General features: G+C 41.1%; 1 long non-coding RNA gene across 1 annotated transcript; it reads right to left on the reverse strand.

Annotated features, from left to right (window-relative positions):
- Positions 1-29,809: 29,809 nt before the first annotated feature.
- LOC309856969 lies at positions 29,810-57,733 on the reverse strand. Its single transcript, XR_014307425.1, has 3 exons — positions 57,522-57,733; positions 49,454-49,525; positions 29,810-30,554 (listed from the first exon to the last, which is right to left on the reverse strand). It is a non-coding gene; the product is annotated as an uncharacterized lncRNA (long non-coding RNA).
- Between the last annotated feature and the right edge of the window lie 14,356 nt (positions 57,734-72,089).

Genomic DNA, 72,089 nt, shown 5'->3' on the forward strand with positions numbered 1-72,089 from the left:
GTTGTTAAATAGTAAGATTGCATTTTTTTTCCTTCCAAATTTTTTTTTTATATTTTATTTATTTGACAGAGAGAGATCACAAGTAGGCAGAGAGGCAGGCCGAGAGAGAGAGAGGGAAGCAGGCTCCCCGCTGAGCAGAGAGCCCGATGCGGGGTTCGATCCCAGGACCCTGAGACCATAACCCAAACTGAAGGCAGAGGTTTTACCCACTGAGCCACCCAGGCGTTCCTCCTTCCAAATTTCTGATGTTGAGAGCTAACACTCTTTAGCAGGAATGTTACAGTATCACAGATGCAAATGATAATATAACAACAATGCAGGCTTCACCAAGAGTTTTCAAGAAAGGATTACAGAAATAGGTGAGAAGGACACTGTTGCTCTAAGTGGAAAATCCAATGTATGGGAAGGTAGACAGGTGTCAAGGTTTGGTAATCCTAAGGAAGGAAACAAAGTTAGGTGTGATTGGAAAGGTCAGCCTGGTTTTGTGCAAACAAAGACCCAACCAGACCATAAACAATAGTGAAATCCTTTGCCTTTTCCACACCAGAGGAGTGAGGCAAACCTAGATTTCCACTGGTTCTGACCAAGGGAAGTTGAAGCCGTCATAATGCATTACGTTACCCTCAGTCACCCTGGCAACCACGGAGCCTGGGGGCTCTTTGACAAACTGGTTGCCAAAGCCCCTCTGGAAGCTCATTTGGAGGTTGACGGCCATCTCTGTCACAAACCAGTCAGTCCCTCCTGACTCTTGTCTGATTCCTCAACCCAGCCGATACCATGTGTGAGGACCTGAACCCCTTGGGAAGTTGGTAGGTGAAAAGGGAGCCAACCAGAAATCTTTGGTGACTTCTCAGTGTGATTTACAGTAAAAAAAGAAAAAAAAAAAAAGAAAAAAAGTAGTTCATTAGTTTCCATCAATCCATAACTGTAACTGGGCACATAATCAATGTCTTTTTTTTTTTTTAAGATTTTTTTTTTTTTTTGGACAGACAGATCACAAGTAGGCAGAGAGGCTGGCAGAGAGAGAGGAGGAAGCAGGCTCCCTGCCGAGCAGAGAACCCGATGTGGGGCTCAATCCCAGGACCCTGGGATCATGACCTGAGCCAAAGGCAGAGGCTTTAACCCACAGAGCCACCCAGGCGCCCCCATAATCAATGTCTTTATGAAAGTTTTCATTGAGTTACACCAGAGTACGGTTCTCAGTGCCGACAGGCATTGGTAAAACAGATCAGTCCGTCCTTATGACCTAATTTGGAGTATTGCTGCAGAGTAATAATCTACTTGACACTATTACCCTTTGACATTACAAATATTTGCCTTTATATACACGCCTTTAAGAACTCATTGATCTTTCTGTGTGTGGTTTTTTTTCTGAATTTATTTGAGCCACCTAATTTATCACATAGTTAATATTACCTATTATCGCCTAATGTAACCCACTCACTGCATTTCTGTTATTTTTAATTCTGACACTGGCTCTCCGTGAGAGGTGTTTTCGTTGTTATTTTTGAGGGGCAGAAATAAAACTAGCAAGTGAGCAGTCATCTGAAGGAAAACTTGCAAAGCATTCTATAAAATTACACAGCAGTGTTTCTCATTGCTGGGTTTTGGTTTTTTCGTCTTAATATATTGACGGTTTTTATTAAATGAAGCATAATCAAGTGAATATTTAAAAACAGCTGAAAAAAAATAAAACCAGCTGTGTTATGGTGTCAGTGTTTGCATCCATGCAAATTCATGTATTAAAATCTTGACGTCTCAATTGGTGCTGGGAGGTGAGGCCCTTCAGAGCTGATTAGGTCGTGAGGATGACTCCTTCATGAATGGGATGCATGTCCTTATAGAGAAGGATCCCAGAAAGTTCCCTTGCCTCATCCATTGTATGAGGACACATTGAAAAGATAGCCACATATGAACCAGGAAGGAGGGTCTCATGAGACATGAAATCTGCCAGTGACTTGATCTTGGACACCAGCCAAGTATCTTTATCTGGGTATCTTTCTGGATCTGGGTATCTTTCTGAATATCTGGGTATCTCTCTCTGGAGAGAAAGAAATGTTGATAAGCAGCCTAGTTGGTGGTGTTCTGAGGATAGAGTTAAGCTCATCAAAGCAAGACCTATTTGTGCATATGGAATTAGAGAAAAACAAGATGGAGGAATGTGAAATTATGGGTCTAATGTCTATAAGAAATTTGAATCTGGAGGTCTAAAAGAAACTTTTAGGTAAATATTTCCAAAGGAAACTTTTCCTGAAGTATCATATTGAGTTTAGGAAAAGAGGTAGTTGAACACACTGATAGGAATGCCAAGCAGAAACATGATCAGTGTGTCATCTTGTGGAAAAACATGACAGTGCTTCCACGAAATTCTGGGTCTTCATGAACTCTCTGGTAACCATTAGAAATAGTCAACATATACCACCTCACACCAGTCAGAATGGCTAAAATTAACAAGTCAGGAAATGGCAGATGTTGGCAAAGATGCGGAGAAAAGGGAACTGTCCTATACAGTTGGTGGGAATGCAAGCTGGTGCAGCCACTCTGTAAAACAGCATGGAGGTTCCTCAAAATGTTGAAAATAGAGCTACCCTGTGACCCAGCAATCGCACTACTGGGTATTTACCCCAAAGATACAAATGTAGTGATCTGAAGGGGCACGTGCACCTGAATGTTTCTAGCAGCAATGACCACAATAGCCAAACTATGGGAAGAAGCAAGATGTCCATCAACAGATGAATGGATCAAGATGTGGTTCATATATACACAATGGAATACTATGCAGCCATTAAAAGAAATGAAATCTTGCCATTTGCAATGACGTGGATGGAACTAGAGGGTATGACGCTGAGCAGAATAAGTCAGTCAGAGAAGGACAATTATATGGTTTCACTCCTATGTGGAACTCAAGAAATGAAACACAGGATCATAAAATAAGATGAAACCAGAGAGGGAGACAAGCCATAAGAGACTCTTAACTCTAGGAAATAAACTGAGGGTTGCTGGGGGGAAGGGCTGGGGAATGAGGTAACTGGGCGACGGGCATGAAGGAAGACATGTGATGCTATGAGCATTGGGTATTATATGCAACTGATGAATCACGAAATTCTGCCCCTAAAACCAATAATATGCTATATGTTAATTAAGTTGAATTGAAATTAAAAGTTAAAAGTTCCAAAAAAAAATAGTTAAGGTAATTCTATTGCTATTACAAAAAAAATACAGGTACATATATATGTATACACAATAAATATATATATGACATGTGCATATAAATGCTATTAGGGAAGTAAAATTATGCAAAAGTCTACCTGGAAACATCAAAGCAATTCAGAAGGTTTTTTTTTTTTTTTTTCTCACTCTGATTCCCGAGGGGTTTGCCATCAAGATAACTAATGCAATGAGCTCATTATTACCAGAATGATGATTAGGTTTCTTAAATGATCAAGCTGTTTCAAACAATATGCCTGAAAAACACACTTTTAGAATTTTACAAATTTGGACAGCATTCAAGGAAACTGTCCTCCTGGAATCTGGGTAGTTGGGGAATGTGATTTCAGTAAAATCATGGACTTGGTCTTATCTGGGGTATGTGTCAGGAGAGACAGAAAACAGCATGGCGTTAGAAGAGTTGGTCAAAACAAATATCCTGTTTATGTTATAATGTTTCATCACTAATTACTCTTGAGAAGAGTGATGAGGAATTTAATAATATCAATGGCTAACTGATCACATTATTAAGAAGGTTTTTTTGGTTGTTTTGTTTTGTTTTAATGTGTATGTCTCAGCATTGCATCAGCCTCTACCAGGCTTCCTGGAACAAATTCGTAGTCTATAGCAACCCTCTATTTGTTTTTGGGGTTTTTTTTTTTTGCATCGAGAGAGAATTATAAAATATGAATAGTAAAAGAGCTACGTACCACTTTCTCAGAAAATTAATTGCTAGCATTCTGCTGAACTTGCAAACACCACGTATTCATATAAAGAATCATTATTGAGCAAAAAGTGATGATTTGGGCTTCAGTTTGGCTTTTAGATAGGAATAACAGAATGTGTGTGTAGGTTCTTAAGTTTTTTAACTTCCTCGATGTTTGGTCTTTGGGGAGAATTAGAATAAATATTTTTACAGACATGTTTGAGCAAAAGCCATGAATATTTGTGTACCAAGCATTGTGTCATCTCTGTGCTGGGTGCAGACAGATTTCTCTCTATGCGGCTACAGTGGTGGTCTTCCTGGGAGTCAAAAGTTGGTTGCTGGCTACTGGGTATTTACCCCAAAGATACAGATGTAGTGAAAAGAAGGGCCCATCTGTACCCCAATGTTTATAGCAGTAATGGTCACGGTCGCCAAACTGTGGAAAGAACCAAGATGCCCTTCAACGGAAGAATGGATAAGAAAGATGTGGTCCATATAGACTATGGAGTATTATGCCTCCATCAGAAAGGATGAATACCCAACTTTTGTAGCAACATGGACGGGACTGGAAGAGATGATGCTGAGTGAAATCAGTCAAGCAGAAAGAGTCAATTATCATATGGTTTCACTTATGTATGGAGCATACCAAATGACATGGAGGACATGGGGAGATAGAGAGGAGAAGGGAGTTGAGGTAAATTGGAAGGGGAGGTGAATCATGAGAGACTATGGACTCTGAAAAACAACCTGAGGGTTTTGAAGGGGCGGAGGTGGTGGGAGGTTCGGGGAACCAGGTGGTGGGTATTAGAGAGGGCACAGATTGCATGGAGCACTGGGTTTGGTGCAAAAATAATGATACTGTCATGCTGAAAATAAATAAATTTAAAAAAAAAGTTGGTTGCTGGGCTCTGCTATAGACTGATAAATATGAACCATATGTCTTGCTGTAGAAGTTCCTCAAGAACATGGACATGGAGGCACTGGGTTGGTTCAGTCCATTAAGTGTTTGCCTTCGGCTCAGGTCGTGATCCTGGAGTCCCACGACTGAGCCCCAAGTTGGGTTCCCTGCTCAGCGAAGAGTCTGCTTCTCCCTCTGATGCTCCCCCCTCTGGTGTTCTCTCTTACTCTCTCTCAAATAAATAAATAAAATTCTTTAAAAGAAAGAAAGAAAGAACATGGTCACGATGTCTCCAGAGGTCCACAGTAGCCCAAACTCATCAACCAGAGGGAAGATGAGACTCTCCATTTCCCCCGCAGACCTTGAGTCTCAACTCAGTGCATCATGCCTGGATGTTGGATATGATGTCCACCTCGCAGACAGGATGCCCAGTGATCTCAGAATCAGCCCTCTCATCCCGCTGTGGATGAGGCATCAGGTGCTGCCGTCGAATCCGACCTTTTCATCAGTAAATTGCGCATAAAGGAGTAGATGTTCTCTCTCTCCTTCTCAATCAGTAGCATTTGGGCCAAGTCGGGGGAAATGTGTAGGACTGTGGAAGTAACCATGGCCACATCATTTCATTTGATGCTCATGCACCATCCATCCTTCTGAAAGAGGCTTCAGGCAGCATGTCATCCTAAACTCGAGTTTGGGGCATGAAGACAGCAGCAGAATACCATTGAGCTAGGGGTGTTGTGGATACTTGGACATTATATTTGTTCTTCCTTGGAGGGCTATTCAAGGTGTTTTCAGCACATAACGCATGTGTTGGGTGGTGAGAATCATTTTCCTCGTACCTGATGGGTGCTTTCAAAGATACAAAAGCTTTACTAAGAAGTTGAAGGTACCAAAAACTCTCTTATTTAAACAATGGCCAAGACAAACATGAGGAACACTCCATAATATGGAGAAACGTTATCTGTGAAAAATGGATTCCTACTTCCCAGAGAGTGAGGGACTGATTGAGATTATGGAATATGGTGGAGATTAAAGGTGTGTTGCTCAGTGCTGGCTTTCAGAGTTTTGGAGTGAGCGGTATTGCGGACCACACATTCTCAAAGTGTGGTTTATTGATGACTTGCATTTAGGACCTGGAGTCCGATCCCCAGAGCGTCACCTCAGGCTTAAACCAGAATGTCAGAGGATGATGTCCACGTACCTGTGCATGTAACAAGTTCTCCGGGTGCCTTAAATGCATCCCACAGTAGGGGGGAGACAGAAATCTTGGTGGTCATGGAGGACGATGGAAAAGGGAAACCACAAGTCTCCAATGAGGCACTGGGGAGAAGTACAAGGCTCTGACTCTTGAGGTGCTTTGGTTTGTAGATGCTGAGAACTTTAAGACACCAGCCACGTAGGATAGGGATGAAGACCCGGTCCAACTTCTTCCAGGGCGTGGAGTGCTAAGCCAATGTATGGGCTTGGGAATACAGCACATAAAACAGTGTTTTGAGAGTGCCCCCTGCAGGGAGTTGGCGTGGGTCACTGCCTGGTACCTAGACTTGCAGATGCCATTGTCAACACGGATATGAACCAAGGGACTAGGGGACTTTCCTGGAACCTGTGGAATTTGCAATAAGGACGGCTGTCTGAAAATCACGATGCGATTGCAGCCAAGATGTCCAGTTTCTGAGACAGAAACTTTCAACTTACAGCACAGAGTGGCTTGTAGAATCCATGCAAACCGTGCATTGTACAAAGGACGTCTCCAAAAACAAGCAAGGGAAACAATATCCGGGATCCCGCTCCCCCCGCAGGGTTGGGGTCATGATCAGGAAAGGGTTAGCCTTCAAAGTTTATTCGGCAGAGAACTCTGTGTAACAGCAACACCGTCATGATCTTTATCAATCATAGACATCAAAGAGCAAAACCATCCGTCATATCCTTGGATATGAAAGAGGATTATCTAGAGAGGCTTTGATTTGAAAGAAATAACCTAGTACTCCGTCAAGATGAAGAACCCTAAAATGGTACCATGAAACACCACCACCAACAACAAAAACATATTCAATGCAGATGCACCACTTTCATCTCTTCCAATTACAAAGGCATCACTATTAAAACGCTGCGTCTTTACTGCGTGAAGGACATTCTTTGAAGTGTTTATAGCGATCTCAGAATTACATTGACTTGCTCTGTTGTACATTGTGCTGTCATACTGCAGACCGTATTACCGTTGTAGCAGTGCCATCAAATGTAATTTTATTGAAAATAGATTTTTCTCTTTATAATTTTTTAAAAAGAGCCAATTTCCATTTCATCTGCAGAAAAAAAAAAAATATGACTGTTACTTTCTAAGTCTTTAGACTGAGAGAGACGGAAAAGTGGCGTATAAACAACGAGCCGATATGTTCATCAGACTAATCCAGTGGGAAAAGAGAGAAAACATATTAGTATGTCTAATTCATGGTGGGGAGGTCTGTCTGTGTGCAACAGCGGTAAATTCTGTTGCATCTCAATCTCTTGTTTCTTTTGTTTTCGCTGAAATGTGGAAGATGGGGCAATAGCCATGCATGTGGAGAAACCACATGTAGGGCAAGGCAAGGAGTTGTTCCCATGTTGGGGATGTGATCGTTCTGTCCTGGGAATTCGTAGTTTCTGCAAAGAAAATGTATCAGTAAGTATGAAAGGAATCAGCAAGACAAGAGTGGAAGAAAAATCAGCTGGTAATTGGATTAGTATTTTAGTAAGATACCCTGATGATGGATAAATTATTTGAGCCATCAAAAACCGTTAGTGAAAAAGAAATAAATATCCTCTAATAATGAATTTAACAAAAGCTCTCATAAGTCATATGTACACACCAATTTTTGCAAAGCACACATGGGGGTATATACACAGGCCTGTGTATATTTATATACATTTACATATACCTTGTATAAATACAATATTTATACAATATATTTTATACAATCTTTTAAAATACGTTTTATATATTTATATATGCATACATTGCCCATATACTATATATACATATACTTTATACAATATATTTTTAAATACTTTTTATATATTTATAGACATATACATTGTCCATTATGTAGACAATGTATACAATATGTATACAATGTATACATTTTGCATACAATGTATTATATGCAATATACAACATGTATAAAAAGTATATGTATACATTACACATATGTATATATTATAATGGATATATTATGCACATTGTGTAAACACATGTATATATTATATGCATATATATTTATGTACACATGTGCATTTTTATTATATTTATATTTGTGACTGCATCTATATTATAAATATATGGAAATCTCTTTTTAGAAATATATACTGCATTATGCATGTAGAGTAAGAATATACATTTTCTATATAGATCCCCAAAAGGATCTGGTTTGTACAATTAGCTATACTCTAAAAGAGCACAACTACAACATTAGAATAAAATAAGTACAAAATAAGAATGATTCTTTCAGGTCACATGGGTGGCTGTGGGTTAACAGTCTGACTCTTGATCTCAGCTCAGGTCTTGATCTCAGGGTCACAAACTCCAGCCTCACTTTGGTCTCTACACGGGGATGGAGCCTTCTTGAAAGAAGAAAAGAATATTTTTTCACTGCAATAATTTGTATTATGAAATACATATTTTTTTTTTAGTTTTTCATACAACTAATGAAAAATGGAACAATCGGTCGTTTTATTGAAAAAGGATTCATTCCCTCTGGTGCCTCATTAAAGGACAATTACAGATTCCATTTTGGAGGGCTAATAGATAAGACATGTTAAAAAAAAAATTAAAGGTGTAACTGAAATAAATCCCAAAATAAATGTCCTAGGGACCAGATGCAGAAACAGGGTTTTGTTTAGCTGAAGCATGAAGAGTTCTGGGGAGTCCTTTTCTTTCTTTTTCTGCAAAGATTTTATTTTAGAGAGCACGAGGAGAGGGGGACAAGGAGAGAATCTCAAGCAGACTTTGCACAGAGTACAGAGGCACCACGTGGGTCTTGATCCTCTGATGACCAAATCGTGACCTAAGCCCAAACCAAGACTCAGATCCTGAATGGACTGATGGGTCACCCAGGTACCCCTGGGGAGTCTTTTTCCTAAAAACAAAGTCAGGTACAAGTGCTAGTGCTCTTGAGTCACCGAGAACAAAGCTGCCTGCCCATGGAGTGGCCTGGGAGCCATGCTCATGGTGGGAGAACTCAATTAAACACCCCAGGGAAACGGGAAAACAGCTGAAGCTCAAACACAGTCCTCAAACATTCCCTTCTAGACGCTTTTCATGCTCAAGGTCCCGGGACTGGGTTCATATGGAAAGTGCCATGGTAGGGAATAGTCATAAGCTTTCTCACGTAATCTCCAGCCCCTGCAAGTGCAGTGGCTGCCGTGGGCAGATCCTGACTGTGAACAATGGCGAGGTGGGTTGCATCAACCAAAATAAGAAGCAACTAACACGCGTGCAAAGGGTATAGCATATCCCATGACACCATGGTGACGGCTCGTACATCCTGCATTTCTTAAAACCTGGCAGGGAGATGAATGATTTAAAAGGCTGTTGTGCTATCTATTTATCACAAAGAATTTTTTTATTGTTTTTTTTTCCCAAAGTCCAAGCCTGAAAGTAAGAGCAGTTGAACCATGTGACAGCTTCCCCGTTGGTTTCTTTGAAAATTTTCTCGGAAATGCCGAAATGATTCATTGTGTTGCATGTCTGGTCTGATGCCTGAGAAAGAACTGGAGACGTATTAGAAATAAAACCTCCCAAACTTCTGTTGCTCTTGGGGAAATATGTGACTGCCCCCTTCTCTAGAGTGACCTATAAAACAGGAGAAAATGGATAACTCATAAGGTGATAAAAATGGTGCACCGCATAGTAATACTAGGGAAAAAAAATAGAGTTAATCCCTTCTTTCACTATTGTGATGAGAAAAGCAGGATGGAGAAAAAAATGTCATAATGCACGGCCTTGGGATGGGGCACGTCAGGGGGAAAGTACTGTGCTATATTCATTGCCACAAAAAGGGCTTGGAACCTAGAGCCTAAAAGAGCTTAGAGGCTAGTTTGATTAAGGAAAACATTTGGCCGGTGGCAGATGCGGATACTAATGAAATCAGATAACTGAAAATATCCCTGAAATTGAAAAAGTTGGCCATTTCTCCTTAGGCATCTAGTGTAGAAATGAGGACGATACTCACTGTATTCCTAGTTAGTTCACCAAGAGGGAAGTCATAGTCACATGACTGTGTGTGTATGTGTGTGCGTGTGTGTGTGTGTATGTGCACACATCTGGAAAGCTGACCCTCCTAAGGCATCTGCTATGCACTTCTGGGACCTACAACCAACCCAGCAAGTGGCATATGCATGTCTCTAACCAAAATACCACATTCTACACCCAGAAATTCAACTTCCAAGTTCACATCTGCTCTCCAACAGCAAAGTGGCTCATTTTGTTCTGGGTTGAAACAGTGAAACACTGTAAGCTCGCTGAGTAGACACCTAAAGGTATAGAGGAATGGGTAAGTAAATTATAGTTTATTCCCATAATTGAATAAAAACCACATTAACAGAGCTGCCTTAGGCCTACATCTGCCAATAAGAATAAATGGAAGAGGCAAATATTTGAGGTTAAAACTTTAATAGCAAAAACACACACATCCTTGTGTGTGTTTTTGCTATTAAATCCACATGCAAGGAAGACAAATTTTATGTCAAATGTGAAATCAAACAAGTTTCCCTTCACATACATCGCTAAATGTAAATTTAAAAAAATATATAAATGGAAGAATATGCGTTAACATCCGGAAAGTGGGATTAGGTGGTGGGGAAATTTTTTAGTTTTATTTATAATGTTCATATGAAGCGTAGACTTACTTACTTCTTACTGTTTTCACCTTGTATGTTTAAAGTATTTTCTTAAATCGCTAATATTATACAAGATCTTTGGAGAGAAAGCTCAAAATAAATACTGTTTAAAATTTGTTAAAAAGGGAAAAGTGTGAGTATATGTAGATACAGCAACTCGATGCTGTTAAAAATGATAGATCTTCTTAAACCAAATTCAGTATCATCACAAAGAAAATATACATTTTTTGTGGAAATCGACATACCGTTCTAAAATTTATGAAAAAGGACATTAAGATACAGCTATATCCCCAAAAATTTGAACTTGAAAAAAATATTAAAAAAAGCAACCCCCATGCAGAAAAAAATGATTAGCAATTTGAATAGTGTGGTGTTGTCAATAAATAAGTACACACATCAGCGTGAGTCTGAAAGTGCTGTTGATACCATCTTCAAAAAACATGTATTACCATGTGTTAACCCTCTCCCACCCAAAACCAGGAAAGCAAATTAGAAACAAACTGAGGGTTTTGCAGGGGAGGGGGGTGAGGGGTGGGTGAGCCTAGTGGAGGGTATTAAGGAGGCACGTATTGTATGGAGCGCTGGGTGTGGTGCATAAACAATGAATTCTGGAACACTGAAAAAAATAAAATTAAATTTAAAAAAAAACAGTATAAAATGATCAAATAATGTAATGGCATTAAACTCATTTAAAAAGTCATATAGGTGCATGGGCATGTGATTGCCTCCCACACCACCGACACCATGTATCAATTATGAGAACATCATACACCAGAAGTATGGGTTTTTATTTTGCATTAGATATCATCTCACATTCAGCAGCTCAAACCAGCAACCATGTATCAGGTCATAGCGTCCAGCGGTCAGGAGTGCAGGCATCACAGAGCAGAGTTCTCTGCAAGGTCACGATCCCAGCCTGAGCCGGGGCTGCATTCTCATGTGAAAGCTTGTGTGCGGCACATCTAAGTCTAAGCCCATTTAGGTTGTCAGAATTCCTTTGCTTGTGGGTGTCAAACAGAGAGCCTCAGCTCCTTGCTGACTGTGGGATCAAGGCCCCTGTAGGGTCCTAGAGACCACACACAGCACTTTGTGGCCACGCGATCTTCCTAGAGCCCTCTTCACAATACAGAAAGGGGAAAACAGAGGATTCCACCATGATTCTGCCAGCAAGATCAATTCTTATGTAAGGAAAATCATCATATGTCACACCCGTCACAACCGCTGTAGGAGGCAACCTAACCAAGGACAGGCTCTGACTCTATTTGTCATATTCTACTGGTTAGAGCAAGTCAGAGGTCTCATTCTTGCTCAAGAGGAGAGCATTCCTTATGGGTGGGACCACCAGGAGTGGGAATGATGGGGGCCAGCCTTGAGTTTCTCCATCGCAAATAGCTACTTCCCAGTTACTTATGTTCTTTGTTATTGTTTTGTTTTTTGTTTTTAATTTGACAGACAGAGATCCCAAGTAGGCAGAGAGGCAAACCGAGAGAGGAGGAGGAAACAGGCTTCATGCCAAGCAGAGAGCCCAATGAGAGGCTTGATCCCAGGACCCTGAGACCATGACCTGAGCCGAAGGCAGAAGCTTTAACCCACTGAGCCACCCAGGCGCCCCAGTTATTATATATTTTTAATTGAAATATAGGTACATACAACATTATATTAGTTTCATGTGTACAGCATACTAAATCAACAGTTACATACATAACAAAATGCCCACCACAGTAAGCATAGGTACCATCTGTCACCATTTTAAAATTCTGAAAACAACTGCATCAACCTGAAAGCCATTCTAAAGTACTTAAATCAGCAGATTCTTTTTCTTTTTATTTTATTATTATTATTTTATTTTTTTTTTTTTTTTTGAGTCGAGTTGACAAAACGTGACATTGGTTTCAGGTATAGAACATGGTGATTCAAGATCTCTGTGCTATGCTATGTTCACAGCAAGTGTCGCTGCCTTTGTCCAATCCACACACTTTTATGTGTATTGATTTTGAATATGAAACATGTTTCATGGTGTTTGTTTATGGGTTACTTTGACCTGATGGCAAAAAGTATATTGATTTTTATAAATAATTTATATTTTTTTACTTTTTTATAAACATATAGTGTATTATTAGCCCCAGGGGTACAGGTTTGTGAATCATCAGGTTTACACACTTCACAACACTCACCATAGCACATACCCTCCCCAATGTCCATAACCCAATAGAAATAATTTATACAACGTCTTGTTTTTATAAATATGAAGGCATTAAAAAACATGTATTTCTTGATATTGTCAAAATCCTAAGCACAAATAATTAGTTACTGAATATAACCCTCTGTATGTCCTAGCTGTGAGAAGAGCACAGATGTAGTGCTACTACATTCCTTCTCAGCAGTACATGAAAATGCTTAGAGGTATATTGCATATGTGACAGCCAAAGAAAGTCAATAACTTCAAAGAATTATCAAAAGTATTAAAAATCACCTATAGATTGACCAGAGTTATAGAACTCGAAAAGTGTATGGCCATAGTGCTTATAATGTGACCAAAATAAGGCAGATGACTGAAAAAGATCATACCATTTTCATAAAAATAACCTGCTTTGGAAACTTGGAATCGGACCATTCTATTAAAAAACAAACAAATAAAATAAAAATCACAGTCTTGCAATCTTCTACAAGAATAGGGGTACCCGGCCAATCTTCTACAAGAATGGCACCATGTCTCCCTTAGGTTATCCAGCCTTTGCTCAGTAATAACCAGCCTAGACCATAGACAGTATGCCTACATAGCCACGTGGTCTTAAAAGACCAAAAAAATATAAATAATATACATATGTGTAAGGTTGCTATAAATTTTTTATTAGCCCATGCTTGAGCAACTGTGAAAGTCCGATTTGAGTCTTCCCTCATTAACGTGTTCATAGCCACCCTTAGCTCCTGGCTATAATAATTAAAAGATTCCCCACATGATCACTTCATTTCTATGGTTTTCTATCTCTTACTGGGCTTCATTTAGAGACCTTTAACAAATGTCATGTTCCAACTTTACGCCCCCTCGTTGTACAGAAACTAATGAAGCATATTAGTTACTCTGAAAACACTGATGTCGTTGGAGACAAGACTGGTGACATCCACGGTTACAGTACGGAGCTAATTTGTGTTGCACGTTTGCACATGGCCATTTGAGAAGTCTACGTGTTCATAATGGTCATTAGAGCCATAGGTGATATATTTTAAATGGGCTTCATTTTGCTGCCCTGCTTGTTCATTAGGAGAGCAACTAGGTAGCTCATTTAATAATGCAATATTTTTGGAAGACACAATGAGTGCTCCATAACTGGAGATTTCATCCAGAATCTAGGACACTACAAAATCCATTTACTCAACCACTCTATGAATATCCCAATTTGCATGATGCCATTCTACAAACCACAAAGAGGCAAGGACAATAGACTCTGAGTGTCATAATTTCACCTAGGGTAATCATCTTTAGAGAACACTCTTGAAAATGCACTTTATGAGTCCATGGATTTACGGGCTTTTGGATGTCTTCATAATGGTCCTATGATAGCAGGTTTCTTTAGAAGAATCTTGTGCTGGAAGAGCACTGTGCATGTCCTGTGATGTCAGGTTTCTGTCTCTACCACATAAAGGAGAGGATACATTGCTCGTGGTAAGAGTGGACACTTAGACCATTGTGGAACTGAAAGCCAGTGGACAATCTTGTGTAAAGAAGGCAAACCTCATTATCTAAGACTAGAGGGATGGTTGGAGGCTCTGGTACTTCTAGAAACTGTCTTCTCCACACCAATCATCACATGCCTTCATGATACTTGCATCCATTGTTCATTGTACATCGCTCAGGATGGGACCTTACTTGGAGATAGAGTCATTGCAGATATAGGTATCAAAGGGAAGACGAAATCACCTGCAGTAGAGGGGAGCCTTAATCCAGAATGACCAGCGTCCCTCTTAAAAGAGGAAATTTGGACCAAGAAACATGCACAAAAGAGGAACACATGAAGATTGGGAATATGCCACTATAAACTAAGGAACTACTGGAAGCTAGGAGAGAGACCTGCATAGATCTTCTGCCAGAGTCTTGAGAAAGAGCATGGCCCTGCGGGTACACCGTCCTCTCTGACTTCTGTCCCCAGAACTGTAAGAAAGTAAATTGTGGTTGAAGTCGCTCCATCTGCCACACTTTCTTACGGCACCCATGCAAGTACATGCTGCCCTCTTTTGGTGCCATGAGTAGAATTCATAGCAACTGGCTTAAGCAGAGGATTTTCTTGTTAGAAAGTTCAAAGACTCTCCAGGGAGCCTGGTTTGTGCAGTTGGAACAAAATCCAACCAGCCAGTAGGAACTTCTACAGCACCAACAACGGGCTGTACCCTTGTCACTGAACACCACAAGGGTACTCTGACACATTGGGACAACTGAATGCCTTCCCAGGAAGAGTCAGAGCCTAATTTCCCTGCCACCAAGTCGCTTACTTCTCAAGCCACCTGAGATGTCCACTCATTATCAGCCATTGTCACCTTGTCTGTAGCTGATGTCCAAGAGAGTCTGGAATGTTGGCTGGATTCTCTCTGAAATCATCATCGGCTTGGGGAAGTCCGTAAAGAATGCAGAAGGTTTAGGCCAAAGAGGACAAAAGTCTATAGACATATCTGAAACTTCAACCACTATAGACATTATCTTGTGACGAGTTCTTCTTCCAGTAAGAGAAGTCATTTGAAAGCCATGATAATGCCCAGTGTTTTGGAGTCTAAGGACAGTAAGGGTCCACAGCTGGAGTTTGCAGGGGTTTTTAGCTGCGGCAGAGCACTTAGCCCAAGTCCGAACAAAGACAACAGTCAGGCAGTGCCCTTGGAGCATGTTGGATGTGCTACGTATGGGCATCCCTTCCAGAGCAAGATCAGCTGTGACCTTATGACCACTGCACTCCCTGTGATGGCCATTGGAGTCTCATTGTGTATGGCGTCCTGACAGGAGCAGACCTGATGTGGAGAAGCAGATATATTTCCACGAAGATCCAAAGGACGAAAGGGTTCCACGCTGAGATCTTATTTCCAACCTGCAGTCCATGAAAATGTCTCTCTGCATCCTGTGTTGATCTCTGTATGGTGACCATGATCTCTGTTTTCATAACTGGTATACCTTCTGTCCCACACAGCATTGTCAATTTTTCTCTTTCCACATTTTGTGTTCTGTATAGATTTACTGTTCCAATGCATTTTATGATCATTTAATCCCATGTAGAAGGGAATGTGTATGGATTGCAACTGGATAAGGTCACTCACACGCACCACTTTCAGCTTTACTTTTTCCATAAAAAAATTATCTTTTTGCATATCCTATTCATACCTCTTAGTAAGTCTTATTGTTTTCTGTGCTAAGTCGTGACAATCTTTCAGTTCTCACGTGAACTGCAAGGCTAGAAATATATGATATCTTAAAGAGCATTATGTGTGTCCAGTTAGTTTTCCTACATCTGATATCAATTTGAGGATTTATTTTATTTACGGAGTCCTTCAGAATTTTCCGAGTAGATGATCGTGTCACCAGGAAATAAAAAATAACTCTATCTCCTCCTTGACAGCATTCACACCATGGGTTTCTTCTTGTTTTACTCTATTTGCTAAAATTTCCAAGGGCGTGTCAAATAATAGCGCCGACAGCAGGCATCTTCTTCTACTCTGTTCTTTTAATTAAAATTAGTTTTAACGTTTCCCGTTTAAGATGTTTGCTGTTCATGTGACAGTAATGACTGCCTTATTGCTTGCAGGTGTTTTATTTATTTTCTGGCTTTCCTTCCCTCACCCATGCAGAGACAGTCAACAGATAATAGTTCAGGTCGCTGAAGATCATGACATGAATTCCTTTGGACACACAGTCGTTAGATTTTATATCATTTTTTTTAAGATGTCTACATGTGGAAAACAGTGGTCAGAGCAAAGAGAAGAAACATCATCTTACAGGTTGACGGACTGACCCTCATCTTGTGTGTCATCTGCCCAAAATTCGGTAATGCCTACTGCTGATTTTTGTGGAGTATTTCCACTTTGGTGGGTTAAACAGACCATTTCTTCGAGGGCTCCTTTCATGTTCCTCTGTCCAGTGTAAATGCGTCCTGGGAATGGGGTTGGTTTGAGTCACTGATGAGGTATCAGATGAGGTCAATCTGCACCAACACAGTCTGCCACCGGGATGGCTTTGTTTAATTGGTTGTTGTAAACCAGAATGTAATCAGCTCAGGCCATTCCATCAGTCTTCAGGACAGGCTTTTTTCTCTTGAAAATTTGAGTAATGAAAGTGGTCAAAAGGTCTTCCATCCACCCAACCACTGACATGATGAACGGCAACAGTCCATGTAATTCCAGTGAATGTTTTTTTTTTTTTTTTTACTGATTCATGCTCTGAATTGCAGATGTCCTTGTCTTTAGTTTGAATATGAAGAAAGGAACTTCATGATTCTAAGGGAAGAAATATAAATTTGCCCTTTTACGTTGTATTCTCTCATAGTGCGTATATAGAGCTTTTTGCCATGACTCTTACAGCTAACAATGGTATAAAAATAATAATAATAATATAAGAAGAAGAAGGAGGAGGAGGAAGAGGAGGAGGAGGAGGAGGATAAGAAGAAGGAAAAAAAGGGGAAGGAGAAAGACTATCAGGAAATGAATGGTTCAGGAAAGCCCTAAATAGATAATGTGCAGTTTTATTAGTTTGAGTTGCTTTGAACAATTTCTGAGTAGGACCAGCAACTGAATTTTGAAGTTCCTTTTCAGATCTATGATGCTACCAGTTAAAATGTTCCTTAAAGGGGCACCCAGGTGGCTCAGTTGGTTAGGCAACTGCCTTCAGCTCAGGTCACGATCCTGGAGTCCTGGGATCGAGTCCCTCATCAGGATCCCTTCTTGGTGGGGAATCTGCTTCTCCCTCTGACATTCTCCCCCATCTCATGCTCTCTCTCTCTCTCTCAAAGAGATAAAAATCTCTTTTAAAAAAATGTTCTTTAAAAAGCATTCATTTGATAATCACATAATGCAAGATAAAATTAATATCCAAACATTTTATAATTAAGTGATAAGGTTTTCACTTATTTCTATTATACTGAGGGGCAGCTGGGTGGCTCAGTCAGTTAGGTGTGGAGTCCTTGGAGTCCTGAAATTGAGCCCCACGTCCCAGGAAGCCTGCTTCTTCCTCTACCTCTGCTGCTGCTCCCCCGACTTTGCTCTCTCTGTCAAATAAATAAAATATTAAAAAAAAAAAACAATGAGTGTTTTTAAAAAAAGTGTCTGTGTACAACCATTTGCAGACATTCTCTGTAAAATTGTCTTGGGAATATCTTTAAAATTTAATTTAATATTATTTAAAAATCTTTCAACTCAGTCAAATTGGGAATGCACCCAATTGGAGGGGAAGCTGGCCATTTTACAGAGAACCTTTGACAAAGAACCATAAGACTGTGTAGACATAGCAGAGCACAGTAAGCAGAGTGGGGCTTCCAAGAGTGGCAGCCTACGGAAAGAGAGACAGATGGTAGACGAGGTTTAGTTAGTGACGTTCATCTGGTTTCTCCTGGTGCCATTTCTGGCCAATGGGCTGTAAAGTCCTCTTCTGGGATTCACCTTTGCTCCTCCAGATGGTGGGGGGTGGACAGCACCTTTGCAAATCCACGCCCTACTTTGTTAGGCAAAGAGCAAAATCTCAGGGAGCTTTGCTGTTGTGCGTTGCTCAGTTGCCTTCAGCTCAAAGTTATCCTTCCATCAAAGATGTACACTTTGGAGATCCTTCTCCAATTTTTGTCCCCTCTGGAAATGGGTAGTCATTGTTGGAAAGATGGCATTTCAAGTTTTGCTCAAGGGAATCCATCAGATGACAGTATGTACTTTCAATACGCGTGCTTTCCATGAAGCTACCCAAAGGCAATTGGAGATACAAGTGTGCCCATCCACACACATTTTAAAAAATGAATAAATGATTCCACGTGGTACAGTTGAAAACCTGAGGGGAAAAAGAAAGAAAAAAATGTTTTGTGTTAACAATCACTTGCGTGGCAACTCTAAAAAGTAAATTTGGAATGCTAGTATATGTATTTTTTTTTTCACGTGTAGAAATTTCAGAATTAACGGAACAGTTCTGACTGAGGAGTGCCTTCATGCATTTCGATTTCCTGACATTAAATTTTAGTTAGGTTCTCATGCATGTGCAGAAATGTGAAGTGTTTGTGCTAATTAGTCAAATCGAAATAACATTCAATCTTGGGTTCTCGTGCATGTGCGGAAAAGTGAAATGTTTGTGCTAATTAGTCAAATCAAAATATCATTCAAGAACACCAAATTGTGCAGCAATTCTATCTTAAGTTATGCAAGACTAGGAGTGTAGTAGGGTACATAAAAGATGTGGAAACCTGAGAAGATTATCTGTCCTTATCCCTTAGTCCCTCTCAGCCCAGAAGCCTCGATTGTAGGGAAATGTCCCAAATTTCACTGGTTTCTACCATGGTATAACGAGAAAGGGGCTCTCTCTTTACATACATGATATGTGATTATACTCACCAGTGAAAATCATTGAGCTTCAGGAACTCTTCCTATCTGAAACTAGAAAGGAAATAATTTTTAAATGAACTTAACTTCCAGAAATCAGTAGATTGACCAGTTCTTTGAAGAGACCCAACATTGCAGGTACAAAGATGAATTGTTTTTTGTTTGTCTGTTTGTTTTGTTTTCCTCCAATTCCATCTCCAACTCGATCACGTTGACTAATAATTCATTCCATCCCATAAAGGCTTGTCTGACCAATTCCATTGCTTCCTGGCTCATTTAACAATGATCGAGTTGAGTCTGAACCCAATTTACTCTTCCATGATGTTCTGTGGGTTGAGTTGTTCCTTAAAAAGACACATCAAAACTTTGACCACATTGACCCCCCCCCCCCGAAACTGTGAATGTGGTCTTATTTTGACATAGGGTCAGGCAGATGCCATCAAGCATGAGCTCATAGTAGATCGGGCGAGCCTTCGCTGAGTGCTTGGAGTCCTTAGAAGAGAGATGGGCCGACAGACACACATAGAAGGAAGAGAGTCCTGTGAAGCTGGAGACAGACATGGTGGTGATGTATCTACAAGCCAATGAAGAATAAATACTTTCAGCAACCACCATGAGCACAGCGAGAGGGAGACATGAGACACTTTCTCCCTTATCTCCTCTTGGAGAAACCAATCATACATACTAACATCTCGATTTGAGACTTCTGATCTCCAGAAACACAACAGAAAATACGTCTGTTATTTTCATCCTCCCCAATCAGGGTGCTTTGGAGTAGCATCCCTGGGGAATGAACCTGACTATAATGTTCGTTCTCTTGCTCCAGGGCCAGTGAGGTCTCCACCTGAGAGGTGCAGATCCTGAACTCTGCTCTCCTGTTACTCTCCCCCTCTCCCATTCCCCATGAAGAAGGGCAAATGGAAGTTTCACCCAGTTGAATTTCTTTGCATTGTGAATGGATCTGAAATCTGGTTTTCTCACGTGACACATGCTAGGGTCAGTCTAGAGACCTCTCAGTTGGGCAGCTTGGTGAATTCAAGGAGAATTCTGCATCACTTTTTGAGCAATAGGGAAAAAAAATCCCACTGCACATTTTATTACCTTAATACTTGAACTTTAAGGAATGCTTTCATGAACCTGTTGCAGAAGAATCAAAATCATGAGTGAATTATCACCTTTGCTGCTACCTTTTTAGAGAGGAGCAAGCATATGTATACGTGTATACGTATTCTCGTATGGAAGATAGCTGTGTCATCACAGCAGTTTCAAAATAAGAAAGAAAAAGAAAGAAAAGCTCTCCATAATGCCACTAATGGTTTAACTAAATGTCTTTATCTGGTTTGGGTATCAGGGTAATGCTGGCTTTGTAGAATAAATTTGGAAGCTTTCTTTCCTCTTCTATTTTGGTAATAATTTGAGGAGAATAGGTATTAACTCTTCTTTAAACATTTGGTAGAATTCACCTATTAAGGCATCTCACCCTGGACTTTTGTTTGCTGGGAGTTTTTTGGGGAGCGGAGAGAGATGGAAAATGGGAGTTTTTTGTTTGGGTTTTCTTTTGGGGTGGGGGCGATGGAGAGGAAGTAAGAACCCAAGTAGACTCTCTGCTAAACCCAAGAGCCTGACATGGGGCTCAATCCCACCACACTGAGAGATCATGACCTGAGCCAAAACTAAGAGTCAGACCCTTAACTGACTGAACCACCCAGGTGCCCCTTCTTGGGAGTTTTAAATTCAATTTTGTTACTAGAAATTCATCCGTTCAGATTTTCTGTTTCTACCTGATTCAGTTTGGGAAGACCATGTTTCTAGAAATTTACTCATTTTTCCCTCAGTTGTCCAACTTTTGCCATACACGTTTTTTGTAGTGTTCTTGTACAGTCCTCTGTATTTCTGTGGTGCTGGTTATTACTTCTCCTTTGTTTTTGATTTTATGTGGATCCTATCTCTTTTTTTCTTGATAAGACCTTTTTTTTTTTTTTTCCTGAACTGAATGGTTTATAACTGGAATTATGCCTTTTCATTTTCTTTAATGGCACAGCCTCTTTCTTCACACTTCTAACAAAAACACAGATAATTGTTCTTGCCAATAATACACTAATTCTGAGCATTTTCCCCTTTGGTACCTATCCTAACTTCCTTCCTTCCCAAGCTCTTCTTGAAAATGCTGGGTTTGAGACAGACCATTCCTTTCATTGCCGACCCATTATTTTATGTGTTTAGGACATACAGTTGGCCATATCAGTGCTGAAGGGCACCCATTCATTTATTTCAAGATTGGCTTTTGTTCAAAGCCAGTGAAAGAACCCCACGGAATCCTTATGTGCACGCACAAAATAAACCATTTTTCCTTCAACAGATATAGCCTTTGTTACAGTTGCATGAATATTTTTAAAATCACAATTCTTAGACCCACACCATGAGATGTTTCATGGAAGCTATCATAAATATATTTACCAATCCAGTCATTCATCTAACATATCAACATCTGTTTCACAAAGGGAGTGCAGGGCTGATCTATATTTTCGCTCTATAGGCATATCCACATATTGATAGAAAACCCAAGCCTGTGGTTGTAAGCGAAAGGAGTATGTTGCAGCTTCCGTATGATAGTCTCTGAAGATTAAACAACTCACTACTGAAGCAGAGGGTTGAGATAGCACAAACCTCCGTTCAGATCCTGATGACTGTGTTTGAGGGTTTTTTAAACACAGTGTCCTGCTCCTTCCTAATAGGATCTGAATAGTGGAGCCACCAGAATGAGGGAAATCACACACCACGAGACTGTTTAATGAACTGGAGAGGATCTCAAAGGCACGGCCGTAAATTCCCTGAAAATGGGACATTGTCAGGAGAAATCTGGCACCTACTCCAAGATGATTGCAAAAGGAAATACCCCCCTGCCAGGAGTTAACAGCATTTTTTTTTTTTTAAACTAAAAGCTGAAGCGAGCGTAATTTGCAGTTTGCAACGTGTAATCTCTCGTAAGGACCCAGTGATTTACAGATCTGCTCACCCCTCTCTAATCTATGTGTTGTATTAGCCAGGTGTGCCTTATGAATTCCATACAAAGTAAGACCAACAGTCCGTCAAACCCCCTGATTTGCCGCTCCGCTTTTAAAGGCATCTCCCGCTGAAATGACAGAAGACGTGCCCTTCACAAACCCTTTAACGTGCTTTGGGAATGGATATAGCATTAGCAAACGAAGCATTGCTACCCATCACCTTGTAAGTCTGTTCTCACTGGACAAAACGGCTATTTAAATTCTAAATTCTGCAAATCACATAGGAAACAGGATATCACAACAAGCGGTGTTTATTGTTGCCAGAAAAAATGAGAAATAACTAAAAGTTTGGTCTTCATTTTCTTTTTTGAAGATTTTATTGATTTGACAGACATAGATCACAAGTAGGCTGAGAGGCAGGCAGAGACAGAGGAAAGGAAACAACCCCCCCCAAGCCGTGACCCTGATGCGGGACTCAATCCCAGGACCCTGAGACCATGACCTGAGCCAAAGGAAGAGGCTTTAACCCACTGAGCCACCCAGGCGCCCCAAGCTTTGTCTACATTTAACCAATACATGTACTATTTAAGGGTTAGGCAGCAGGTAGAATCATGTTGCCTCATATTTTCAAGTATTATTTTTATTATTTTCAAAAGACAAAAATTGGAGCTAATTAATTATTTGCTTCAAATAAAAGTTTGCAGAAGGCCATAAATCATATCATTAATTTTCCATATAAATCAATTATAGCAATCGCCTCTCCTTGATTACCAGTGAGACTATTTTGGAATCATGAATGTAGATTATTATGTAAGTGGGATACTTTTGTATTTTGATCCAATACTTTGAGTTTTGATTGATTGCATCTAGGATTATTGATGGGAAACGGACATGTCTTATGTCTAGATGGGATAAATTATATCATTCTGGACTTCCCAGAATTGACATCCACAACCTTTTAATGTATAGTAGTTTTCGTGAAGGCGTGTGAAATGGAACTCACACACGCTTTTCGTAGTCATTGATCAAGGGACACCTCAGTGGCTCCGTTGGTTAAGTGTCCAACTCTTGATTTCTGCTCAGGTCATGATCTGAGGGTTGTGGGGTCAAGCCCTGAGCTGGACTGTGGATTCATCAGGAAGTCCCTTCAAAGATTATGTCTCCCTCTCCCTCTGCTTCTCCCTCACTCATGCTGTTTCTCTAAATTAAAATACAATAAAAATAAAATAAAAATAATAAAATAAAAAAAAAAAAAAAAAAGGATTGACAGGAAGTCAAATACCCAGTTGGATGTAAAAGGTCTTTTTAAGTAGGCTCCACATCCAGTGTGGGTCTTGAACTCCCAGCCCTGAGATCAGGAATCGTATGGTCTGCCAACTGGGCCAGCCGGGTGGCACCAAAATTTATTTGTTTTAAATTAGCTGTTGATCATATTTTATTTCTCCGATGTTTCATCGGTTCAGCTCATATTGGTTGATTCTCTATTTACCGTACATAAACAAAAGACTGGGTTGATATGTACTCAATGACATACTTATCTTGGCATCCTGTATTGAGTTGGTGAGGACTAATTAAAGAACTTGTATTTGCACTAACAGAAATATGAACAATGTTCTAACAGAATTTTGGATCCTGGAGAGTTTGGATCTTGGAGAGTTTGGGGAGAAGACCCATTTGTAGTGAAGCTGAAATCTCTCACTAATCTTGAGGGCAAGATTTTTCTCTTGAAAAGGAAGAAATGTCAAGCATGAAGAATGTTTCTGATGATCAGTTCCAAAGGATTACGCTGTTACTCATTGCTCCGAATACCAATTTTTATTATCATAAATTTCTGTAAATAATTTGCATTATTAAAATCGCCAGGTAAGGACTTCTGCTTCCAAACAACTTGGAATGAGAGACACCAGAATTTAGTCATATCCAAAAGGAAAAAAAATGAGATAAGGAAAAAAATATATAAAAAATAATAGTGTATAATAATAATAGTAATATATACTAGATACCTTTATATCTCCTAACATAAGATGAAAACACAGTTGCATAAGTTGAAAACTAAATGTAAATTTGTATTAACATAAAATGAATGTGTATCAGAAACACCCCCGCCTCCAACATCCTTAGGAACAAGTGAAAATCATCCTTAACAAGGAAAAATGTAAACTGAATGACAGTGACTCCAATATGCTATTTCGGATAAAATAATAATAATAATAATAATTAGGTTTTTGAAGAGAAAATGAGTTGTTATAATAATTTAAAAAATAATTACAATTCCATCTGTGCTGAAATATGCAATGACCTTTCCAATTAGGAATATAAATTTGTTCTTCTGTTCTATTATTTTTTAAATCAGAATAGAAATTATAAACTTATTAATATGAAGATATAACTGAGTTCAGGTTGTGTTACTGAAAAGTTTTGAATTGTGGTCAAGTGTATCACACAGAATTGCCTCTGAAATTCAGAGATGGTTGCTTATTCAAGTCCCATGAGTAACCTCAACTCAAACATAACTACAGTTGTAAGCAAGACTTCTCATTTGAGAAAACGTCCCTCCACTTTGGTATAGAGGAATTACATTATTTGAGTACCCAGGAGGAAGAGCCCAAGGTTATACTTCCTTTACGCCTTTGCGTTCTGTCCCCCTCTTAATGCCTAAAGCTGGGAACCAACGGAACGCACACGGAGAAGCGAAAAAGTGTGCTCTATGGTGGCAAAAACTGTTGCTGGACTTTAGACCAATGGGTTTCTTGGAAATTGCTAACTTTTCAGTGCAGAATCATTACTACCCTCTTAAACCTGGAAGATATATGAAGGTTATGGGAAACTTTAGGAGAATATTCCAGGAATCTTTCTGTTGACCGCGAGTAAGGAAATGTGCATTTCCCAAAGAACATGAAAACACTCATTCAAAGATACATGTGCCCTTCTATTTATTGTTTTATTTTCAATAGCCAAGATATGGAAGCAGCCCAGGTGTCCTTTGAAGAATGAACGGATAAAGAAGATGTGGTCCCTCACAGTGGAATACTACTCAGTCATAAAAAAGGATGAGATCAGGCATTTGTAGTGATGTGCATGGGACCCAGAATGTGTTAAGTAAGTTGGACAGACAGAGACAAATACCATTTGGTTTCACTCATCTGGAACTCAAGAAAAAACACAAATTAATAAACAAAGAAAAGAAACACCCATAAATATAAAGAATAAACTGATGGTTGTGAGAAGGGAGGGGGTGGGGAGGGTAGGCAAGATGGGTGTAGGGCAGTGGGAGATACAGGTTTCCAGTTATGGAATGAAGATTTCATGGGAAGAAAAGGGACAGCACAGGAAGTATAGTCAATGGTATTGTCATTGTGTTGTGGGTGGTGACAGATGGCACCCAACCTTGTGGTGAGCACAGCCTAATGTGTAGACCTATCAAATCCCTACGATATACACCTGAAACCAAGGTAAAATTGTGTTCCATACTGTAGTTCCATAAGGAAAAGAAAGAAAATTGAGTGTTTCCCTGAGTTAGTTTAGATCAGAAAAGAGAAGAGAGCGCCATTGTTTATTTTCTGTGTAACAGCGAAGGACCATCCAATGATAGAAGGAGCCTGATTCTCTGTTCGGTGTGTTTTCTTCTTAAAGAGGGTATACAACAGCTCCTACTGTGAGCTGTGGTTAAACCCATGTTATTTGGGGATGTAGTCACGTCCCTATGCTCTACACCAGCCTTTCTGAAGTCACCAGGGCTGGAGGTCCACCAACTGCCTTTCCCAAACGCCTGGCCAGCTGTCATCCCTGGAATTCCCAGTGTAATTCCAGCATTCCTATAATTTCTGTCTGCACGGCAGAGCTATTCGGAGGAAGCTAGCTGTCCAAGGACAGTGGTTGACGTTGGCACTGTCTTACAGTAGGTGGTGGTTGAGTCTGAGCTGGCATTGCAGACTCAGCAAAAGTCATGAATTCCTGCTAATGCGCAGGACCTTGCTAGCAGTTCCTGACTCAGCAGGTCTCCATCACTGATGGACCATTGTCCTGGGGTCCGTGGCATCTTCCTTAGGTGCACACAAGTCTTACGCCTCCTCCTTGACTTTCCCCATGCCCTTTTGTCTTCTCTGTGGTTCCTGCAGCATTCCTGATTCCGTTGGTGCAACCAAACCCCTATCATTCAGTCCTCCATTTGAAATACCTGGGATGTGCTGTTTTCCTGATTACAGCTGGATGAATTCAACCCCTCTCTAGGCGTTTGCATTCCTCAAATGGGAATCAAGGTGGTCAGAGTCTAAGGAGTGTCAACACAGAAAGAAAGTGAGGTGTGTGATGGATATAAGAAGCTTCCCTAGACTGGGTGATGTGTGTGGACATGACCCTTGGAACAAGAGTGTCCAAGGGATGCAACATCCACACACATTTTTGATTTTTAGTGAAGACTTTCTGTAGCATTTATACCTTTTTGTCAATTTCAGGAATCTTAAAATAGCAGACACATGAAAAGGAGTTAGTATATACTTGGATCAAGGAAAAAAAATGTTTAGTGGAATATTAAACTAAAAAGAGACTTACATATGTAGTTAGGGCTGTGTTATTGGGATAACCCAGAGGGAAAATATGATTTAAAACAAAGTTTAACAGAACAGTTCAAGGGGAAGAGAGAGCAATTCTGAACTTGTACATCCTATCTTACAATGTCAGAATCCATACCGAAAATATATATATATTTTTCAATATATATATATATATATATAATCAATATATATATTGAAAGGTTATCATTCATATATATTTTTTCAATATATATTGATATATATTCTATATATATATATATCTTTCAATATATATATTGAAAGGTTATCCTTCTATATATATTTATATATATTTATATATATTGAATATGAATATATGAATATTTATATATATTTATATATATTTATATTCAATATATATTTCAATATATTTATTTATATTTTTATATATTTATATATATATTCAATATATATATTGAAATTCTCTCTCTCTCTCTATATATATATATATAGAATCAGAAACTGGAAATTGAGCAATTGTCATGAAAGCTTTTATCATGCATCTTTCAGAAACATGTGTACCAGACAAAGATTAGAAAAATAAAGAAGATATGTATTATATTAATTACTGTAATCTATGAACTGCTCTGATCTTTAGAAGGGCTAAAAAAGCCTGAATCTAAATACAAAGAAATTATTATTATTATTTTAAGATTTTATTTATTTATTTGACAGACAGAGATCACAGCTAGATGGAGAGAGAAGGGGAAACAGGCTCCCTGATGAGTAGAGAGCCTGATGCAGGACTCGATCCCAGGACCCTGAGACTATGACCTGAGCTGAAGGCAGAGGCTTAACCCACTGAGCCACCCAAGCACCCCTATAAAAAAATTATTTACAACTTTTATGCATTCATAAACATTTGTCAAGATGAACCCTGTGGTTTGTCCTTGAAAGTTTAAGATAAAATGTGTATCTTATCTGAACAACAAACACATTTTTAGTAGACATATGCATGGACTGTTGCATTAGACCTACACCTACTAAGACATTATTTGTTGTGTAGCTGAAATTCAAAATTTTTTAGGCATCCTGTATTATTATTGACTAAATCTATTAATTCCAATCCTGAGGGAAATCCTTAAAAAAAAAAAAAAAAAAAAAAAAGTATTGGCTAAGTATACCATTTCCTCTAAAAAAGAGTTAATGAAATTAGGAATAAATTTTTAAAATACTCAAAAATTTGGGGTCACCTGGGTGGCTCAATGGGTTAAAGCCTCTGCCTTCAGCTCAGGTCATGATCTCAGGGTCCTGGGATCGAGCCCCGCGTAGGGCTCTCTGCTCTGCAGGGAGCCTGCTTCCTCCTCTCTCTCTGCCTGCCTCTCTGCCTTCTTGTGATCTCTCTCTCTGTCAAATTAAATAAATAATAAATAAATAAAATACTCAAAAATTTTAATTTTTTTCAATAATAGTAACATTTGAAATAGCTCATTTGTCTAATAGCCTTGCAGTCAAAATTACAAAAAAATTCAGAAGCGGAAAGTCCTGCCTAATACGAAATGTAATAACGATTTCCAGTATATGGGCAGTAGCACAGACACACCCAATCAAGAGGTCCTAGAAAATCAACCCTTCTGCATAGATGTCTCTTTGCTGCATGAGGTAGAGCTCACCTGCCCAAAGTTTAATGTACAAGTTCTTTCTACACCATGCATGGGATATATAAGTTATTTTAAAATTTTCTCTTTGGGTCCTGAAACATCTTCATTACTCTGATAATTATATAGTTTAAGTACTCTTTTCCACAAAGTAATGCTTTCTAGAAATACACAGACCCCGTGTTGATTAACCAAAGGAGACCTAGTAGAGGCTGCTGATACATCTTGCTAAATGCATCTGCATTATAAAGGGTCTCGCTGCCCAGCCTGATCATTCTGTTTATCAGAAGGTCTGATAATAGCTTTTCTTACGGTTCAAGAATTCGCTGGTAAACTTGAAAATGGCATGATAGAGTGAGCTTTGAAAACTAGGAAGAGAAAGGGACTTTCTTAATAAAATGAACCTAACACAATATTATGGGAAAATTTGACTTTAATCGTGAAATATTACAATTTTCCCCTATAAATCAATAATAAGACAGCATGCCCTTGGTGGTAATTCTTTTCATCATGGAATTAGAAGTACTATCAGTGCATAAATTGCCAAGCAACTGAAAGAAACAGCTAATATTGGCAGATGTTAACAATTAAGCATTTTTTACACACATTCATAAATAAAACAGCAAATGAGTTTTAAAGTATTCTCAGTAAAAGATCAATGCACATATGTAAATAGCACTAACACCAGATACCAAGTGTGACTGTTGTTTGTTCAAAAATTCCAATCCCAATGGAATTCTATAAATTCTTAGAAACACATGTAATAAAAAATAAATAAGAACTCTAGGTTAAAAATAAAGTTTAGGAACAACATGAGATAACACCTAAACAAATTGAGATTATCAGGGGTGCCTGGGTGGCTCAGTGGGTTAAAGCCTCTGCCTTCGGCTCAGGTCATGATCCCAGGGTGCTGGGATCGAGCCCCACATCCGGCTCTCTGCTCAGTGGGGATCCTGCTTCCTCCTCTCTCTATGCCTACTGGTGATCTCTGTCTGTCAAGTAAAATAAATAAAATCTTAAAAAAAAAATTGAGATTATCAGTATTTGGTATGCGGTAGACTCAGTAAGCAAATATGTCCGTTCTTCAAATTTGTGTAGAAGGTGACAATTCTACACCAGGTTGATTTCAAATTCTAACTCATTTAATTATATATATTTTCTTGACTTCACAAATTGTTACTAAATATTTATCTAGAAATATAATGGGCAAAGAAAAGCCCAACAAAATTTTTGAAGAAGATTGGGGTCAATCATTACGATGTCTTCCCTGGACACCAGAACTTACAGAATTGTCATGTCTAGATATGGACATGTGACCGTTTTCATCTTAAAAAGTTTGCACTCCAAGAAACCGGTAGAAGGTGTCCCACCTACAAAATAAATAATGATCGTATAACTGTTCTTGTTACCCTTACTTTTGCTTTCAGCTTTATTTGAAAGATGCCATCATCAGTGACTTCACCAGACGGCACTGTACTTTTCTGAAATAATAGAAAGTTCAGGGGCATGGAGGATACACTCTTCTTCTCCATCATCCCAACAGGTGGGATTTTCGACTTACAGTTCAGAGAAATCTGAAGTCAAGAAGCAGTGTTGTCCCTACACACATGAAGAAAGGGGGTCAAACTCCTATATCTGGAAGGTCCTTCTGTTCGAAGGAGAGTGGCTTTATTTGGGAAACCCACCCGACTGACTTGAGCCCACACAGAATTTTCTAGAACTGCAAACCATAGTTACTTCCAGCTGTGAAAACATTTGGGGAGAAAAACATAAGCAGCTGTGAACATCCATCAGTCTGAACACCTCAAAGATCTGTGGGGAAGAAGAGCATAGATACAGGGAGGCCAAGAATACTATCGCTACAGATAAGGGAGAAACCTATAGAAGAGAAATCTCCGTGGTGCACTAATTAATTAAATTCCAAAGGAACCTAAAACTTCAATGTGAAAAACAGAGACTTCAGACTTTCCGATGACAACATGGTGGGCTCCTGGAGGGCTCACTTGGGTTAAACATCTGACTTTGGCCCAGGTCCTGACCTCAGGGTCCTGAAATCAGCCTGCATTGGGCTCCCTCATCAGCGGGGAGTCTGCTTCTCTCTCTCCCTCTGCCCTTTTCTCCACTCGTACCTTCTGTCTCAAATAAAATCTGTAAAAAAAAGAAAGAAGTCATTGGAAAATATCTTGACATCACCGTAGAAAATAATGTCTTAAGCCAAAGACTGCAATGCCTTCTATAAAAGTGTAGATCGGTAAATACAACTACATCAAAATACACGTATTTTGTAAGACAAATGCACTGTTGTAACTTGGGTGCGGGGGGCGGGGGGAACCAACAGCAACACCAAACTCTGGAATTAAGCCAATGGGCTTTTCCTACTCTTTGGTGATTCAATACCTTAGAGAAATTTTCATTCATGCTGGAAAGATAGATGAATTCACGACATGACTTATTGTATAATACGCTTAGCAAAGACGGTCTGTAATGCTTGAATGCGTAGCCTTCCCTATTTTGTCTTTTTATAACTGTTTAAATACCTATACCTCCCTGAGCTACATTTATTTGATTTTTCTTTAAATACGGCAAAAAGTGAACCATTAACTGTAGACATGTAGCCCATTGTGTCGAAATAAATTTGGGTAAGGAAACATACCATCATCTTTGGGAAGCATCATTTTAATTTTTTCCTTCTGAACAATTCTGTATAAATATCTCAGGTGAGATTCCATACTTCTAATTTCCAAGGCGTGCCCATAAGAGAGGGCAAGGCAATTTGTAGATGCGATTCTATATTATGGGGGAACATTTAGACCTAGCCGTGTCTCAAAATTGAATAATGGAGGGGATTCTCACAAAGGGAAATAAAACAGTGGCAGAAAATTGATTTGGGACTCTACATCATAAATGGGTCCATTTTGTAGTTATGTCTTTACAATATTATCCACCCGACGTGTGGAGGAAAAGAGGTATTTTTGATCATGCTTTCGAAAACACATTTTTATGACTGTTGAGTAATGGTGTTTGTGGTGGAACACAGACATTTATCTTGCTCCCTTTCCTACTCATTAAGTTGCCATTTCCTGTAAATGACCATTGAGCTACTATCATCCCAAATGACGTTCTGCCCTCCTCTTGCCTAGTAAATGGAGCCTCACATACATATTCCAGGTTCTGAACTCTCCCGTGGCCCCGAGTAAAATAGGTATCAAGCCAGGATAAATCTTGGAAATTAATCATTGATTCTAAACTTCTCCTATTATTAAGTGCCTTTTTGAAAAAAAAAATGCCTCGTGTATATTTATATACACATGTTAGCTGAGTGCATAAGATTAAAGCAAGAAAAGGTATTATTTTTTACCTTCAAGAAAAATTTCTGTAGTATTTATTTACTGGTGACGTTTCAGCATCAGGATCGAAGCAACAAAATACAGTGTTGCCCAAATCCGAGCATCCTTCAAGAGATTTATTCACAATCAAGAGAATCGTTAATGCTGGAGGCTGGCTGTTACAAGCTTAACGGAAAAGCACGAGAGACAGAGCAGACACAGAATCGGCAGTGAATAACATACAAATGTAATTTTATGCAATAAGGTGGAAATTGAGAGGGAGACAAACTGTAAGAGACTTTTAACTCTAGGAAAGAAACAGGGTTGCTGGAGCGGAGGTGGGTAGGGGGAAAGGATAACTGTGGGATGGGCACAAAAGATGGCATGGGGTAGGATGAGCCCTGGGTGTTGAATTCTACCCCGGAAACTAATTAAAAATATATATATATCTTGAATTTTGTGATTCTAGTCTTCCAAACAGCTGAGTACATAGTAGGGGGTTAATAAGTACTTCTTGAAGTTAAAGAGAACGTCCAGTGGATGGTCATTTCCAAAAATGTATACACAAATGTAACCTGAGCCTACATTTGGTGTTGATAAACAGAATAATAGTCTTGATACTGCACCTTGAGTAAGAATCTGTGGAAAGGAACACACCCAGTTACAGAAACAGTAACTGGTTTCCAGCGTGATCGGTTGAGGGTAGCGTCTCCCGTAGACAAGATGGCAAATGTGTCTGGAAGACAGCATGGGCTGCCCACACTCTTAATGGGTCAGTCCTGTTTTCAGAGGGGAATTCTCTCTACAAACACTGGATGAAAGAAGGTTGGTCCTGTGAGATGCCTAACAAGAAGCGATGATTTGGGGCATGGTCAGTGGTGTTTGAGGGCACCACACCAATGTTTCCCTACGTGATATCATACTGAAACAGAGGACAGGGTCAACGCTGGTCCCTGACTCTCTGCCCCACGCTGCCTCCCATCCTCTGGACCCAAACCTGACGCCCTTTGTGCTCTGCCCCCTAGATCCTTACTTCGTCCTTCTGCCTGACCCCAGGCCCCAGCTCAGAGGGCTTCTCTGCCCTCTGGCTTCTGATTGGGTTTGGCCAGTGGAGGTTGGGGGGTTGGGGAGAGCATGACCGTGCAGCAGCCTGTGTTCCCAGAGCTCTTCTTGACCCCGTGCACCAGCGAGGGCCCCTCTCTGCAGCCCGTTCTTACGGCCGTTTCCAACTCTGCACTTTCTGGTTTCTGCATTTTCTTGGTGTTACTGGTTCTGCAAGGTTTTACCGGCTTTGTTCCCTTTACTCAACTGTCTTCACGTATCCCCTCACGAGGATGCCATGGGATCCCCTTCAACCCCTCCTCAACACAGAGCACGGAGCAATGTTCACATTCCTGTCTTGCCCACCCCACAATTGCAGTATGCAGACATCGGGAACGACACACTCAGGGGTCCACGTTCCACGTGTCTTTAAATTTAAAATTTGTTTTACTGAATGTGTCCTGACCATCTTGTGGCAGAGCGACACAGACAGTTCCTAAATATGGTTTTGGGTGTGTGGGGGGTAGCCTAGATTTTCCTCATACATATGGGGAACATCTGATTCCATATACAAAATGCAGCAGTAAATTACCCTATGCATATTTTTTGTAGAAGTGTGGATGTCTATGTAGGATAAATTCCTAGCACGGGGACTTCTGGGTCAATGGTAGAAGCATTTATAAGAATTGGAGATATTTACAAATTCTCCTTTGTAGGAACTCAATGGTAGCAGGTCGAGAAGGTCGAATAGCAGGTCTGGAAAATTGTGAGGACATTTCAGACTTGTGAATAAAAGCACAAGTCAGATTTCACAATTCATCCAAAACTGGTAGGTTAAAAAATGACCTTAATGGGATTTTAATTCTTGAAGATTTTTTAAAATTTATTTATTTGATAGAGAGATAGATCACAAGGAGGCAGAGAGACAGGGAGAGAGATAGGGAAGCAGGATCTCTGCTGAGCAGAGAGCCCAATGCAGGACTCAATCCCAAGACCCTAAGATCACGACCTGACCTGAAGGCAGAGGCATTACCCACTGAGCCACCAGGCATCCCTGAGCTTATAATTCTTAATGTCTCTTTCTATTAATGGGTAGTGAATATTTTATATGACTACTAATAATGTCTATTTCACTTTTTATCAACTCTCGGGTAATTTTCATTATCCTTCTTCTAGGGCACATCTCCAGATCGATTTTTAGACGTACGTACACATTTCTAGCAGATTTTTATGCATTTGGAAATTAGCCCTTTGTGTTGCAATTTGCAACAATTTTCCCAGAGTGTCCCCGCCTTGCTTTATGTATCTTTTGCTACAAAGACTACTGCAAAACAGTTTTAAACAGATTTATTGAGACTTCCCTGGCTATCAGATTTTTTTTTAAGATTTTACTTATTTATATTGACAGAGAGATATAGCAAGAGATACAGCAGGGTCAGTGGGAGAAGCAGGCTTTCAGCTGAGCAGGGAGCCCGATGCAGGGCTCAATTCCAGGACCCCGGGATCATGGCCTGAGCCAAAGGCACATGCTTAATGACTGAACCACCCAGGTGTCCCAGATTTAGAGTTTTAATCAAAGGATTTTGGGTTACCTGGCTGGTTCAGTCACTGAAGCATGCAACTTTGATCTTGGGGTTGTTAAAAAAAAAAATTAAATGCTTTTCTAGGGGAATAGTCTATATAAATCTATATCATCTATGTAAAATAAACACGCATACTCTATTTAGACAACAATGACATGACTGGTATATAATATTCAATATTATCTATTATGCATATAATATTGGGCATATAAATACTACATGACTAGAATCCTATAACTACAATAAACATTTATCAGGCATCATTCGTCTACCTGTAAACAAACCTTTCAACTGAGCTGTATTTTTGAGGTACCAATGTGCTAACTTGGGGCTGGCTATAAAAATGAGAAAAATAGTGTCTATCTTGTGTTTTAAATGCAGTGATATTTTTGTGAAGATTAAGTTTCTTGTAGTGGTGGCATAATTTCCTTCACACATAGTTGAACATTTCTTTATCTTTGCTGCATGCTGTCCCCAGCTTGACCCGCAGTGAGTTTCTTTTGCAATCTGGGTCCCCAGAGAGCTCAGTGGCCTTCCTAACAATTCCTTCTGAAGAGCTTGTCCCTTTTAATGGTGGTCAAATCAGAGTGGAGAACAGGGAGGCACACAAAAGAGTATTATCCCATATCAGGCCTCTGAGCGCTAGATGGGGGATAATTGGGTGATATGGTCTGTGTCTACTGTGAAAACGAGATGGCAATATGTAGGGCTGTATTTATGGCCCCTAGATGGATTTAACGAATCGTGGTTTATAGAAAGCTTCATATCTGTGTTTTGATGCCCCCAGTAGAACCCATGATAAACCATTGATGAAAAACTCTAAATGTTGTCTTAAAACCAGATTGGAGTGCATGCCTAATGCAGCCTTGCATGGGGAAACATCTGAATAAGTGTAAAGTTCCCTACTAGATCATCTCATAGATTTCCTGCCGTCATTTATGGAATATATATGGACACCATACTCATCTTTGTTAAATTTGTGGAGGCAAACATGTTTTCTTTATTGTACTTTACTTGAAGATAATAGTCACAACCAGACATTGTTTTCAGATAAAGTCACCCCCCTCCCAAAACAAACAAGCAAACAAACAAACAAAAACAACTAAGGATGAGGGAAATATTCGAAGCCAGAAGTTGGCATGCTACATCATCTCTTGGACCAAATCTATCCCATCAACTGTGTTTGTAAATGAAACCACATGAGAGCAAGCTTGTCCCCTTTTGTTTATTAACATCTATCCCTACTTTGTGATACAGTAGCCAAATTGAGTCTACAGTTTCAGGAGAGACCATATATCCCTTAAACCCCACAACATCTTTTCTTTTCCCCGCCCATGGGACTATACTCAGTTCTAAGAAGAAATGACCTGTCCATCCATCAGAAGACATGGCAGGAATTTCAATGCATGTTAGTAACTGGAAAAAAAAAAAAAAAGTCTAATGGCAGCATCCTGCAGGCGTCCATCTCTGTGACATGGTGGAGAAGGCAAAGCCGTGGAGACCATAGACAGATCAGTGGTTGCCAGAGGTTAGTGGGAAGGGAGTGATGAATGGGCAGAACACAAGGGACCTACAGGGCAGCGAGAATCCTGGATCCTGGGCATCAGACTGTAAAGATGGGGACCTGTCACTGTACCTTTTTCCAAACCCACAGAATGCACATCAAGAGCAAATCTTACTTTAAGTATGCACGCTCCATGATTATGATGTGTCACTATAGGTTCATCCTCATAGCAAGTGTCCCACTCTGGTGGGGATGTTGATAAAGGGAAGGCTGTGCACATGGGCATGAAGTATGGGCAGCAGGTCTATGGGAAATATCTGTACTTCCCATTCAGTTTGAGCTGGAAACATAAAACAGCATAAAAATATTAACTCTTAAAAAATGAAGGTGGAAATGAAAAATATGCATTCGGGGAAAATGGATTAATTGGCCCAAAGACCTCAGGTAATGACAGGATGAAGCAGATGGACAAGACACAGAGAATGCCCATACAGAGAATGCCCATATTAATAGGACAGTTTTAAACTCAGTATATCAATAATTAAATCTAATACAAAGAGACGTCGTGCTCCATGTTAAAGAAAACAGATGTCAGACTCTGGGAAGTTGCATTTGGAGTAGATGTGTGTCCCATGTGACACTGTCTTGTATGATCTGGTCCACTCACACCTTGATCAAGAGATTGATTGAGGGGTCACCCCCCTGGCTCTGTTGGCGGAATGGGCAACTCTTGATCTTATGGTCATGAGTTTGAGCTCCCGTTGGATGTAGAGATTACCTTTTTTCCAGGATTTTACTTTTTTATTGACAGAGGGGCAGAAAGAGAGGGAGAGAAAGAATCTTGAGCTCTGACCTCACCAAGTGTGAAGTCCCAGGTGGGGCTCAATCTCACAACTCTGAGACCATGACCTGAGCCAAAATCAAGAGTTGCATGCTTGACCAACTGAGCCATTCAGGTGCCCCTACAAATTACTTCAATGTAGAAATAACTGAGAGATACAATCAGATTCTCCCCACCCTCCTGAACCCAGGCAGAGTTTTCAGGGTAGGAGTGACACTTTGTGCTATCTGTGGCCAAGTCTTAAAGGACCATGAGGCTCTTAGGTGCTCCCCTGCACTGATGTAATTGGACCTTGAGACTGCTCATGCAAAAAAGCATGAATGCCCATGCTGTGGGGCAACCATGTCTCATGGAGAGGTCATGTGAAGGATCTTCTCATGTGTAGGCCATTGCAGTGTAGGACCCAAACATGTGAATGAATAAACCTCCCAATTACCCCAGACCCAGCTCTCTGGACACATGTCCCCCTCCACCCTATGGCTTCCTGACACAAGTCTCGGTATCCTATCACACTGTGCCCCATGTGGGCTCATTGCCACAGAAAACTCAAGCATTTGGGGTCATTTGTTATGCAACTGTGATAGCTCCAACATAACCTGTGCCTCTTCCTGGAGGCATTCTTAAAACACAGACTGGTTAAATGAAAAGAATAAAAAAGTATTTCCAACACTAAAAAAATAGATCTGGGATAGCCATATCAATTTCAAGCAGAACAGACTTTAAGAAAAATTGCAGTCGGGGATTCTGTAATGATCAAATAGCCACGTTTTCTAAAAACTATAGCCATTCCCAAACCATGAGTACCTGAACAGGACAGAGATACAAACTGACCACATGGAACACAATTAGCGGTGGCTGTAAACATGCATGTAAAATACTTCTTTACGCCTCTGCTTTCATTTCTCTTGGATAAAGACATCAAAGCTGCAGTTGATGGTAGCTCTGTGTTTCATGCTTTGAGGAATCTCTAAATTCTTTTCCATGGAGGCCATGTCATTCCCACCAGCTGCCTACAACATTTCCAGTTCCTCCACACCGTCCCCAACACGTTGTTATTGTCTGGGGTTTTGCTGTACTTTTTGTTTTTTTTTTAAATACTAGGCATCCTAATGGGTGTGTCATGGCGTCTCCTTGTGATTTGGACTTCCATTATCCCGGTGGCCAGAGGTGTTGAGCATCCTTTCAGGTCCTGATGGAGCTATTTCTATCTCTTCTTTAGAGAGATGTCTATGGAAGCAACCCATTGTCCATTGAGAGATGTACTGATGCCTCTACGTGCAGTGGAATGCTACCCAGCCTTCAAAAGGAAGGGCATTTGGACACATGCTAAAACATGGATGAGACTTGAAAGCATTATGTTAAATGAAATAATGTAGTGAGAAACGAACAGAAACTGTGTGATTTCACTTAGAAATCACATCCACAGAGACAGAAAGTAGATGGTGGGCACCAGGGGTGTGGACTGGGGATGGGAGTTAGTGTGGGATGGGGACATACCTTTTGGGAAGGTGACAAAGTCCTACAGACAGATGGGTGGGAGCACCCTGAAAATGCTTCATTCTACTTCACAATACACTTTAAAAATGGGTAAAGTGGCAAATTTTATGTTATGCACATCTTAACACAAGTAAGGGACGCCTGGATGGCTCAGTGGGTTGAGCGTCTGACTCTTGACTTTGGCTCAGGTCATGATCTTAGGGTCCTGGGATCAAGACCCACGTTGGGTGGGGGAGGTCTCTACTCAGCGGGGAGTCTTCTACACCTTCCCCTGTCTTGTACTCTTGCTCTCTCTCAAATATATGAATAAAATATTAAAAATATATATAAATATCAAATATAGTAACACAGGTTTTTGGTGGTAGACTGTCGGCATCCTACAGAAGAAAGGGCAGTCTTGGTGAGGTGGCCATGCTCTCTAGCATGCATGAAAGACTCCATTTCTTAATCGGTGGTACAGGGGGTGTTCACTTGGCAATAATTCCATCAACCAAACAAGGTGTATTTGTGTGCTTTATCACAGAGATCTGAACTTGCATGAGAAAGTTTTCAAAATGTATGTAGATCTTATCCTTTAAATTTATATCTCACACATATTCATAAATATGTATGAATATATACATATCCATACATATATACACATATGTACCCCCACACACACATATATATATAATTTAAACATCTATAAGTATATGCAGATAGAAATACCTAAAGAACCCAGAAATGTGAACTGTATACTTTAAATTAATATACATAAGTTTACATATCAACAAAACAAATTCTAAAATGCAATGGATATTAATATGTTAATATTAATTAAATTGATATTAATTTCCTTTTAACTGGGATGAAAATTAGTTTCTCAATACTGATATGTAGTAAATTAACACAACTCTAGTGCCATAGAGCAATGCAGATTTGTTCTTACAATCCTGGAGGTCCGAGTCTAACATCTCCATTGTGACAGGGCTGTGTTCCTTCTGGGGGTTTCCGGGTGGAGTCCATCCCTTGGATTTCAGCTCAGTTCACGGCCTCTTCCTCATCTCAGTCCAGCATCTTCTGTCCTCTGATTCCCTACAATGAACCCTGATATTCCCACTTTCCTTCTCTAAGCACGTCTATGGTTACATTGGATCCACTCAGATAATCCAAGATAATCTACCTATCCCCAGATTCTTCACTTCATGTCACCTAAAAAGTTAAAAAAAGAAAAAAAATAAGATGCTAAAATATTCACATCTTCTGTGAATGAGGGCTAAGATGTGTTTGGAAAGATGGGCTCATCACGTTGGAATGGAAAGGTCATGAGTGATCTCCTTTCTTCCCTAATCCCATCTTTGTGATGTGGTTTCTACCACAACTGCAAAAGCCTTCAGCAATGTCTGTTGCCCTAAGAGTATAATAACCTGGCCTCCAAAAAAACACTTGCCTTCTGACAGTACTTAACCATGTCCACATTTAATGTGTTCATGTTCAGAGAGATGAATGAGCTCCAGGAACTTTGAATTTCACTGTACTCCAAATCATTCCCATTATAAAATCCTATTTCTCCATGTTTAATTTTTTTTTCTTATTTCTCTAACTCCTAACCACGTTTTTCATGGGATTAAACGTAGTTGGACAAAACTGCCCATTGCTTGTCTTAGATTACTGAATGAAGAACAGATTTGGGGGAAAAAATAGAAAGCCCACATGTTCCTCAAAACTGGGAGTTCATTTGGGATGTGTGTGGACATATGTGTAATTTGGACTAACCTTGTAATACTTAATCATTCTCTAATGTCAGTTTCTTCACTACCCACCAATCGTTACTCTCAGATGAAGCCGGCAGATGGTGAGTCCATATGCCGTGTATTAAAAATACGCTCTCAGAGCCATTGCTTTTAAATATAAGACCATTTCTGGTGTGTGTTTCTTTTAACTTTTTTGGGTCATGGTTAAAGATATGATAAGGCTGAGAGCAAGACAGAATCAGCAAGAAAAGATGTATCTTCCCGGCCATTTTGGGACCCCACCTGAAATTCTTTGGACCTAGCCAACAGTCTTCAGGCACTTTTGCTGTATGGGAAAGGATCATTTCTTCTCTCTCATGCACATGCCCTGAGGCGTGAACTTGAGGATCCAGAGGAATCGCTGGAAGTGGGTGAGTTCCAGGCAGACAGATGTCTCTGGCTGGCTCATAGGACTGGGATCCTGTGTGTGGCCAGCCCTATAGCTATGGAGCAGGAAAGACTAAAACAGAAGAGGAGATCCAGCTATCTGATGTCTTACAGACCAGCCATCAAGAACAACAAAACATCTCACAGCATATGCATCCAGTTACAAATGATTTTGCACACCTGCTCTCTTCCTGGCATTGTGGAAATAAGGATAGAGACCCTGCTCTTAAGGATCTCTTGGATTCATTGGCTTTATTGCATTTTTTCTGCTATTCATCACTCCACTTGAGTAGAGATTATGCAAGGCTCCTTGACCTCTACATTGGTAAATCCAGTAGAATCTTTCTGGTTCCTCTTGGATTCTTGGTCAATATTTCACACTCCCATCTCCTCCTAGGAACTGGGAGCATCTGCTTCCTTCATCTTCAAAGACAGCAATCTCCTGATTTTTCTCTGGTCTCCAGATCTCTGCTCCCCCATGTGTTTTGAAGTTGCTTCCTGTGCTACCCATCCATCAGGGTTCTCTTCCATCCATAATGCGGCTCCCAAGTCTGCTGCTTCTGATGTCTTCTCAGTGCCTCTTTTCTCTAGTGTCTTCACTGGAAAGCACCAGTATGTCCAGCAAGGGGTAAGGAGGATGTTGGCCTCTCACTCAGATTACAGATAACCATAAACTACTCACTCAGCATGACTTATCTTTCCTCCAGATCACCTGTCATGGTTGTAATTTTATGTTTCTTTGCTTCTTGACCAGTGTCTGCTACACTACTCCACTATGAGCTTCATGAAGGCAACAGAATGTGTTCATCATGCTTATCTTGGATCCCTTATAATGTTGTGCACCAGACTCGAAGACATTGCTTGATGAATGATTTGCTAGGGGCACCTGGGTGGCCTGGTCAGTAAAGCATCCAACTCTTGGTTTAGACTCAAGTCATGATCTCAATGTTGTGAGGTTGAGCCCACGTGTGCTCCATGTTCAGCATGAAATCTCCTGGAGAGTCCCTCTCCTTCTGCCCCTCCTGCTTGTTCTCTGTCTCTAATAAATAAATAAAATAAATATTTAATTTTTTTAATGAGTTGCTAATATAGTTTCTATTTCATAGAGCCTCATGTAAGAAATTAGTTGCTTGACTGGTCAGCTTTTTTATTTAAAATTAAGAATCATGGTGGAGAAGAACCTATAAACAGAACCATCAAATTCATGGTCATGGTGCAGTGTAGGATGCATGTATAGTGTGTAAATGGGCCACAGGTGTTGGGACAGCATGTGGGCTTCCTACCCCAAGCAAGTCTGCAGTTCTCTACAGACACCAACCAACTGGCTGTCCTGCAGTTCAACTCATTTCTGATACTATCTACCTAGAGTTAGTGCAGACACCACACACAGGTCAAGAGCTCAGTCCTACAAGACTGCCCCCACTTCAGGTGCCAGTCAAAACTAGTGGTATTGACAGTTCTGTCCAATCTGATACAAAATGGGGTTCCCACAACTCCTTCCTGGGTTTTGATAATTATCATAGTGGCTCAGAGAACTCAGGAAAACACTTTACTTATTGCCCATGTGTTATACGGGATATTACAAAGAGTACAAATGAACTGTCAGATGAAAAGGTGGATAAAATGAGTTTGGGAGTTTGGGGCACACCATCACTCCAGCATCTGGATGTGTTCACCATCCCAGAAGCTGAGTGAACCCCTTCATTTGAGGCATAGTTGGAGATTCCACCATGTGTGATTGATTAAATCATTGGCCATTGGCACACTTGATTGAATCACTGGCCATTGGCGATTTGATCAGCCTCCAGCCGCACTCTCTAGAGGTCATGGTCAGGGGTTCATGCTGCAAGTTCTGACCCTCTAATCACATGGCTGGCTCCTCTGGTGACCAGCCTTTATCCAGAAGGGATCTATGGGTCTGCTAGAGTCACCTCACTGACATAAACTTAGATCTATTTGAAAGAGACTTGATGTGAAAAGCACAAGATGTTCCTCTCACCTCCAACACTCAGGAAATTATAAAGATTTTATGAGCTCTGGCTCAGGAACCAGAAACAAATTCTCTCTCTCTCTCTCTCTCTCTCTCTCTATATATATATATATATATATATATATATATATATATATATATATATTTAAGATTTATTTACTTCAGAGAGAGAGCAGGGTGGAGGGACAGAAGACAATATCAAGCAAACCCTCCACTGAGCACAGAGCCCAAAGCAGTTCTTGGTCTCACAACCTTGAGATCATGACCTGAGCCCAAACCAGGAGTCAGACATTTAACCATCTGAGCCACTGAGGCACCCCTATATTCCTTATTATATCATACTATCATGCATAGCAATTCCACCCGTGACAAGAAAACTCAAGGACAGAAGAGTGCTAGATCAGGAGGTACAAGTATGCATCCTTTTGTAAGCCATCGCCAACATACCTTCCAAAGCAACTGTACCTTTTTGGCTTCCCACCAGCCACAAATGAGAGTTCCTGTTGCTCCACACTCTCATTCAGAAAATATTTCTATTTATGTATATGGTGATTATTTAGGCAAGGTCCTTTGGTGTTGTATGCTACGTTTTATGTACCAAATATCCTACTCATGGGTAAGAGATCAGGATGGATGGAATCAGTACAAGCTCACATGGTCTTCATGTCATCCTTATTCACGGCTGGCCCATTTCCCCATTGCAATTAACCCCTGAACAACATGGGTGTGAACTCTGCAGTATGTGGATTTTTTTTTCAATAAATACAATATACTTTTGTAAATGCATTTTCTTTATGATTTTTTAAACATTTTCTTCTTTCACTGACTTTACTGTAAGAATACAGATGGAAGACCGACAACATACAAGATATGTGTTAATTGACTGTTCATGTCATCAACCAATTGTAGTTAAATTTGGGGGAAGTCAAAACTTATACGTGGATTTCCACTGCTCCGCGGTCAGTGGCGTGTCTTTCGGGGGTCAAGTGTACTTACATCTGAGATAATAACACCTTTGACTTCTTGATGCCTCTCAAAGCTACTTAGGCAAGTGTCCTAACTCACTTACCAAGGGAGTACTTGAATCACAGAAACCCAACTGGACTAGTGCTTCTTCTTGAGTCATAGGATGTCAAAGACATCTGTTGTCTCAGGCACTTGGCCAATACCGTGAAATTACACATTTGGAAAATTCCATTATACTCCTCATTATAAGTTCCTCCTTCTCCATACAGAACAAAAATGATAAACAGAAGGGGTGCCTGGCTGGGTCAGTTGGAAGCGCGTGTGACTCTTGATAGGGTCATGAGATTGAACTCCACACTAGGTGTAGAGATGACTTCACAAAAAGAAAAAAATATAGACATATACAAGTCCATAGTTTATAAAGACCTACAAGTAGGCAGTATCTCCTTTGACATTACTATCCTTGACTGGACTGACATTGTTAATGTGTCATCCTCAAACATGAGATGGTTTATAATGTAACCAAATGCAAAAAAATTAAAATTGATAAAAATGCATATGGTACTCATGAGTTGGAAAATATTTATAGAGAGGAGAGATGCTTAAGTATTATCTAAGCAAACTTGAATTAAATGTAATCACTACAGAAATATATGTTACTACCTGAAACTAAAAACACACTGCAAATCACTGAATCAATCCCTTTTTATAACAAATTTCAAACAATACATTTATATTTGTATTAAAAATTATAAAATTTAAGTCAAAATATATTTAGAATTGTGATGATTTGTCATGTGTTTAATTATTTGGGGCACTACAAAAGGTACACTTAAAAATCTAATTTTTCAAAAATAAATTAAATTAAAATCTAATTGTTCAAGAAATACATCATAGCTATTTTCACTTGATGCATAATGATATCTGGATGAGTAAACTTTTAAACACAACATTTCTTTCAGTTTTATTTATGAGGTTGAAATGATGGGAAAATGTGAGAATCAATATCTTCTTTAGGTTGTGTGGTGTATGAAGTAATTGTCATTCATTATCTATTTCATAATTTTACAGACATTTTGCACTTTCTTGTAATTCCTTTTAGCTTTGCTGCTTTGTTTGGTGATATTTTGGTTTACTCCCTTCAGCATTGAAATGGTGTTCTAGTTCTTAGATACACACATTTGCACATATTTTATGAAATACAAAGGGAGCATTTATTCTTTCAATTTGTGTGGACTTATAATAATACAAAGAAATATAATGGAGAGCACTTTGGCCCCACTGCTATTTCTTAGCACAGTATAAATTAGTTTTTGAGTGCAACAGAATGTTCCTCCAAATCCAGTAAAAGGTACCTTTTTCTTACAATTTCACAAGCTGGGTCTTATGACAAAATGAGTCGCTTTGCTTGAAAGGAATGATGGCTTGTATTCCAAAAAAGAACCAAACTGAAAATTACGGACTGTTTCCTGGAACAAAGCAAAATTACACAATATTTTTTTTTTTATGTTGTGGAATTTGTTTATCTGCAAGAATTTTATCATCATTCTTTCTCTCTGAGCAATGAAAGAATAAAATAAATCTATTTTCACATGTATTATTGCTTGCATGTCAGCAATAAAGATTAACTATTTGCTGGACAATCTGCTATACTTTTTTTTGAGTGATGCCTTTGCATTTAAAAAAAATAATTTACATAGAGAAAACTGGAAAAATAGAGAAATTTGTTAAGAAGCAATTTCCCTTTATACTAAGTGATTTTAATAACAAAGAAAGTATCATGTAAACTTACATTGTTTTAACAACTAAATTTCAGTTCAAAAAATGTATCTAGAATGTTGGTTTCATAAAACAGAATAAAGAAAAACATAGTTGAAAATGCAAACAAGAATGAAGAAGCAAAAAATAGGAAGACATTTTTTACACCACTGACACCAAAAGGGCCATAAAGAACTGGTGATTTTAAAAGTTTCTCATGCCCATGTGCAAACAGAATAAAAACGAGCCTGGTGGTCCCTGCATTAGCGGGTGCAGAGGTCTGTCTTGGGTATGCACTTGCGTAAACTACACTACTCGCTTATCTATTAAAGTCTAGTCCACATGTTAATTGTGAAGGCATCTCGCCCATGTTTAATGTCTGCAATAATATTAACTGTAGATCAAACCACTTATTCTAAAGTGACGGGAATTCATATATTGCTTGAAAAGGTGTAAAGCAAAAACTGATATTTCACTGAGAAAGAATAAATTCTGACTAAAGAGTATAACCTCCACTATTCCAGCCTCCAGTCCTGTCCTACAGATTTCAGGTTTGCTTGCTTCCATAAATTGCACAAGCCAGTTTCTTGAAATTCAAGAGATAGATAGATAGATGATACAAAGATAGATAAATGATGATGATGGGTAGATACATACATAGATAGATACATAGATATTAAAAATAGATGATAGGGGCACCTGGGTGGCTCAGTGGGTTAAAGCCTCTGCCTTTGACTCAGGTCATGATCCCAGGGTCCTGGGATCGAGCCCCATATCAGGCTCTCTGCTCATCAGGGAGCCTGCTTCCTCCTCTCTTTGCCTACCTGTGATCTCTGTCTGTCAAATAAATAAATAAATAAAATCTTTAAAAAAAATAGATGATAGACCTCTATATATATGTAGACATGCAAAGATAAATAACAAATAAATGATGGACAGATAGACCTATTGATACATAGATATGGATAGGTATAGATAGATGACAGATGAGATAGATATGAAAGGTATGCTAGATAGATGGATAGATATGAGGGATTGATAGGTACATAAAATGATAGATGATAGGTATGACAGATGGATGCAGAGGTAAATAGAAGATAGATATGATAGACAGATGGAGATGGATAGATGATAGATAGATATGATGGATAGATGGATGGATGGATGGATGGATAGAGATATAGATGATAGATAGATATGGTGGATGGATAGATAGATGATAGATACATAGATATGATGGATAGATGGATGGATGGATAGATAGATAGATAGATAGATAGATAGATAGATAGATAGATATGGTGGATGGATAGATAGATGATAGATAGATATGATGGATAGATGGATGGATGGATAGATAGATATGACAGATAGATGGATGGATGGACGGATAGATAATAGATAGATAGATAGATAGATATGGTGGATGGATAGATAGATGATAGATAAATAGATAGGATGGAAAGGTGGATGGATTGATAGATTAGATGATAGAAAGATGATAGATGATAGACAGATATGATGGATGGATGGATAGATAGATATGGATGGATGGATGGATGGATGGATGGATGCATAGATATATTAGATGATAGATAGATAAATGATAGATAGATAGATAGATAGATGATTGATGTGACAATTACATAGATACATCCTACTGGTTCTGTTCTCTGGAGAGAACACTGAGTAGTAAAGGTGGGAATAATTGATCCCACATATCCCTAGAGACAAGGCTGCTTCTATGACCTGGAGCACACAGTGTCTCATGTGCTTCAGTCCTGATGCTGTCAGATCTAGTGGACAAGCAAGCGAGTGCTGAAAATTACCCGACTCGGGCAGAGGCACCAAGGGTTCTGATCCCTCAGGATGCTACAGCATCAGGGAACCCCACAGTGGAAAGACCATGAGGACAAGCTGTGGGCACAGGGGTCATGCCTATCTTCCCAAAGCAACTATCAGGACGAGGATTTATAACCATATGTGCTCTCCTCTGAGGCTGTGTGTGTGTGTGTCTGTGTGTACTTGCCGCCCAGTCTGTTTTATGTAAAATATACTGTGGTCAGTTGTCACCTTATGACTTGACTTGTCATCCATTAAAATGGGGTTAAGGAATAAAAAAATATTAAAAAAAAATTAAATGGGGTTAAGAAGAGAGAGTGCCCAGCCTACACTGGTGCAGAGTCTAATGGATGAAGGGGTCCCGTGTTTAAAGTAAAGTGAGACCCTTCTGTGTCCACACGTGTGCTGCGTGGGTTGTGTGCCCTCCTCTCCCTGACTTGTTTTCAGCCAGAGTTCTGGAAGAAATCTATGTGCTCACAGTGATTTCCTCTCCTTCAAACCCTGCAGAGAGATGCCTGGTAAAGGCCCTCCATGAGCATTTTCAGTCTGTCTGTGCTGGTGTACTAGCTCAAGGAGGTCCTGTGCACCATGACCAGAGTGCGAGGGTCAGTCCCACCTCAGTAGCCATGGACCAGGCACCTGTGATGGTCCAGCAAGAACTCTGAGCTTGGATGTTTTAGCCGTAGCCTCCCATATGCCTTATTCTTCTTCCCATGCTTCTTCCTGTGCTTCCTTCGATGGCGAGACATCAAATTCCCCCACCCTGAAGGCTGTGCTGCTGAAAACATCTAACAGCAAATTCAATCTTATCCACTGAGCTCTAGGTGGTGGGATTTGTTTTTGTCTTGGTGATATCTCATCCTGGGTGTTTTCTTGAAAACTGGTTCTGCTTCAGAGTACCATGCTGTAGTCAAGCCACTTAAACACACTGTCTTTTCCTCAGGTAGTAGGAGATGGGCTCATTCACCCAGGAGGAATGAGAGAGAGAATGAGCACATCTTTACGAGAACAGGAGCCCCATCCGAATGTTCAAACACACAGGAAAACACGGCGGGGAAGAGGTGAAGAATGGTGACAGGTAAAAGTGTTTACGTGCAGGAGAGACGTAACCTTTCTGGGCTTGGCTACAGAAAGCAGAGTCAGGGACGAAAGAGGGAGAGAGGCCTCTGCAAAATTATACAAAGAGCACGCTTCTGTGCAGGATGGATCTCTGTCTCCCAATTCACGGGGAACACAACAATGTCACAGAGCTCTTATGACAATGCCCCCAGGTTTAGGAGCATCAAGTTTTCATACAGGACCATATATTATCATTACTGCTCTTTTCTCTTTCCTTTCAAAACACAACCTGCCTCTCCCTGCTATTTTTGTGCAGATGTTTTTAAAAAATGGAAATGATCCCTAAAATGATATAACATTCTGTACTCTATTTCTAACTGAATTTACATGTCCTCCTGGTGATTCCCAGGGATTGTTATACTTTGGAAGTTTAAAAGATGTTGCTTTACTTGAACGTGGTTGATTTGTTGACAAATATCATTCTCAGTCTTTGGGTTTTTCCAGCAATTGGGTTAGGGGTTCTCTGATGCTCAAAGAAATGGGGTTCGTTTTGATGCTTTCAATTATAAGTTGCAGAGAATGAGGGCTAAGGGTTATGGCTAAAAAGGTCTGGACCCTTGCCTCAACTCAGAATATCTTTCTGTGTCATCCCTCCTTCCAGGCCCCATGAGGCACAGTTTAGACTTCCCACGGAAGCATGACCGCCTGTGCATTTCTGTGTCTGCCCAAAGCAACCTTCTGTGGTTGCTTATAAGCATTCTTCTTGGAAGACATTAGTGATGAACTTCCTGCATGCTCACCTTCATCCCAATGACAGAAATGACAAGATGCTTCCTTCTAAAGTCAAATTAAGGACTTAATTTGTGTGCCATGTTGAATAGACCCCCTTCTCTAACATCTGCATCAACAGGGGACCTCAGAATGTAAGCTTAGTTGGAAATAGGGTGTTTTTAGGTGTAATTCCATTGTGGACTCCTACGCAATGATTGATGTCCGTCCACCCATGAGGAAGGATATTGGGACCCAGGGCAAAGACCACAGGAGCCATAAGAATGATGGTCCAGTGACAGTGGAGGCAGAGGCCAGGCATGGCTCAGGCCAACAAAAGTAGGAGCCTGTTCAGGAAGGACTCTACATCAGAACTTCCAGAAGGAACCAACCTGACCCACCTTGACCGGAGACTTCTGGTGCTTGGAGCTCTAACAGAATAAGTATCCATGGGTTCGTCACAGTGTTAGTTGAGATTTCCACCATCCCCTGTGACATTCACAATTTTCAAGCACATTCATCCCCTCAGGTGACATTGTGACGGCATTTTCTAGAGCAGCAAAACAGAACTGAGGCCAGAAAGGCAAGCTCTCATCAAGGGCAGAGCCTCACCTGGGTGGACCTCCCCCTGAAGCTCTGTCTATTCTGCCCAAACAGCTAGAAAAAATGAAGTCAGGTCAAGCTCCTAGGTACACAGCACTCTGGTAACTCACCTTCTAACCCATTCTGTCACACAGTTCAAGCCTCAGCCCCGTCCCTGGCAAGACTGTGAAATGCTTCTGCGTCTGTGTTGGAAGTAGACCAAAAAAAAAAAGGAAAATTGAAAAGAAACAACATCATGGAGATGTGCTTAAAGCAAATTAAGAATTAATTGGGATCAGAGGCCACATTTCACTGATCTCATCCAATGGGTATGTGTTCACTTTAGTTCCCATTACCTTCAAGAATACCGAAATGTATACAATTTTAAAGTATGGACAGATGGAAATATTACATTCAAAATATTTCAATAATATTTTGAAATGCTGAAATGAGCAAGGCTGTCAAAAGCCTGGCACCACCCTTTTCCCAAAACATGTCCCTTGGAACTGGAATTAATAGGAACCGTATTTAAAAACAAAAACAGTAAGAACCATGGACACAGTGGATGGAAGACACTCACAGATACAAACACACGCAGACACGTGTAGATTCTCCTCATTCTTGTAAAGTTAATAGGAACATTTAATCCATAAGGAGATATAATATGTACGTAGGGGAGCATAGTCAAAGGTTTTTACTGACTTGTTTTTTTTTTTTTCTTCCTGACTATTCTAAGCATGAAACTCAGCAGCAATACGTGAATTTTAATGCATTCTCCTAGCCACGTGTATATACAACTTCCAGAGAATGAGGGCTTTTCTTTGGCATTATTCTTTTTTTTTTCCCTCTTAAAAATAACCTTCTTTACAACACCTAGTAGGGACACAATCCATTAATTCATACATTCACTAAATACGTATTTCAAATCACCCTTCCTGCATGGAACCAAGCTCGGTCCCCCGCTTTCGTCCAGTGTCCTGCATCACCACCAGCCTGGTGTGCAAACACCACCCGATTCTATCCAACACACATTGTCCTTTGCTTGGTCCTCAAGTCAGTCTTCCTTTCGTCTCTCACCAGACACCATACTCTTCCTCTCCAAACCGACATTGCAACGTGCATTCGATACTGATTCTGCACCATCTTACTTTTTTCTTGCAAAGTAGTAGCAACACTGTTCACCAGCAGAGACTGTGGGTAACAGGGAGACACTTTCTAACAATATGCACATGGACACCGTGTCTACTGGAAGGACTCATGAAGTACCTGTTCTTCAACATCACGGGTGACATTGCTGGTACATATGAAGCTCAAAATAAATACCCTTTAAAATCCCCCCAAATTAGATCCCTGCATCAACGGCATTCTACCATCTTTCAAATTTATGTGACGAAAATGATCTAGACACTGTTACTCTTTGAACAACTAGTGTTTCTCTTATACCACGTACACCGATTGTCCTTTCGAAACAAAAAGCGCAAAGTCGTAACGACACATCACCTAATTTGCCATTGCTAGGTAATTGGGTTGCATTAAGTATCGATTTAAACAAAGAACAGCTGGGGAGATAACTGAGGATTTTAATAAGCCTTACAAACAATGGCTCAACAATAAAACGTTACAAAAAACTTGCAGAATGGTAGGACGGATTAAAAATTCAATATCCCATCTTCTTTCTTTGCGCTGATAGACTAGTCCTGATTTCTACCATTTGAAAGAGTACTTTGGTAAAAAAGAATCCTGAGTCAAATGGGGTATTTAACTGGGCTCCATGGACACACAAATGTGCCATTTAACCAGATTTCAAGTATTCCAGGCACAAACGGAACAGAGAAGCACTCTGATTTTTTACCCCCACATTTGGTTCAATGTATTGCTAATCAAGACTCATTATTCTGCTCTCAATTTAAATGATTATACATACACTCTGACTGTTCCTATTTAAGAATAATCACGCCTGATTTATATGTAAGGAGAAAGAGATTGTTCTGGTGGAATTCTTGGTGCTCGAATTTTAACTCCAAAGAATAAAGGGCAGGATGTGGAGAACTGCCCCGAATCTCACCCCACCCCCCATCCTTGGATGAATCCTAGATGTTTCCTCATTCTGTTTTCTTGGCCTCGCGGAAGTTCGCGATGCCCAGACATGTACAGTGACATCTCCCTGACGTGGGAACTTGCAGAGAATCTTAAGGCCATTCAGTCTCATGATAATAATACCCACTGTTGTCATTGTGGTTTTCCAACTACCGCTTACCGAACTTAATTCTCACTCAGTAGATCTGAAGAAGGGTTTCATAATTTTGCTTCTCTAACAAGCTCCCATGTGACGCTGAGGCTGCTTGCTGGTCCGTGGACCACACGTGGAGCCACAGGCCCTCCAGGACGTGCATCGGTGAAATCTTGCTGCAGTATAATACACCCAAAGCTCTTGATTCTAGGTCGGTGTAGGTGATACACAAGATTACCCTGAGTGAAATCCATAGACACATCTTTGAGATACAGAAGAGGCTGCCTGGAATCTTGCGTGAATATCATTTCACAGACCCCGAACTGTCATTTTTCTAAGAGGGTGAGCTGCTCTTTTATTTGAAGGTTACAGTGGAAAGGAACAGTGAACTCTGGCAATGCATGAATAAAAAAACACTACGGAAAGGCAGGACATTGAGACTTTCTGGCCCTAGAGAGGAGCATTAATTACAAAATTAACCTGTGTTTGGAAGAGCTGCAACTCTTCTGGTTATTCCCTAGAGGGTTAAACAGGTCTGTATAAACACGAGCTTGAGTCTTGCTGAGCCTGGAGTGTGGTGCTTTCTCTGATCGGTACCAGCACACCTTTCTCACACGTCCTGTCCCGGGGGCTCAGGTGCGCAGCACTATTGGACTCCGAAGTTGATAAAACAAGTACATTATTAATTAAAATTATAAAATTATAGATCTATAGCATAATGAGTATATTGCTTATGTATTAGTGAATATAGGTGCATGTTATAATATATAGTATAGGTATTATAACTCTTTTATAAATTATTAATGAGTGTATAGTATGCTAATATAATTATATATTAATAATTCATAATTATATTTTGTATTATAGTTTTGGAAACAATATATTCATTATATTATAGATCTATTATTTTAGAGGAGCTACAGAACATTTCTGTCCAGACACATCGTTCAAAAAGACACCATTGATCTAGAGGATCAAGAGTATTTATGGCCCTTATTGATGTGTTACTGGCTTTAGCACTCAGACATACATAAGCAGAAATACACACACCCACACCCACACACCCAGATCTGTTTCGGCAAATGTTCACAACCAAATGTAGATTGCCAGGCAAGAGTAAGGGCTTGGAATCACTGCAGAATAATTCTGCAAACAAAATATAAATGAATTATTTTCATTCAAGAAGCAAAGAGACCTTGAATCTAGTGAGTTCCCGGTGTAGTTAGTCTCATGAGATAGTTATTCAAATTTTCACTCGCACAGAACAGTAAATTTTTAATGGAAATTAAGAGAAAAAAGGGTCTCAGGGGACTTGTGTTTTTCGGACTCAGTTCATTAGAAACACGAGTATGATCTGCCTTGCTAAACTTTCGTATTTCAGATTTTTTCCCTAAAATGCATATTTTTCATTTGAGTTTTTATTTTAAAACCTGCACGTGGATGTGTATAGCAGCTTTATTCATCAGACCCCAAACTCGAATGCCACCAAGATGCTCTTTAGTAGGTGAATGGGTGAGTCAATTGTGGTCCATCCAGAGATAAGAATATTACTCCACAGTAGAAAGAAATGAGCTGCCAAGCTATAAAACGTCATGGAGAAAACTTAAATACATAATACTAAGTGGCAAAATCCAATACGAAAATGCTACATCCTGGGGTGCCTGGGTGGCTCAGTCAGTTAAGAGTCTGTCTGCCTTCATCACAGGTCATGATCTTGGGGTCCTGGGATCAAGCCCCGCATCGGGCTCCCTGTTCAGCATGGAGACTGCTTCTCCCTCTCCCTCTGCCTCTGCCTCTCCCCCTCCTCCTGCTCTTTCTCTGTCTCAAAAAAGAGAAACAAAAAATAAAGTATTTTTAAAAAGAAAAGAAAATGCGACATCCTGTAGGATTCCAACTCCATGACATGTCTGGAGACAAGAAAGCTCAGTGGTTGCCAGGAGACGTGGGAGGGATAAACAGGCAGAGCTCAGAGGATTTTTAGGGCAGAGAAGCAACTCTGTGTCATACTGTAAAGATGTACACTGGCCATTCTACATTGGTGCAAACCCACAAATAGCACCAGGACTGAACCCTAATGTAAACTGTAGGTCTGGACCATCATGATGTGTCAGGTAGATCCACTGACCTTAACACATGCACCATGTGGTGGGGACATCGGTAACAGGAGAAATTCTGCGTATGATGTGGGGTTGGGGGCATATGGGAAATCTCTGTACCTTCTGCTCAACGTTGCTGTCAACGGAAAACCACTCTGAAAACATAAAGTCCATTTTTTGAAATGTGCTGAAAATGTTATTGTTTTAACTTTCAACATTCTTCTTTACCGCAAGAATTTAAGAGGAGGAAAATGATCTGTTTATATGAACCCAAGGATGCACTATTTCTGTTTTTCTTCATTTCTGACATTCCAGATTTTCCTCTCTTATTATGCCTCTTTCCTCTGTAGAATTTCTTTATTTCTTTTTTTAAAAAGTAGATCTTGGTGACAAGTTATCTCAGTTTTGTCTCAAACTGAAATGTCTTTACTTTGGCTTCCTTCCTAAAGGGCATTTTTCCCCCCTGCATACAGACTCGACTTTGTGTGCTTTTCCTTCAGAAATGTAAAAAAAAAAAAAAAAGTTCTTCCAGTTTTTTTTTTTTTTTTCTTTATGATTGTTTTCTATTGTGGTAAGAACACTTAAATTGAAGATTGGTTCTTTTCACCAACTTTTGACTCAAGTATGGGCAGAGCTTCACAGCACATCTGTGAAAATTACTCCTGTTGCATAACGGAAACTTTAATCCTATAGAATAACACTCCCCACTGCCCCCCTAACCCCAGTCCCCGGCAACCACCATCCTATGGTGCACGTATCTGAGTCTGACTATTTCATTGGACTCACAAAAGTAAAATCACATAGGGTTCTCCAAACAGCATACACACGAGGCCAACAGGTATCTCAAAATCACGTTTCATTAGGAAAATGCAAATCAAAACCACAATGTAGTATGACCTCACTTCTTTTAGGATGGTTATTATTTAAAAAACAATGTGTTAGGGGGGTATCTGGGTGGCTCAGTGGGTTGAGCCTCTGCCTTTGGCTCGGGTCATGGTCCCAGGGTCCTGAGATCGAGCCCCATGTTGGTCTCTCTGCAAAGTGGGGAACCTGCTTCCCCCTCTGCCTGCTGTTCCCTCCGCTTGTGCTCTGTCTGTCAAACAAATAAATAAAATATTTAAAAATAAATAAAAATAGGACCCCCGTATATCCAGCCATCCTTCTTCTGGGTATTAACCCAAGAGCATTGAAGTCAAGACCTCAACGGGTTTGTCGGTGTTTCCGTATTCGCTGGAGCAGTATTCAAAATAGTCAAGGTGGTGGGAACAACCCAGGTGTCCCGGGACAGATTGATGGATGAAGAACGTGAGGTACGTCCATACACGGGCATCATCTTCAGCCGTGACAAAGCAGCAAATCCTGCGGCCCGTGAGAACCCACACCTTCACGATTGTGATCCTGCACGAAATAAGCAATCAGAGAGAGTCTTCATGTTTTCCGAGGAAAAGTGGGCTTTGGTTCTAGTTATGAATCTCCAAGTATCATGTGCTGTTTCTCTCTGCTTCCAACATTGCTTTGCTTTACTCTGATATTTAGCAAAATTGGATTAAAGTAGTTTTTTTAATTATTGCTTTATCCTGTATAGAATTTACTGACTTTTGGCTATGTCTTTTGTTAAAATTAGGACATGTACCAGTATTCTTTCTTTTCTTCCCTTTCCTCCTCCTCCTCCTATTCTTTTGTTTCATCTTCTGTCTCTCCTCCTCCTCCTTCTGTTTCTTCTGATTCTAATTCTAAACTTCCTCTTCCCTCTACCAATTTCTCTCTTCTCTCCTTCCGGGACTTAATGGAAAAGAGCCACAGACCCGCTGGTATCATCCTACACATTCATGTGACTCTGCCTCTTTCTTTTTTCCTCTCTGTTGTTCCGATCGGCTGATTTGGATGCATGGATCCTAGTCTCACTGGGTCTTCCCTCCGTGTCTTCCATCACGTCAATGAGCTTCTCGAGCTGCATGCGTTGAGGGTTGAGTAGTGCTCCCTTCCAAAGTTTGCTGTCCGTTCTGTTTTGCTGGATTTATTTCTTACCCATGACTTCCATCTTTCCCAAGATTTCCAGAATATTCACCTTTATTTCTGGGGATGGGGTTTTACTAGCTGCTTTAAAAACTTGGTCTTGGGACACCTGAATGGCTCAGTGGGTTAAGCATCTGCCATCAGCTCAGGTCATGATCTCAAGGTCCTGGGATCGAGCCCCATATTGGGTTCCCAGCTTGGCGGGAAGTCTGCTTCTCGCTCTGACCCCCTTCCTTGCTCTCACTCTCTGTCTCTCAAATAAATAATAAAACATTATAAAAAAAAAAAAAAGCTTTGTCATGATTTCCAACTTCTGGGTCCCCTTGGAGTTGGCGTGTGTTGACTGCCGTACCTCTAGAGAGTTGTTGAGATTATCCGTATCTTCTCATATGTGAAGTACTTTCAGGTTAAACCTTGGGACATTTTAATATTCCCGTGATACACAAGATCCCATTAACACATCCTGGGGTTTTTTGGGGATTTTTCTTTTTCAATTTTTTTTTTTCATTTTTATTTCTTAGCTTTGCCAGGTGCTCCACATGGTTCATTTCAGATCAGACATTGTAACCTGCCTTTCTGGGCTAAACGTTCCTGTTGAAGTTTGCTATTTCAGTCTGTCCCACGCAGTTACCTCCTAACAGCCAGTCTGCTCTCTGGACGGTAGCATATACCCACACTTCCCACATCCTTTGACTATGTGGATGTCCATCAGTTCCAGCATGGTGTCAACACACAGGGTTCAACGCTCTCTTACCCACACTTCTTCTAGTTGACTTTGCCCACCGCCTGCAGCTCCCAGGAGCTCCCTTTCCTGGCCCCATGGCTGGCCCTGAGCTCTGCTGCCTACTTTGCATGACTAGGTATTTCGTGGACAGACTGCCAAGGGAGAAGAGCTTGGGAATGTGGCTGCAGCTCTAGTCCTCGTGGCTGTTGCCAAAGCTGTATTACTAGATCTCGCTGGAGGGAAGCCGGGAGAGAGCTGCAAGCCACACTCTGCAGGGGCCCCTCCTCCTCCTGATCCTTTGATGCAACAGAGACGTGTTCTCGCTGCCTTTTCTGTCCAGAGGTGCTGCCTCATTCCCAGTCTGCCTGGATGCCAGCCAGGAGCAAAGATGTGAAAACCAACAGTGGCCCACTGGTGTATGGCTTCTCCTTGGGTCTTGACTTGTCTGTCCTGTCGGTATGTTATTCTCCACTTTTAGGAGTCACCTTCATGCCATTGCTTTATGTATTCTGAGGGACGCTCAGTTGTCCTCAGAGCCAGCATCCGGGGACGGTGTCTTTACGCCATCTTGTTCAGTCCTGATGTCCTGCCCCGTGATCATACATCACATTCGCTTTTTCCGTAGTGGACCCCAAAGGGGCTTGGAAAGGCTGCACCCATCAGATACGGTGTTGAGCCTTCATTGACAAGGATTGCATTATTCAAACTCTATGTGGAGGCACCTCTTGCTTGGTGAGACCCTTAAATCCTAATGAGGAATCCTGGGAATGAACGTGCATTAAATATTCCCTTCACGGGGAGCAGGAGGGAGGACTTGGTGGGATGATCAGATTTGCAAAGGGAGGGGCGAGGTCCCCCCACACACACCACACACATATGCAATAGCCCCAAGCGCTTTGATCGAGCACAAGCGAAGGTCTTCCTCCAACACGTGCCCACGCCTTGGACATGGGAGCCTGCAGCCACAGCCTCCCACGACTTTGCCTTTGAACATATCCAAGAGGCATATATATTTAAACATCCCGATCTGTCTCTTTCAATTTCATGCTGGACCCTGACGTTTTGGAGGGGGAGAAAAAAAGAAAAACGAAAAAGAAAGGAAAAAAAGACTTTTGCAAAGACATTTTTCATACCTATTACTCAAAGGACCCAACGAAGACAAACCCTCAGCCACCAGCAGGAGGGGAGACATCTGTGTCCTGGTCCTGCCGTGCTGACTGGCTTTTTCCAATGCCGCGTGCGGGTACGGCTGATTCCAGAAGCCCCACTAGGCACCCACCTGCAGACACCAACACGCTAAGTCCTCCTGGAACTTCAGAAGATGTCTCTGGTTACGAAACCAGCATTCCATTCCGCTACCCGGGCCTCCGCTCGAGTGGAAAATGGGTCTCGGAGGCTGCTCCTCGCTCCCACCTGCAGTTATTTTTAGGGCTTGTTAATATTTAAGAGCCTCTTAACGAATTTCAGTGTTTTCCTGCACAAACCTGTTCCGCGCTTGCCTTGCCAAACGAGCCCCCGAAGCCAAGTGCTGTAAATCATTCCCCGGTTCTCCTCCGACACGTTTGCCAAGGGCATTGTCTGCTCTCCCAGAATCTGTCCTGCGTCTCTGGGTCATGAGGGGTAACCGAGAAATAGTGGTTAGCCCAAGCTGTGTGAGCCTTACTGAAGGCTCCCCGTTGGCCCAGAGCTCGGCCACAATGCCGGAGGCTCAGCTGTTACTCCTCTGTTAACACCCCATTTGTCTTTCAATTTGGTCAGCAGACAGCCCACCGGTAAGAGCACACAGGCCGCGGGAGCGTGCAGTTGGGGCAGACAGCAGGAGGGGAGACGGGCTGCTCCAGAGCCAGCGGGGCTCCCTCAGTTACACAACCCAAATATTTGTCTTTGCTTAAGCCAGTTTGTCGTTCCCGGGAACAGACACATCCTTTTCCCACAGTCCTGCTGCCTTTCCTTAGGCAGGATCCCCAGTCGTTTTAAAGCATTTCCATCGCTTGGGTTGGTAAAAGCTTGGACGTCACAGCTCGTTAAATGTCGGTGATGCTATCAGGATTGGCTTGCCATGCAAGCAAGAGATAAACTCATTAGGACTCCATTGAACAAAAAAAAAAAAAATAAGAAAGAAAGATAGAAAGAAAGAAAGAAAAAAGTTTTGGACTGTGTCCTTAAAAAAAAAAAAAAAAGAGGATTTGATTTGGAATGAATTCCTGCGTTTGATTAAAAACGAGGAACAAAAGTAGCAGATTCTGGAGCTTTTCCCAATCACTGGTAGTAGCTTTTTAAAGACAGGGTGGTCTTGTTGGACGAGATAGGAGGGTTCGAACCAAAATACCGTAGCTCCTTCAGGACACACTTTATTGCGCTAGACTCCACGGCGATGAAATTAGACACGGTGTACATTTATGATGGGCCAACGCCTCTGGGATCGCACACCAGGCTTTTCCAAACACAGGATGCACGGCCGAACCCTGACCTAGGAACTTTAGCATCAACCTACCCCCATGGCCAATCTCAGTGTGGTCCAACCCAACCACAAGGGCTACGTGGTCGGGTCTTGCAACCAGCACACTGAAAAAATAATAATAAATAAATAAAAATTCTGAGCTAATTTCATGGAAGACAATGAACACACTGTTCAGAATGTCCATACCGATATGCATCCCAAGCACGGAGAGCTTTAATGAAAAGTAATGAGTCAGCACCCTTGTCCTTCCTATATTTATGAATCCTGCACAGATCAAACGTGCAGATGACTGCTGAGGGGGGTCGTGCTGAGTCCGACATTCACAACCCATTCCATCAGCCACCCTGAGATGCTCACTTATTTTTTTTTTGAGATTTTATTTATTTATTTGACAGACAGAAATCACAAGTAGGCAGAGAGAAAGGCAGGCAGAGAGAGAGGGGGAAGCAGGCTCCCTGCTGGACAGAGAGACCGATGTGGGTCTCAATCCCAGGACCCTGAGATCATGACCTGAGCGAAAGGCAGGGGCTTTAACCCACTGAGCCACCCAGGCACCCGAGATGCTCACTTTCTATATCCGTATATGATGCAAAGTAGTGATTTCAGTGGAATATTCTCACTAACGAAGCATTTGCAAATACTTTTGATTTTTTTTTTCCTTTTCTGCAATGGTGCTCAAATTTCTGTGTGCAGATTTCTGTGTACGGTGTATAGTCCCCAAACCACATGTCCTATATATTTCTTGAATGACATGAAAGAATATTCAAGGACAATTTTTACAACCCTGATTCCAACCGTCTGCACTCAGGTTGGATGTGGCTAATATTTTACCCTGGATCAAAAAATTAATATTTAATTTTCCGTTCCCTTTGTGAACTCAAAAGGATAAAATTCAGTATGTTTCGGTCAACATTAAATGATAAGAATATGAAGGTATTTCACAAAGAGTAAGTAGTCAACACCTGCTAATTTAATGGACATTTTATTTTTATTTTTTTATTTTTTTTAAGATTTTATTTATTTATTTGACAGACAGAGATTATAAGTAGGCAGAGAGGCAGGCAGAGAGAGAGAGGAGGAAGCAGGCTCCCCGCTGAGCAGAGAGCCCGATGCGGGACTCGATCCCAGGACCCTGAGATCATGACCTGGGCTGAAGGCAGAGGCTCAACCCACTAAGCCACCCAGGTGCCCCTGGGAATTTGATTTTTATATGCATACTCTAAACTGTTTAAATAGTACATGGAAATTCACTTTGTCATCCTAAATTCCTTGTCACTGATTTTTTTTTTAACCTTAAATCTTCTCATTTTTTGTTTTTTTGTTTTCTTTCTTTTCTTTTTTTTTTTTTTTTTTTTTTAGATTCACATTAAGATTTATGTTGGAATTTAATTACGGCAACTAAAAACTTAATCATTAATAGTGTTAAACGAACCTCGGGGCACTTTTTCCTCTTAATGAACACTGACAAGTCTGTAGAACATAATGATGTTAGAAAAATATCTCTGTCACGTTAATAACTCCACCAACCACAGAGCCATCTGGACTCTACTCCGGAAACCTTTCCTCGCAAAAATTTCTTTAATAGCCCCGACCTGGGAAATGTCACGGATTTTTCCCTGATAGGGCGGAACATATGTCCTATTTCTTTCCTCCTGAGTCCCTTGACAGTTCCATAAATCGAAAGTTACAGAAGTCACAATTGCACGCAACCCATGACAGATACACTTTACTTTCTAATGTTACGGATATTTATTCTTCTTACTTTATCGTCCCTCTAGTGCTTGAGTCGGGGAATCGGATTTGTACATCCATGCTGGGAATTCAAACCCTTTTTCTAGATTTCAGAGAACTCCTGAGTTGGATGTAGTTTGAATTCACATCCATCCAGACCTTTCCTTAGTGAATCTCAACACTCCTGCAGACGGTTTTGAAGGGATTTTGCAAAAAGTGAAACGTCTGGTGATTTGGGGGTTCATGGGCCTGAGTTGGGGCTTTCTGAGCGGTTTAACCTGTGAGGACTTCACAACCTTCCTCCCCAGTTAATAAGCAGAATATACGGCAAAGTCCGAGAACTTTGCTGAATCAGTGAGAAATTGTTACCTCGTTCCCTGTTGACCACACTCAGTAGAAAGAGAGATTGGGAAGATGGTGCTCTAAATCTCCAAATATACCTCTGAGGGTTTGGGGAAGTCTTGTGTCCATCAGTAAGACAAACAGTACCTTAATTTCCCTTCTACGGAAATGGACTGGTGGGCATGCAGCCATCTCTTTGATGTTCACCAAGATGTCATGATGTTGGCAAAGTTTTCTTCCATTCCACCCATGAGCAAACCAAATCCCTCAGACATTTAACAACTTCAGAAAGTGATACATGACATGACCGATGGAACTGACATGGGACCCGGACCCTCTTGTTCTCAACTAGAACCTCATTTCCATCACCCTGTATTGACTTACCTGCTGAATTCTATAGACTAGCACTCATTCTCACATCCCAAAACAAATGGCACCATTTACTTTTGCATAGCAAAAGTTGGGTTTCCAGTTGGGGTTTTAAGGCACAGGTAGTTGAGCACATGGACGAGTCTCCTGAGCTGCAACTGGATAGTGGCTGAGAATTCAGGTGGAGGTTCCGGGAAATTGGTACAAATGTGACAGAGAAGATAGATCCATTAAGAAAAAGAGCATGTTTGCAATGATGAAGGGTTTCCTGTTGACTGTACACAGTAGGTGTAGAATTATTAAGAGTATTGCTTGTGCTAACATCAGTGACTAACACACCTACTATCACAATGGCGGTTGTCTTCATTGAGAATCTGTCCCTGATGCCCCAGCTGCTGGAGACCCCCCACGTCATCCATCCTTTGATGCCATTGTCCCTTGAGGTTTTAAATTCAACACATGAAATTTCCTCAGATACCACCAGTTCCTTGAAAGTTGTCAGGGATTCTCTGGCCCCATGTGTTACGGGTTTTTCCTTGTGTGTTGCTCCCGTTTTACAAATAGCACAGAGTTCTCAGTGTCTACTCTTCATGTCACCTTTTGTCCCAATGGTTCCCTTTACAATAGCTCATATGTCTTTGCTTTCCAAAAATATATCGTTGACCCAAGGCTGTTGGGTGGATGTTGGGAAGAGCGTGACTCTCGAACATATCTCCCTACAACAGGGGCATTGACATTATCTATTCAGCATCCATAAGAGTGAGGTGATATTCTGCACTTCAGTTAAATTCCCCTTGTGCTGTCTGCCAGACAAAGGCTGGGGTGAAAACCTAAACATTTCAACAGGGAATCAATCACTATGTTCTTAGAAAAAGCTCTCCCCTCCTGGAGAAACATGCGCTCTGGAGTCAGTTCGAGTATCAGAGGACATTCATCCTTTTGTGTCTGCTCCTGGGTCTTCTCTTTTTTATTCCTCACCAACCCTACTTGAGACACCTTTTTTTGCTCCATTTTATGGATGGAAACCATGAATCTGTTAAATAATGGAATGACCTATCCAAGGTCACCCAAGCAGCTGTACAACTAGAATACCAATCTACATGTCCCCAACTCAACTCTCTTTCTCTTTCCCCTGAACTTGCTCAGTCTTTAAGCAAAGACCACCAGTGGTTGTTTGACCATCTGGACACTTTTGGGTTTCCATCAGTGATTTGCATTCAAGTTTGCTCGGCGCTAAAGGCTCTGTTCTTTGTATTAAGCTACATCAATTTCCCTTTGTTAAAATAAGTAGACCACCACAGTAGGGCAGACACCCACGTACACAGAAACAGTGGCGGCAATGTTGACCTAACACAGGAGACCATGCTGGAATGGAGAACTTCACTTTTATCCTTGCATCTGTAAATTGGGAGTGTGTCTTGTGTCCTGGTCTTCTCCTGGATGAGAAGGCACCATGATGCCTTCCAAGTTGATACCTCCAACAGATCTCTTGTCTTCACCCATGGTTATACATTCAACAAGCCATCAGAACCATCACTTAGCTACCCCACAAAAGACCTTAAGCCTCTTAGGTCTGAAATTGAATTCTTCATCTCCATGTCCATGAGTCCCTTTGTTGACACCTGGCGGTCCCCATGTTAATCAAACAACAAACTCACCAACCAACCCTCAAGCCAAGAGTTGTCTCCCCCTCTCTACTCATCCCTTTCCAAGTTTTTCTACTGATATCATTGCAAATCACTCCCCAGTCCATCCATGTTTCTCATACCATTTCCACAGCCATTTTCCCTTAGATCTTTAATTCATAGGCTCCTGACTGACTCCTCTGCCTCTCTGCTCATCTTCAGCCTTTTTTTTTTTTCCCTCTTCATCATGCAGCCATAATGAACCTTCCAAAGTCAAAGCTTCTTCCTGTCATTTTCTCAGTTAAACTCATTAGTAGTACCCCATGACCTGCAGGATAAAATTCAAAATTACTTAGCTCAGTTTGCAAGATGTGGAGAGCTGGAAACTTATCCCACAGTTCCGATCACAGCTGAGGAGTGTGTGAAAAATCGATCATGTCCTCGGGGTGGGACGAGGATAGAGGCCGTGACCGGATCCGAGTAGAGGAAGACGCTGATGGACACCTGAGGGGGACAGGAGATCCCAGATTGTAATGAACAGGGAAAGCCTACTCATGATAACTGTTGAGAGTTCCTCTTCTGGTTCTGGGGGGCTTGTGGGTGTTTTGCTTGTCCCTCGAATATGAGGAGACATGAAGGCAAATCAACCCACTGCTAGGCATTTTGCTCAGAGATGGAGACGTTCTGTTGACATAAGCTCTTCAAGTAGCACGCAGAGGGCCTGACCCACCTGCAAACCCTTCCGTATCGACCCTCAGTGAGGGTAGAAAATAGCCCAAAAATGCCGAACAGAAAACCAGGACGAAGGGCCCATCTGCTTCACTGGGCAATGCCGGCATCAGTGCTGCTAGATGCAATTTTTCAGTTAATTACACTCCACCGTCAAGGGAGCTTTGGAGACACGTAAAAAGTATCCTGTCTGTTTCCGAGTAATAGATATTCCCCGATGTGCATCGTGTGAAAGAAATGAGACTATCGCATATGCATCAGCTAAGAGGCAGGACCCATGTGGGCCCCCAGTATTCAGACAGAGGTTTTCAGAGAGGTTTCTTATGCTCCTGTCTGCAACATGATTCCATTCAGACAAACAAACCTCATTGGCGACCCCGTAAAGAACTCAAGTCAACTTCCTTAAATAAAAATCTAACTTTCTGAAATAAAAAATCTACCTCGGTGTCACCACATAGTTGGTGACGGGATTGCGTCTTTACGGAAATGGTCCTAATCAATGCAATGGAATGAGGCAGATAGAAACTCATTATTTCATAACCTCTAATTAATGACTGTCGATGACATTCAATATCAAAAAAAGAAAGAAACGCATGTTATCGTGCCTCCCCATGGAAATATTCTTGCTGAAGCAATCAGACTCTAATTGGATCCAAGCTCTGGATCAATTACTGATTGACAAGGAAACAGAAGACCATGGGATACGGTAAAGGCTCATGAAGATATAGTCAGATGGTGAGAAACTGTGGAGAAAAAGACTTTATTATTTTTTAACAAATAAATTTGTTATCTATAAACATATACATATATAAAGTGTATAATATAATATGAAAGTTATAACTCAAAGTATACAATTCAGATATATATGATACATATTTGCATATTAGTGCTCTAACCAAACACTTTGTATATGATCTATATGATATTGACACAGAAATGAATACAATAAATGTTATAGATATTTATTATTATTGTATCATCTGAAAGATAGGACTCAACTGTACACCATTGGAAGCAAAATGCTTTCCTCCACAAGGAAAGGTTGTTTTGTAGAAGCCTTGAAACCTGATGCTTCAGTGGGATAAAGTTGAAACTATGCGTTCAATCGCCTTATATCAAGAAAAGGAATGGACAAGTGTAGCGAGATAGGGGTGAATTCACTTTGAAACTACACCCTGCTCCTTAAAGGTATATTCTGGGAAAGAGAACTCTAAGAGAAAGGAGAGAAGCAGGTGTCGGTCGGCTGTTTTACAGTAAAACAACCACAGGATGGAAGAATTCCCAGCACAAAATGTGGGTCATGAGCCTGGCTGAGCCAATCCTGCTCTCACCTTGACCTCAGACTGATGTCCCACAGAATTGTGAGAGGGTGGATTTGGGTCACTTGCTTTGGGGTACTTTGTTGAACAAAGTGGACTCCATGGATTCCATGACTGGTGAGTAGGACCGCTCAGGCTGGGTTTAGGACGGCTGTGACGTGGGTTGAACAATGATCCTGCAAAGAAGCCATATGGATGGGCCCCTGAGACACCCAAGAGCCTGGTGACACCTGCCAGAGGACCTCCTTGTTCGTCACAGATGCCCACCTAATTTCCAGGGCTCCTGCATCTCCCACAAAGCCAGGGATGCACAGGATGGGGAAAACCAAAGGAGGTGTGGCTGCTGGTTTACCACAGTGGGACTGGCCATGGGAACATGGTGGCCTCCAACAGCTCAGCCCACAACACCATGACGAGTCCTTGCTGTACCACTTACATGCTGTCCTGTGTTGGTCCATGCTGTGGTCACCCCATGGCAAAGACCCTATTCCAAATAATGTCACACTCACAGGTACATGCAGCCCAGCTGTGGCCAACTCAAGACTATAGGTTTCAAGGAGAAGGTAGAACCCAAGTCTTCAAGGGCATGACACATTGACAGAGACAGCAAGGACCAAACCCGTGGACAAGGAAGGAGAGCAGGTCTGCAGAAATGGGGAATGGGATAAAGACAGTCTCGGGACTGAGACGAGATCTACGTCAGGAGAACCCCTGTTTCTGCAGAGTAAGCAGTGATTTAAGTCATCGGAAGGTGGAGCGAGTCCAGACCTCTAGGAAAAATGACCAACAAAAGAGCATAGCTCAATACTGCATTGGGTTTGAGGTGGAGAATGATGGCTGTCATTCCACAAAAGTGAAATAAAATACAGTCAAGGGGTGTCTGGGTGGCTCAGTCGGTGAAACATCTACCCTTGGCTCAGGTCAGGGTCCTGGGGTCCTGGAATGGAGTCCCACGTTGAGCTCCTTGCTCAGCGGTGAGTCTGCTTCTCCCTCTGCTCTCTGTGTCTCTGGCAAATAAATAAATGTATAAAATCTTTTAAAAAAATCAATCGGATGCACTGCTGTCACTTTATCATTTTCTCTGATGATGAAAAACGCCCTTTGTACACTGTTTTCCTTAATATTTGGCCATCTTATAACATATTCTTTGAGGTTTCTGTTTTTGTTTTTGTTTTTGTTTTAATTTTTGGGAGAATTAAGAATTGGGAAAGAGAAACGACAAAACCCACTTCACCATAAATCACTTGGAACTGCATTTGACGATTTAAATTACCTTATAAATTTTACATTTATATCTTTAAAAGTTAATCAAGGTTCTTACCATTACAGTAGTCTTCATATAGGGTTTTCCTTTCTCTCTTGATTTCAATAGTCTGTATTAACCCCTAAAAGTCATAGAAGTGAAATATTCCACAAGCAATACTGTTTCCTGTTCTACATTTTGGGTAGTTACTTTTACTTAATAATGTCACCGAGAAATGTGACCCCTGATCATTTCAAAGACCCAATACAGGGAGCGTCATGTGGGACTCGATCCCAGGACTCTGGGATCATGACCTGAGCTAGAGGCAGACGCTTCACCGACTGAACCATCCAGGTGTCCCAATCCCATTTTTGAGCAGAGTTGCCCCACAGTATGACCTGATCAGGAGCCCTCTGCTCTTCACCATGCCCGTTTTGTCTAGCAGACCTAGATCCTGTTGATGTAAACAGCTCAACATTTCTGCACGTCCTCGGCCGTGGGCTGCCCTCATCCCCCTCCGCTAGGTGACAGGCTGGGGTGCAGACACCCAGCTGCCCACATTTCTCGATTATAAGAGTCCTCAGACGTATCTCATTGAAAACCCTGCCTTGCCAAGACGGGACATCTGGTCACCTAGGGTCTCAGTGAGCTAATAGCTGGCATTTCCTGAGAAGACTGGAAACTCCACATGGAACCACAAGGACATGGCTTCCACATCCCCCATTTTACCATACATTTTTCATAACCCCACCACCCATGCAGTGGCAAGAACACAGATGCTCACAGCCGTGTGTGAGATGTGAGCAGTGCACAGAAGTCGATGTGTGGACCCAGCCCTTGGTAAATCAGCCTCTTGATGAACCTCACTCTAGGAGACTAGGAGAAGAAACATCTCTTGCTAGGATCCTGTGTATGCGTAGACATACAGAATGACTAGTTTGCAGAGGCTGGGATCAACGCCTTATGTCTTGATTGATGATAACTTGCCAACCATAATGAATGGAAGAGTGTCCCCTAAAAGTCATTCCCACCCAGAACCTACCAGCTGAGGAATACCAAAAATGGACAGAAGCCACCAGAACCTAGTCAAGAGACCTGGGACAGACTCTCCCCTACAACCAACCCTGCTGACACCTTGATTTTGGTCTTCTGGTCTCCAGAATCAATCTCCATTGTATAAAGTACCCCCGTTCATGGAACTTCCTTACAGCAACCCTAGAAACCTAATACCCCAAACACATCAAAACATCCTCAACGTGTATTGAGTTGTATTTTATAAAGTCACTTACTTTTCTTCCCACTGCCCTACTAATAAAATCAAAATCATCTCCACAGTTGCCTTCCTTAATTCCCTGTTCCCACCTGTCCACTCTTCCATTAAATTTTCCTGAAATGCTACTTTCTAAATTATTGAAAATCTAATGGCTCCTCCGCATTCTTCATTGAAGAACGTCACTATCTCACCACTTGCATTAAAAGCCCACGTCCACACCCTCTCCTCTCCATCTCCGGGTTTCAGAAATGTTGAATTTGTGGTTTTCATTGCTTGCATTTCCTGTAGCAAAATAGAATATTTTAAAAGCCGACAACCTGCGTCAAGCAAATCATAAAGGGACACATGTAAATGAGTTGATGGATTCGTAAATTAAAGGAAGGACGTTCTAAATGGTAGAGTCAGCTCCAAGAGCATTTACAGGACTCCAGTAATTATGGGGGCTAGAAAATCTTCATCAGGAAAAAAAAAATAGAAATAAAAAAAGAAGAAGAAAAATGTTAGAATAAAAATCATAGATTAGATACAAAAACCATTAATGTTGAGCTTTAGTTTCCTATAAGGCAAGTTAACATATGGTATCTCAGGATATGGGATGCGATTAAATGATAGAAGAGTGAAAAGGAGGGACATTCTAGTAGAGAATTTTTTTTTGTTTGGTTTTAATAATTCTCCAGTGAGCTTGTTGGTTTTCTTAATGCACATAAAGTCCCACCAAGGTTAACCTGTCTTGGGTCTACTGTGACGATATTTAATTTGGGGCATCAACCGGACTGGGCGGCAGGGTGTTCCGGTATTTGGTCAGACGTGGTTCCCAGCGGTCTGTGAGGATGTGTCTGCATGAGATTAGCATTGGAATTGGTCGAATGAGCAGAGCACGTTGCCCTCGCGTTCTGGGTGGGTCGCACCTAATCAGGTGGCGAACTGGCAAAAAAAAAAAAAAAAAAAAACAAGAAAGGACAAAGTATCAGGGAATTCTTCCTGCCTGACTTGGGAGCTGGGACACCTGGGTTTTCCTGCTCTCCGACGCCAGCTGACACACTGACCCGTGTTGCGCCTCGAGCTCGCTGGCCTTTCGTTTAGAACGTCTCCTGCTTTCCTGGACTGCCAGCTTGCTCAGGATATGCCATCACATGGGGGTTGTTCAGCCTCTACCAGACTCCGTTCCTTAGGAACAATGTGCACCTTTCTATACCAGTATCTGGACCTGCAACACTACTCGGGTCTCTACCTACTCATCTACCCTGTTATCTCTCTTCCGCTGGAGAACCTAACACGCTTCTGGGCCAGGTTTGCGCTCACCTCTCCAATCCATGAAACACGCTTCCCTGAAAACGCGGATCCCTGTAGAGCGTGTTTGGGTCCCCGGAGGCTCATTCTTTAACAGTCGAAATTGTGCCAAACAAGACCATGGTTTTTACATGTCTCCTGTTAGAACAATGCAGGAGGGAGCCAGCGGCGGTATGCACTTTCCTCTAGAGGTGCACGTGGCACAAAAGGGACCCTGTGAGCCGAAGACAGCTGGTGGTTGAGTTTCAGAGAGGTGGGCAGGGAGTCTGACATCAACTTGCAGACACAGAGGACCCGTCGCGCTATTGCATTCTGCTCCCCTGGGTGCAGAAGCCTGGGCACGCTCAGCGCACACACCCCCAGCTCAGAAATTCATGCCCTCTGGGCAGCAGCAGTATTCACATGAGGCTGGAATCTCTTCTTTTTTTTTTTTGTTACTACATGCACACTCAGATATCCATGTCACCTTGACAGACTTGCAAGGCCTCTTCTCTGCTTTATGCATGAAAGAAGGCTCCCTGTCCAAACTGCAAAACTCCGAGATGGGCAAGGAATCCTTAGCAGGCTTTTTTTGCATGATACTTACTTGGCCTGCGGTCTTGGTAAAATCTTGAGCGTGCCCGGAACCCAGCTGTGCGTCCTGAGGAGAAGGGGTGGTAGATGGGGTTTCTCTCACAGAAGGCTCTGTCCTTCTGTCTTGCATCTGGTGGGGATTCCCGGAGCATCTTAGTGAGGTAGCATCTCTCTGCTCCCTCTCCAACAGGCCCGTTGTCCATCTCTCATTTGTCCAGTGGGACACATGCCGTGACTACGTCACCGGCAGACGTCTCTCCGAATTCTCCCAGAGAGAGCTCCACGATATCCCTCCTTGTAAGGCAATGCAACACTCTTCTCCTGAGCTAGAGAAAGACATCCCGGGATTCCTTCCCGGGTGTAGCATCGAACACCGGCTGTCCAGCCTCCTGATGGACTCATCTGGTACAATTCTGGGTTATGTCACAGGGTGAGTGCCAGCTTTCACCGAGGGCCATGTGCTGGGAAAATACAAGCACCAACCAGAGCTTTAAACAAGAAAGAGGCAGGGAGTCTGGCTGGTTCCGTGCGTAGAGCTCACGACTCCTGATCTCACGGTCGTGAGTTCAAGCCCCACAGTGGGCATACAGCTGACCTAAGAATCATAAAAAAATTAAGAGGTGTGAAGGGATAGAAAGAAACCTATCCAAAGGTAAGTTGTGTGTATATATATAAAACCTATGTATATGTGTACATACACATATGTCTACATCTGTGTCTTATACAATTTATATGTGTGTTTATATGTGTGTATTTATATGCATATATGTATATATTTTGTATGGTCTTTTATATATTTAAATGCATGTATGCTTACTTACGCATATATTTTATAATGCCCATATATAAAAATGTATGCATATCACGTTTTATGCGTATGTACATTTTGATATGCGTGCATTTTCCACCGAAAATCCAATAATTATATTTAAAATAAAATAGGACTGTTTTCCCCTAAATTAACTTCTCCCCGTAAATGCAGATTCGATATCCAAACCATGACTCTTAGGACCTGATCGTAGGTTTGCGTCTGTCCCTGTGTGTTTTCACCACATTTGTACCCAGCACGCTGTGTGGGATCCTGATTTCAAGTCCGGGTTCCGGAGGGAGGCCACTGGGGTTTAAATTCTCCACTTGTCCACTGTGTGAGCACGAGAAGGGCAGGGAGCTTTCTGGGGCCTGAGTTGTGGTCTGGACAAGGGGACTAGATACAAGACCCTCCTTGGTCTCAGTCCCACTGTGGGATCAGAGTGGTCAGTGCATGATAAAGGGTCCGGATCGAGGGTGCACGGCCTGGGGACCCCTTTTGCTAATTGTAAACGCCCACTGAGCCCGTGTCCCTTTCCTTCATGGAATCCCATAAAGAAAGTAGCTTCCGACAACTCACCGTTCCCCTGAACCGGGGACAGTTGGCTTGCAACAGGGGGCTCTGTTCTCTCTTGCATTTGCCCCCAAAATTGCATTTCCCCCCTCCTTCTTCTCCATCAACTACAACATCACCTGAAAAAGAAAAATAAAATAAAATAAAATAACATTAAGTCTGCATTGAAGCAAAGGTAATGAACTTTTAATTTTACTGATTAACTTTCTAATCACTTAGAAATGCACGCTTTCTATGGGAAGGGAGTTTCTAGTCTCCACCTCCCTTTTTTTTTTTTTTTCAGCTAATTCATAGCAAAATTCTGTAGTTGGTTAATATTTCATATTTCCTGAGGAGGGAATGCAGCTTTTCTTTTCTAACCAGATACACCTTCAACATCTGTGAAGATGTATCAACTTAAGTAACTTAAAAATAGTAGGTCCGCAAACCCAGTTTTTGAACAAAACCCAAATTTTAAAACCTGAATTTTAAATGATGGAAAATAACTGCTCGCCCCGATTATTTTAAGGGAATTCTGTAACTTCAAGACGCGGACAAGAGTCGTTCGACGCAAGAGTTTACCGCCGAGAGTTTACAGTCACTCAACAGGTCGGCTACAGTCTGTGTTTTGGTTGATTCTGCAAAAAGTTCAGATGTGATTGATAATCGGGGTCTATCCAGCCTTCAGGCCCGTCTACGCTGTCTGCGTGAGGGGAAAACCAAAGCTCTATCATTTCTACACATGGAGGAGAGGAAACTTGATTGATGAGTGGGCTCCATGGTGAGGAATTTCTACAGACGTGGGTTGGTCCTGAAGCAGACGGGCCAGCACTCTCCAAGGGATGGAGAACACTGGGTGATTTTTTTTTCTCTGCTGTCTACACGGATCTACTGCTTGCGAAGGTGAGACAGTGTCCACCTGGGCCACAAGCAAGCTGCTGGGGAGAAAAGGCGACAGGTTGGTGTTCTCAACATGGTACACCAAAGAACCAGTACAAAAATGTAAGCAAAAATAAAAATTAAATTAAGAATTAATATAAAATAGATCATAAAAATATAAATGTGGAAAATATAAAGAAAAATATAAGATCTCGCCAAGGGACAACTGTGGGCAGTCCTATGCAGGCCAATAAGAAAAAAAAAAGATGACAAAATGGTGTTTCTTCCTTAGAAACACTTCATACCAAGTACCCTTGAAGTAATGGGACAGGCATTTCATGATAAAATTACTTTTTTTTTCTTTTTTTTTAAAGACAACTTCAGATGATTAAAATGCAGGTCAATAAAACATTTCTACAGAATGATGTTGGCAGTTATTGAGATGATTATCTTCTAAGAAAAAACGAAACAAAACAAAAACCTTTGTCCTTGTGAACTACCGACCTT

The sequence above is a fragment of the Mustela nivalis genome, assembly GCF_964662115.1.
Source record: "Mustela nivalis genome assembly, chromosome: Y".
Classification (NCBI taxonomy): domain Eukaryota; kingdom Metazoa; phylum Chordata; class Mammalia; order Carnivora; family Mustelidae; genus Mustela; species Mustela nivalis.